Consider the following 71,535-nt stretch of genomic DNA (forward strand, 5'->3'; position numbering starts at 1 on the left):
CAACAATCTAATCTCATCTAATCTCTCTTCATTAGAAAGCCCTGTCTTTTATAGCTCCTGAGGCAGAAGTGTCAGGAAGAGGAAGTACGTAGGATAGGGGGTGGGGAGAAGGAAAGTAGCGTGGGAACCAGTGGGGATTCAACCAATGAAAACAGTGATGATGTAAATAGACTACACATCAAGCAATGCAACAGAAGGGGTCTTAGAAGCAGAATTTAGAAGCAGACCAACAACCTGGAGAGAATCACTGCAGTTGCCAGTGAAAGGAATAGGGACACAGAACTCCAGTGGTGGGAACAGTGTGGAGTTATACCCCTATTGTTCCATAACTTTGTAAATCAACAATAAATCACTAATAAATAATTATAAAGTAAGATACTTCAATAAAGGATTATTTGAAACAGTAAAATAAAATAAAATAGGGTAGGGAGGGGGTATATAGCATAATGGTTATACAACCATATTCTCATTCTCATGCCTGAGGCTCGAAAGTTCCAGGTTCAATCCCCCACACCACCATAAACCAGGGCTAGGCAGTGCTCTGATAAATAAAATAAATAAATCAATGAAATAAAACAAGATCAGTGAGGGATGAGGAGAAAGCATAGTGGTGATCAAAAAGACTTTCATCCCTAAAATACCGAAGGTCTCAGGTTCCATCCCCAGTACCACAAGCCAGAGCTGAACAGTGCTCTGGAAGAGATGGAGAGGGAGAGGAAGCAGGGGGAGGAGAAGAGGTGAAGGAGGAAAAGGAGAAAGGGGTCGTGGAGAGGTGAAACTTCCATACAAGAAGTTAAACAAAGCTTCTAGCAGCTTCTTGTGTAATAAGCAAAAATGAAAGCAGCCCAAATGTCCATGAACAGATGGACAGACAGATACATGGATGCTATTATAACCACAGAAAAAATACCACTCAGCAAAACAAGCCTAGGGTATCTCTGATGAATCTTAAAATAATTATGAGTAGCCCGAGAGTTGGCAAAGTGGATAAAATATTGAACTCTCTTTTTAAATTTTTTTATTATCTTTATTTATTGGATAGAGATAGCCAAAGATCGAGACGGTTGGGGGAGATAGAGAGGTAGAGAGACAAAGAGACACCTGCAGACCTGCTTCACCACTTGTAAAGCTTCCCCCCTGCAGGTGGGGACCAGGGTTTCGAACCTGGGTCCTTGTGCACGGTAATGTGTGCGCTTAACCAGGTGTGCCACCGCCTGGCCCCAACATTGGACTCTCAGTCTTAAAAATACTCCCATCTCTGGCATCACATGTGCCAGCATGACACTCTGATTCTTTGTATTTTATTATTATTTTTAAAATCTTTGTTCATTTATTGGATAGAGACAGCCAGCAATCAAGAGCAAAGGGGGTGATAGAGAGGGAGAGAGACAGAGAGACACCTACAGCCCTGCTTCATCACTAGTGAAGCTTTCCCCCTGCAGGTGGGGACTGGGGGCTCGAACCTGGGTCCTTGAGCACTGTAACATGTGTGTTCAGCCAGGTGTGTCACCACCCTACGCCTACTCTGCTTCTTTTATATCATTAGTAAATATAGAGATGTTTTAGGGGCCAGGTGGCGGCACACCCAGCTGAGCACACACATTACCATGTGAAGGGACCTGGGTTCAAACCTCTTGACCCCCACCTGCAGGGGGGAGGTTTAGGAAAGGTGAGGCAGGGCTGCAGGTGTCTTTCTCTATCCTTATGTCCTCTTCCTCTCTTGAGTAGTTTGTCTTTTTTTAAAATATTTATTTTCTCTTTTGTTGCCCTTGTTGTTTTATTGTTGTTGTTGTTGATGTCGTCGTTGTTGGATAGGACAGAGAGAAATGGAGAGAGGAGGGGAAGACAGAGATGGGGAGAGAAAGACAGACACCTGCAGACCTGCTTCACCGCCTGTGAAGCGACTCCCCTGCAGGTGGGGAGACGGGGGCTCGAACCGGGATCCTTCTGCCGGTCCTTGCGCTTTGTGCCGACTCCCGAGTTTTTTGTCTTTTGTTGTTTTATCTGGGCTGGCTTCACAGGCGGGTAACAGAGATGACCAGAGACACACGGCTGGGCTGAGAACGCAATTTAATCTTTATTCACGAACGGGCAAATCACCACACCATGAGCTTTTCTCCATCATCCTCTCATGCTATTACTAGATAGAAAGATAGAAAGATGTAGAGATATTGTGAAGAGATGGTTGAGCAGGCTGCACTTAAACCTATGAGATGAGTCCCTCCAGGTTAGTCTCTCCCTCTAAAGAGGGGTTGAGCACAGGAGGACGCATAAATCTCACAAGGTTGGCAGCCATTTAAGCCTTCCCTCCTCCACAGAAAGTCCTACATCTTCCCACCTGAGCACGGCATTCCTTAAAAATATTTAAGCCTGCTCCATTCCATTTTTCCTTACTGTGTCCATTTAGATATAAAGGGATAGGAGGAGATGTTGCTGAGAATTATTCTGATGCAGTCTCCGCCCCCAGGTTTTACCACGCCCCGTGAAATCCTAGCAGTGCCCCCTTCAACCAATCCTGGCCCCACACGTCACCCCTGGTTGTCGCCCAATAAAAAGCCCCCTCACCTCCCCCTCTCTGGGCTCTCAGCTCCCCCTCTCTCAGATCTCGCCCCCTTCTCTCACCCCGTGGTCAGGTAGTGGGGACGGCCATTGTCGGCTGACTCCACGTGGCCTGAGCCACCCCCCCATCCTATAATAAAGATTTGTGTACCCCCTTGCTCCGGACGTCCTCTCTCTTCTCCGTGGTGCAGCCCCACACCGGACCACAACAGTCTTTACCCAATAAAATAAAAATAAAATTTGGCTTTATTTTACTAAATTTATTTTATTATAATTATTTTTAAAGTATTTTATTTATTTTTTATTTTGAATGATATGAAGAGAAAGAAAGACACAGACACAGAGAGAAACACCAGAGCACTGATCAGCTCTAGTTTATGGTGGTGTGGGGTTGAACCTGGGACTTTGGAGCTTCAGGCATGAGAATCTTTTTGCATAACCATAATGCTATCTACCCCTACCCTCTTTTATTATTTTTTTATCATCTTTATTTATTTATTTATTGCATAGAGACAGCCAGAAATTAAGAGGGAAGGGGGGCTAGAGGGAGAGAGACACCCACAACTCTGCTTCACCACTTGTGAAGTCCCCTTCTCCCTCCCCCCACAAGTGGGTATCAGGGCTTAGACCTGGGTCCTTGTGTGTGGTACTGTGTGTGCTCATCCAGGTGCACCAATACCTGTCCTCAAATGAACATTTAAAAAAATACACAAGTATTTTTCAAATAATCATGAAACCAGGGGGAAAAATAACTATGAATAAATTATATAAAACCATATAAGACAGAGATGGACCTGTTATAAATGAAAGTCTATCCATGGTGGTCTGTAGGCATGAGGATAGAAAGGGCAGATTATGAAGTGGGACAAGGCTCTATTTCCCAGATCATTTGTTGTCAAGATTATGATTGTTGGGAGTCGGGTGGTAGCACAGCGGGTTAAGCGCATGTGGCATGAAGCGCAAGGACCTTGTGAAAATCCCGGTTCGAGCCCCCGGGTCCCCACCTGCAGGAGAGCCGCTTCACAGGTAGTGAAGCAAGTCTGCAGGTGTCTGTCTTTCTCTCCCCATCTCTGTCTTCCCCTCCTCTCTCCATTTCTCTCTGTCCTATCTAACAATGATGACATCAATAACTACAACAACAATAAAAAACAACAAGGATGGGAGTCGGGCAGTAGCACAGCGGGTTAAGCACAGGAGGCGCAAAGCTCAAGGACCATCCGGGTTGGAGCCCCTGGCTCCCCACCTGCAGGGGAGTCACTTCACAAGTGGTGAAGCAGGTTGCAGGTGTCTTTCTCCCCCTGTCTTCCCTCCTCTCTCCATTTCTCTCTGTCCTATCCAACAGCAACGTATCCAACAACATCGACATTGACAATAATAACTACAACAATAAAACAAAGGCAACAAAAGGAAATAAATATTTAAAAAAACAAGGACAACAAAAAGGGAAAATACATATTAAATAAATTAATAATAATAAATAAAAAATAAAGATTATGAGTGTTTTGAATCTGTATGTGTGTATGTCAAAACTTAATATAATTCCAAAAAGCATGGCATATTATGTCAATGATACCTGAACATACATTTTATTTTATTATTTATTTATTTATTGCCACAAATTATTGCTGCAGCTAGGTGCCAGCACTACGAATCAACACCTCCCGGTGGCTTTTCTTTCTTTTCTTATCTTTCTTTCTTCCCTCCTTTCTCTTATTTTACTTCACAGTATAGGTAGAAATTGAGGGGACCCATCTCCCTTGGGTAGTAGGTAGAGTATGTTGTTCAACCTCCTTTCAGAGAATGGAACATCCTGTACCATTGTTGATCCACATTGAGGGCAAGGTCCGATAGGGCCCCACAGAGGGGTCCACTATGTTGTTCCTGATGGAGATGACCAGTGACAGTGGCGAGAGGGATCTGTCAGAGGTCTAGGCTCATCATGTCTCTGTGGGAATCCCAGGACTCCCTGACTAGGGCCCCAGGTGATGGGGTGGCCTCATAGTGACTAAAGAGTCAACATTAAAGTGTGCCAGTCTCTTGCCCTTATTCAACTTTTGTAGCACTTGTAGATGGGTCCTGAAATTAGTGCAATCTGGAATGTTCCTAGCCATGACCACAGACTGTGAGCTCAGACCTACAGGGATGCAGAGGTTACACAGGCTCCTGTGCTGAATATGGGCCCCAGAGCAGATCGACGCACGGGGGGCGGGGGGTGGTTACAGTCAACAATATTTATACACTTTCCCCATATTTGGGAGCTACTCTTTTCCCTGATCCGGCTTTCTAGTCCTTTTTCCAACTATGACACCATCTCCCCAGACAATAACTTGGGTCCACCTGCATATTAGCTGCCAGGCTCAGGCAATAACTAATAAAGTCATGAGCCCCTTGGAATAGACCTAAAATAGACCTACTAGCTTTTTCCAAAATGGAGACCCCAAATCTTCATCTGCAATATGCTTGCCTTTAGCTTCATGATTAGTTAACAACTTGTTATGCTTTATATCTTAACACTTTTTCAGACACCAGGTTTCAGATGCTACCATGATGCCATCCTGACTTCCTGGGCAGACGACCACCCCGCCAACATGACCTGGAGCCCCGCTTCCCCAGAGCCCTGCCCCACTAGGGAAAGAGAGAGACAGGCTGGGAGTATGGATGGATCTGCTAATGCCCATGCTCAGCAGGGAAGTAATTACAAAAGCCAGACTTCCCACCTTCTGCACTCCATAATGACCCTGAGGTTTAAAGAAGAGGAAAGCTCTCAGGGGAGGGGAAGGGATGCAGAGGTGTGCATTGTGCGGAACTGTACCCCTCTTATCCTACAGTCTCGTCAGTATTTCCATTTTATAAGTAAAAATATTTTAAAAAAGAAATTGAGGGGAGAGGGATAGAGGGATAGACAACTGTAGACCTGTTTCACCACTTGTGAAGCGTCCCCCCTGCAGAGGAGGAGCAGGGGCTTGAACCCATCTTTGTGCATGGTAATATGTGCACCACTTTAACTGTGTGCACCACTGCCTGGCCCCCAACATACTCTCTTTTAAAAATTACTTTACTTATTTGATGTTAATGATAGATAGACTGACCAGAGCACTGCTCAGCTCTGGTTTATGGTGCTGCTGGGGATTGAACTTGGGACCTTGGAGCCTCAGGCATAACCATTACGGGGGAAAAAAAAAACGATGGAACTGGAGCGGACCGTATTTGCCTGGAGTACACAAATCAAGGACAACTACCAACCACATGGCCTCACTCACATGTGGAATCTAGAGGACTGATTTACATGAACTTTTAAAAAAAAAAACCAAACAGAAGCAAGCAAACGGTAAGATCTGTGAGAACTCTGGTGGTTCTCTGGGAGGGTGGGGGTGATGGTGGTGGTGATGGTGGTGATGGTGGGGGTGATGGTGGTGGTGATGGTGGGGGGAGATGGTGATGGTGGGGGTGATGGTGATGGTGGTGGTGATGGTGGGGGTGATGGTGGTGGTGATGGTGGGGGTGCACAACTTTGCTGGTGGGTGTGTGGTGCAACCAGACCTTTTAATTTTGCAATCTTGTAACAAGCTACTAATAACAAATTAAAAAAAAAAAACACATGGAAATAGTGTCTCCTTTATTTAGCTTCGATCCTGGAAACACTGGAGGTGACTTCCTGACTCGTGTAGCACCTCCAAACCCATCATAAAAGCCTGAATCTTGGGGCCAGGTGGTGGCACACCTGGTTGAGCACACTTGTCACAATGTGCAAGGACCTAGGTTCAAACCTCTGATCCCACCTGTATGTGTGTTGGTGGCAGGGGGAAGCTTCACCATCAGTGAAGCAGGGCTGCAGGTGTCATTCCCTCTCTATTACCCCCCCTTTAGTTTCTGTCAAATATATATTAAGTGTACTCTGGACAACAATGCAAATTCAGGTAAGACTAGAGAGCTATGTTGTTTACAGGGTATTTTATTTGATTTAAAAAAAAATTTTTTTTTTAATTCCCTTTTGTTGCCCTTGTTTTATTGTTGTAGTTATTATTGATGTCGTTGTTGTTGGATACGACAGAGAGAAATGGAGAGAGGAGGGGAAGACAGAGAGGGGGAGAGAAAGACAGACACCTGCAGACCTGCTTCACCGCCTGTGAAGGGACCTGCCTGCAGGTGGGGAGCCGGGGGCTCGAACCGGGATCCTGACGCCAGTCCTTGAGCTTTGCGCCACCTGCGCTTAACCCGCTGCGCTACAGCCCGACTCCCATTTTATTTGATTTTTACTGGATAGAGGCAGAATTTGAAAAGGAAGGGGAAGTTATGTTATGGAAATATCTGCAGAACAGCTCCGAGTGTTACAGTCCCAGGGTGCAGAGATCCAAAGGGTGAGACTGAGGCCAAGGAGGGGAGGGGAGGTAACGGGTTACAGGCAGATTCCCACACGCTTGTCTCACTTTTATCAGTTTCAAACTGGGCATGGCACCAGCTGATTGGTTAGAAACAATGTCCATCAAGGTGTTGACAATAAAAGTGAGAGCAGGTTGGCTGCCATCAGAGCCTGCCACTGGGATGCAGGAGTGTCGAAGAAGTGGGCGTCCACCAGGAGCCTACAGATCTCAATTCAGATAGAGAAGGAAAGAAGGAAAGAAGGAAGGAGGGACGGAGACCTGCAGCACTCCTTCACTATTTGTGAAGCTTTCCCCCTGCAGGTGGAGATCGGGATCTTGAACCCACGTCCTTGAGATGGTAACATGTGCATTCAATCAGGTGCGCCACCACCTGGCCCCTGAGAACTATATTCTCCTATTACCTTGCAGTGTCTTCAGCACACACACAGGAGACAGGAGACACCAAGACGGTTCTTTACCTTCATGCTGCTCCAGCAGAACAGTGAACAGAATCTCAAAGACATGTCTTCATTACTGTGAAATCCAAAGCAATACAAGGTAGCAGTTCCCGGCATGGTGAATTGGAGGCCAGGGAAATCATGTCCTTGAATATGTAGTTCTATATTGGAGCTACTCTCTGCCCTAGTCCGACTTTGTAACCCTTTCTCTACTCTTGACACCATCAAATTTCTCAATGTTTTTATCCAACCTCAGGCTAGCTATCAAACTCAAGCAAAAAACTATCAGTCATGGGCCCCTAGAAACATGCCTCCAATAAACTTTCTAGCTCTCTTCCACCCTAAAGTCCCTAGTCTCATCTGCTGTTCCTACTTTTTGGTTCCTGTTCTTTAGCCATTTTGCTTCACCTTCTATCCTGCCACCTTTCCAACACCCAGTTACAAATGCTATCATGAGTCTACCCAGACTTCTCTGGGTAGACGACCTCACCAGTGTGTCTTGGAACCTCGCCTCTTGAGAGCTCTACCCCACTAGGGAAAGATAGAAACAGGCTGGGGGTATGAATCCACCTGCCAACATGCAAGTCCAGCAGAGAAGCAATTACAGAAGCCAGAACTCCTATTTCTACACCCCAAAAACAACTTTGATCCATACTCCCAGTGGGGGGAAGTGATAGGAGGAAGAGAAGAGGGCTCTGAACTCCAGCTCCATCAGGACTAGGAGAGGAAGAAAAAGGGGAGAGATATCTGGATACAATAATAGGGTGATGTGTGTCTTGGAGGGCAAGAGAGGACTGGACCTGGAAGAAAAAGGGAGCAATTATGTACAAATGTGGACAGACAGTTGTAGAGATGACAGTTAAGCCATGTCTCCAACCTTGGGAGAATCATGGCGGTTTGCAAGAGGGACTTGGGATTCAGGACTCTGGTGTTGGGAATGGTGTGGAATTATACCCCTGTTGACATGTAATTTTTGTAAACATTTTATTTATTTTATTTTAATGAGAGATACAGAGCAAAAGATAAATAGATGAGAGCACTACTCAGCTCTGGCTTATGGTGGTACTGGGGGTTGAGCCTGGTTGACATGTAATTTTGTTTATCAATATTGAATCACTAATAAAAAAAAAAAAAAAAGAAAAAGAAACTATAGCTCTGTCAAGTCTGTAGAACTCAGACTTAACTTCTATGAGACAAAACCCGGCCAGGGTCATACCTTCACTTGTCAAGGATGTAAGAATGACCACAAGGTCAAGACTGTTCAGGGTTACACCCAGTACATGGGGGAGGCTCAGGGCTCAGCTTCCCTTGACAGCTCAAGGCAGTAACTACTGGATTTGCCATGGTACATGGGAACAAATTCTGCCACCCAGGAGGACCTAGAGGGGGTTGAATTGTTATGTGGAAAACTGAGAAATGTTACACATGTACAAACTACTGTATTCTACTGTTGACTGCAAACCATTAATCCCCTAATAAAGAAAACAAACAAAAACTGCAGAAGCACAGATGTAGCAAAGGCCCTGGCAGGTTAGAAGCCGCCAGTGCAGCTCCATAGAGACATGCCTGGGGCTCTCCCCCATGTGCTGCTTTCAGATTAAGTGCTTCAATTCGGGTAGTAAATCCTTTAAAAACTTCTCCAGGGGACACACACATACACACACTCTCTAATATTTTATTTATCTATTGGATAGAGACCAAGAGAAATTGAGAGGGGAGGGAGAGAGAGAGAGGACACCTGTAGCCGTTTCACTACTTGTGAAGCTCCCGCTGGTGGGTGAGGACCAGGGGTTTAAACCTACATCTTTGCACTCTGTAGTATGTGCACTCAACCAGGTGAGCCACCACCTGGCCCCTTATTATGAGTGGGAGAAAGAGAGAGAGAGAGCGAGAGAGAGAGAGCGAGCGACTGACTGATACAGAAAGACCAGAGCACTGCTCAGCTCTGGCTTATGGTGGTGCTGGGGGACTGAACCTGAGGCCTCAGAGGCTCATACAGGAGAGACTTTGGCAGAAGCATTATGCTGTCTCCCCAGCCCCAGGGGAATTTTCTGGAAGGAAACTGCACATCCCTGATCTAGGGCCTTTCAGGAATGTGAAACCTCCGGTGTTGAACATGGTCAGGTGTGCAGCAGCAGGAGGAATTCCCATATTCACCGCACTCCTAGGCCTTTTCCCAATGTGCGCTCTCCGATGCTGAATAAGGCCAGAGCTTTGGCTAAAAGATTTCCCACAATCCCCACACTTATAAGGCCTCTCTCCAGTGTGGACTCTCTGGTGTTTAATGAGGTTAGATTTGCAGCTAAAGGATTTTCCGCATTCCTTGCACTTGACAGGCTTTTCTCCGGTGTGAACTCGCCAATGGTTCTTAAGGTTGGAGCTATGGTTAAAACACTTCCCGCATTCCCCACACTTGTAAGGTCTTTCTCCTGTGTGGATTTTCCGATGTGAACAAAAGCTGGAGCTTTGCTTAAAAGATTTCCCACATTTGCTGCACTTATAAGGTCTTTCTCCTGTGTGAAGTCTTTTGTGATGAATGAGGCTAGAACTTCGGCTAAAGGATTTCCCACACTCAGCGCACCGGTGAGGCCTTTCTCCAGTATGAACTCTCTGGTGGTAAACGAGGCTGAAGTTTTGGCTGAAAGACTTCCCACACTCTCCACACTCAAAAGGTCGTTCTCCTGAGTGGAGCCTCTGGTGCTGAGTGAGGTTGGACCTTTGACTAAAAGATCGCCCACACTGACTGCAGACATGAGGCCGCTCTCCAGTGTGAACTTTCCTGTGGCCATTGAGGCTGTACCTCTGGCTGAAGGCTTTCCCACATTCACCGCACTTGTAAGGTTTCTCTCTGGTGTGAACTCTTTGATGTACCAGGAAGCTGGAGTAGTAGGTGAAGACTTTCCCACACTCGCAGCACTGGTAAGGCCTCCCTCCAGCGTGAATTTTCTGGTGCTGGATGAGATTACATTTCCGGCTGCAGGTTTTCCCACAGATGCTGCATGAATAAGGTCCTTCTCTCTTGAGGGATCTCTGGTCCTGCATGAGTGGACCAGTGACACCTAAGGCTTTCCTATATTCTTGCCAGCTGCACTGGCTTCTTCTGTTGTAGAAGATACTCTCACACTTGTTCGACTGCTCCCCAGTGTGAGTGACTTGACCGTGAGAGAATCCCACGCTGGCTAGGCAGTCCTTCCCAGTCCCTCCGGAGGGGAAAGGCACCTGGACAGCATAGGTCGTGATGGGCAGGTCTTCCTCCACAGACTTTATGAAGGGTGTGAGCTGCTCCTGAAGGCTGGTAGTCAAGCACAACTGTTTCCGACACATGTACGGTTTCTGCCCAAGATGTATTCTCTGGTGCTCAGCCAAGTACAAACTATCTCCCAAGATAGGGTCACATACTTTCAAGGGCTGGGTCTTCTGGGGAGATGTAGCTACTACCTCCAGAGTCCTTATGTGTGACTCTCCTTTCACAGATATGCTCTGCTCAGAAGGTGTCTCCTCACTGGCCACTGCATGCCAACAGTCTGAAAGCAGATGTGGTAAGTATATATTAACTTTATGAGAAGGGGTAAGACCATCACAAATCTCTAGCAATCTCAAGGAATTGCTCCATTGAACTGTTTTCTGGAAACAGGCATTGAGGTCAAGTGGGGAGTCAGCTGTTGTGTTCTACAGGGTACCTAATGTCACAGAATGGCACAGCACCTGAGGATGGGGTGGTCCCAGGAGAAGTCAGGCTCTATTCTAGGACTCATCCCCCCCTTCATTATTCAGCTCTGGCTGATGGTGATGCTGGGGATAGAACCTGGGACCTTAGAGCTGCAGGAGTGAAAATCTTTTTTGCATGACCACTATGCTGTCTCCCCAGCCCAGAGCCCTCTGTACGACCATTATGCCGTCATCACACCCTGTAACTCACTCTTGTGTCAGTGGCTCATAGCTGACTTCTACATGCTGGTGACATGTGATGCTGGGCAGAAGCCCATGTCCAGGCCCAGAAAAATCTGACTGGAACAAAGCACTAAGTGCGTAAGACTCTGTAAAGCCAGGTGTTCATATCAACATACAACCACGTGGGAATACACTACAGACAAGAGTGATAAAGGAGTGAGCTGAGTAGTCCAATAAAGCAGAGAGGAGTCTTGGTTACAATCAGAATGAAAACAACTATAAAAAATGACAAGTCAGGTGGGGGAGATAGCAAATGGCTCTGCAAAGAGTCTTATAACTAAAGGCCCCCAGGCCCCAGGTTCAATTCCCCATACCACCACATGCCAAACTGAGCACTGATTTGGTCTCAACCTCTCTCATGCTCATAAAATAAATCTTTTAAACTTTTTTTTAAAAAAACTATTTCTGAGAAAAAGGGAGAAGAGAGAAGTAGAGTATCACTCTGGTATATGTGATGTGTGGGACTAAATTCAAGACCTCATGCATGAGAGGCCAACACTATATCCACTGTGCTACCTTCCAGGGCACAATAAAGTTAAAAATAACAACACAATATCCCAAATGTCCTTTCATCTAGTCCCTTTCTGTCCTTCTTCATAGTCCTTTGTTTTGGTGCAATACACCATAAAAGTCAGCAAACTTTTTTTTAAAAAAAAAAATTTAACTTTATTTGGTGGAGACAGTCAGAAATTGAGAGGGAAGGGGGAGGTAGGAGGAGAGACAGAGAGCGACACCTGCAGCCCTGCTTCATCACTCAAAAGGCTCTCCCCTTACAGATGGGGACCAGGGGCTCGAACCCAGGTCCTTGAGCACTGTAACATGTATGCTCAACCAGGTGCGCCACCACCCAGCCCCAAAAGTCAACAAACTCTTAAAGAGTGTGATTTCAGTAATCAGATGTGCTAACAATAATTATGTTAATGTGTCACATTAAAACAGGGTTGATACTAGTGTAAATTTATGCAGATATACCAGAAGTGTTGCTCTTTCCTATTTATAAACTTAAATTTTTTTCTGAAATAAAATTTTTATTCAAACGTGTATTTAAAAAAGTAAAATAATGAAGGAAAGAAGAAATTAGAAAAAAAGGAGGGTTCATCAAAGTGAGACTTGGGGGGGGTTTCAGGTCCTAAACATGATGGCAGAGGAGGGCCTAAAGAGGGTTGAATGGCAATGCGGAAAATTGAGAAGTGTTACACATGTACAAAGTATTGTTGACTTTAAACCATTAATTTCCCTAATAAAGAATTTTTTTAAAAAAGGAAGGTTGAGATAGCATAAGGGTTATGCTAGAAGACTTTTATGTCAAGAGGCACCAAAGGTCCCGGGTTTAATTCCCAGCACCATCAAAAGCCGGAGCTGAGCTCAGCTGTGTGCCCCAGAAGAAGAAGAAAAAAAAATTAAAACACAAAGGAAACTGGTGGGGTCTGCACAAAGCCCTGATAGCAGGTCCTGCTCCAAATACCTGCACTGGAGTCAAGAGGAGGGCCTAGGCTGGAGTGGTTTGCAGAAAGCTGAGAAATTTTACACAGGTAGCAACAACTGTATTTTCTGGAAACCATTAGTCCCATCCCCATTACAGTGCACAAAAACCCAGGTTTGAACCCCTCCCGTTCCCACCCATAGCAGAGAAGCTTCATGAGAGATGAAACAGTGCTGTGGGTGTCCTCTTACGGATCTATCTATCTATCTCCCCCCTCTTACCGATCTATCTATCTATCTCCCCGTTCCCCACTCAATTTCTCTGTCTCTATCCAGAGTAAGTAAAATATTAGAAGATCTACAGGCTGAGGAGATACCACAGTGGATATGCAAAATGACTCCTATGTTGAGGCAGCAAAGGTCCCAGGCTGAATCTCCAGCACCACCAAAAGCCAGAGCTGAGCAGAGCTCTGGCAATAAATAAGTAAATAAATCTACATGAACTGCTTTATAACTGACCAGGCAGTGTCTTCACTGAAGAAGAATGTGGGTCACTTTCATGATTTTCCATTTGGAAAAGTAAATGTCCAATATAAAAAGGAAGAAATGTAAAAAAAAAAAAAAAAATAGATATAACATGTAAAAAAAAAAAATCAGTGAGGAAGCCAGGCAGAGTCACACATGGTTGAGAGCACACATTACAGTGCACAAGGACCTGGGTTCTAGCCCCTGGTCCCCACCTGCAGGGGGAAGATTCATGAGTGGTGAAGCAGGACTGCAGGTGTCTTTCTGTCACTCTGCCTATCTCTCCCTCACCTCTCAATTTATGTCTCTATAATATAACAAAGATTTAAAAAAAAATCTGTGAGGGGGGCTGGGTGGTGGGGCGCATGATTCAGTGTGAATTACAACGCACAAGGACCCGGGTTCGAGCCCCAAGTCCCTACCTGCAGGAGGAAGCTCCACAAGTGGGGAAGGAGTGCTGCAGGGTCTCTCTGTCTCTTCCTTTCTTTTTCTTTGTATATTTATTTTCTTCTATTGCCCTTGTTGTTTTACTGTTGTAGTTATTATTGTTGTTATGACTGATGTCGCTGTTGGATAGGACAGAGAGAAATGGAGAGAGGAGGGGAAGACAGAGAGGGGGAGAGAAAGACAGACACCTGCAGACCTGCTTCACCGCCTGTGAAGCGACTCCCCTGCAGGTGGGGAGCCGGGGCTCGAACCGGGATCCTTAGGCCAGTCCTTGCACTTTGCACCATGTGCGCTTAACCCGCTGCGCTACCACCCCACTCCCAGCTTTATTTCTTAATGGAGGGCAGGGAGGAGTCAGAGAATAATTTTTAATGCATTCAAACCATTACCAAAATAAAAAAATTTAAAAAGCTTGTAGCAAAAGCAGAAACAACAGTTCAGGAATGCCAAGGAAAGCTAAAAGAAACAGCAAGTGTCCAGATACTGTCTTATGAATCTAGTAGTTATGAAGATGAAAAGGAAAACGTGGGGGAGTCGGGTGGTGGTGCAGCGGGTTAAGCACACGTGGCGCAAAGCGCAAGGACCAGCTTAAGGATCCCGGTTGGAGCCCCCGGCTCCCCACCTGCAGGGGAGTCACTTCACAGGCAGTGAAGCAGGTCTGCAGGTGTCTTTTTTTCTCCACCTGTCTCTTCCCCTCCTCTTTCCAGTTCTCTCTGTCCTAACCAACAACGACGATATCAATAACAACAATAAAAAACAAGGGCAACAAAAGGGAAATTTAAAAAAAAAAAAAAAAGCAAGGTAACACCACCAAGAGGAATCAAGATAGTTCCAAGAAAGAAAATGAACGTGGGAATGGTTCAAACGATGAACCTTTGCTTAAAAAGCTGAAGAAACCCTGAACATAAGAGCCCAAGAAATAAAGCAAAGAAATTACTGGTTAATAATAACTTGGAAGTCACAATGAAGCTGATTTGCAAAGAGGTACATGATAGCTATCCTGAGCAGGGTAGATAGTATAATGTTTATGCAGACTCTCATGCCTGCGGCTCCCAAGTCCGAGGTTCACTCCCACACCACCACAAACCAGAGATGAGCAGTGCTCTAAAAAGGGGGGGAGGGGACAAGTGGTGGCACACTTGGTTAGACACACATTACAGTGCGCAAGGACCCAGGTTCGAGCCCCTGGGTCCCCACCTGGAGGGGAAAGCTTCATGAGTGGTGAAGCAGTCCTGCAGGTGTCTCTCTCCTCTATCTCACCCTTCCCTCTCAATTTCTGCCTGCTTCTATCCAATAAAGAAATACAAAAAAAAAAAAACGGGGGCTGGGCGGTAGCGCAGCGGGTTAAGCGCATATGGCGCAAAGTAAAAGGACTGTCATAAGGATCCCAGTTTGAGCCCCCATCTCACCTGCAGAGGGGTCACTTGGCAAGTGGTGAAGCAGGTCTGTAGGTGTCTTTATCTTTCTCTCCCCCTCTCTGTCCTCCTCTCTTCTCTCCATTTCTATTCTATCCAACAACAATAACAACTACAAGGGCAACAAGAAAATGGGAAAAATAGTCTCCAGGAGCAGTGGATTCATGGTGCAGGCACCAAGCCCCAGCAAATAACATTGGAGGCAAAAAAAAAAAAAAAAAGGAAAAGTGGTAATTTGAAAAATTATCTAAAAAAGTAAAAAGCTATCCTGCTTATGATTTAACTGAAAAATTCACAAAGCAGCTTTTTTTCCTTTTTTAACCAGAACACTGTTTAGTTCTGGCTTATGGTGGTGCGGGGGACTGAACCTGTGATGTTGGAGTCTGAGGCATGAGAGTCTGCTTTGCATAACCATTATGCTATTTACCCTCTGCCCCATAAAGCAACTTTTAAGGAATCTAACTTTGAACAGGGAAGACAGCATGACATAAAGGTTATGCAAGGAGCTTTCTAGGCCTGAGGTTTCAAGGTTTCAGGTTCAATCCCCAGCACCACCATCAGCCAGAGCTGAGCAGAAAAAAAGACAGTGACATAAGAATTGCTACCATGGATCTAAAGATGAGCTTTATCCTGAATGCTATGCAAAGCTGAGTTTGCTGCTTTAAATTGCAGTTCTAGAAAGTTAAGCTTAAAATGCTGCACAGCAGTTTCTTGCTTTTAACAGCTGTATCTTGTACTTTTTGCGTTTCTTTTATTTCTAGTGATTTTATTTATTTTTTTAATTTTATGTTATTTTTATTTTACCAGAGCACTGCTGAGCTCTGGCTTATGGTGGCACGGGGGATTGAACCTGGGACTTTGGGGCCTCAGGCATGAGAGTCTCTGCAGAATCATTATGCTATCTACCCTCTGCCCTAGCTCTACCTCCCCCTTCTCTCTCAATTTCTGTCTCTACACAATTAAAAATCCACAGGTTTACAAGACTGTCATTATATTTTAGTGCACTTAATATGAACCTGAAAATACTTTTTTTTCATTGCCATAACTGATTTTTTTTTTTTTTTCCCAAGAGAAACAGAGGCAGAGCTGAAAAGCCACTACAGCACCAAAGATTCCTGCAGTGTGATGGGGGTGGGCGCAAACCTGGGTTCTTCACATCAAGGTGAAGAACACTCTCAGGTGAGCTGGAATTTCGTTCATTCTTTAATTGCCACCTGCTTACTGCCTGCTGGTTGCTGGGGCTCAGTGGCAGCATGACTAACCCATTCTTTCTGTGGCCATTTTTTGTCGTTCTTTTATAGTTTATGCGAAGGTACAGTTAACAGAGAGAAAGAAACTGAAAGAGAAGGTAGGGATACAGAGGGAGACCTGTGGCGCTGCCTCACTGATCGTGAAGCTTCCTGGAGGCTTGAGCCTGGTTTCTCGTGCATGACATGCGTGCTCAGTAGGTGGTGTCATCGCTCAGCCCCATTTAAGTCTCTTTGATAGCAGAGAAACACCTGCATCACTTGCTTCATCGCCCCTAAAGCTCCCCACCTGCAGGTGGGGACCAGGAGCTTGAACGTGGGTCCTTGTGTGCTCTGCCCTGTACGCCACCACCCAGACCTTCCAGGTGACCTATCTTTACAAACACTTAAGGACTATTTTTAATTTTTCTTATTATCTGTATTTATCTTTATAGCCAAAAATTGAGAGGAAAGGGGTGATCGAGAGAGACACCTGCAACACTGCTTCACCACTCACAAAACTTTCCCCCTGCGGGTGGGGACTGGGGGCTCGAACCCAGATCCTTGTGCATTCAACCAGGTGCGTCACCACCCAGCCCCAAGATGTACTTTTAATGAAGCAGGATGGAAACTCTAGGTAGAAAGCATGATGGTTATGCAAACAGCCTCTCATGCCTGCGGCTCTGAGTTCCCAAGTTCAATCCCCACACCACTCACTACAAGCCAGAGCTGAGCAGTGCTCTGGCAAAAATAAAATATAATTTTGTTATACATATATGCTTTTATACATACATATATATACTTTAAAAAGATACATACAAACTTTATGCACACACATTTTAAAATTTTAATTCTTTTTAAATATTCCCTTTTTTATTGTAGTTATTATTGTTGTTATTGAAGTCATCATTGTTGGATAGGACAGAGAGAAATGGAGAGAGGAGGGGAAGACAGAGAAGGGGAGAGAAAGACACCTACAGATCTGCTTCATCGTCTGTGAAGCGACTCCCCTGCAGGTGGGGAGCCGGGGGCTTGAGCCAGGATCATTATGCTGGTCTTTAAACTTTGAGCCACGTGCGCTTAACCCGCTGTGCTACCGCCCAACTCCAAATTTGTATTCTTTTTTGACCAGAGCACTCACTGCTCAGCTCTGGCTTATTATGGTGCAGGAGTTTGAACCTGGGACTTTGTAGCCTCAGGAATGAGTCTGTTGCATAACCAATTATGCTCTCTACCCCTGCCCCACATACTTTATTTTAAAACTCATATAGGTAGTTAATTCTGCTTATAATTATAAGCCATGTAATGTCAGTGTTTGACTAAGTGGTATAACACAGTGGCGAGTGAAGAAAACACAGCTGTCTGGGGCCAGAGAGGTAGCTTAGCAGACAGGATGTCTTTGTTACCATGCAAGGCCCAGGACTGAGCCCAGGTGGGTCTCGGCCCCCCAGGAGAGGTGTCACGGCAATGCCTTGCTTTATGTGAATGAGACAACTTCCCTAGGCAGTGAAGGTGCATCTATTCCCTTACGTAACTAGGAAAAAGCACAGGGTGTAATGCTGGTATAAGTCATGCAGATGGCAGAAAATATCCCGGATAATGGGGTTGTTTCTAATTTATTCCTTTTTAAAAAATATTTATTTCCTTTTGTTGCCCTTGTTTTATTGTTGTAGTGATTGTTGTTATTGATGTCGTTGTTGTTGGATAGGACAGAGAGAAATGGAGAGAGGAGGGGAAGACAGAGAGGGGGAGAGAAAGATAGACACTGCAGACCTGCTCCAATGCCTGTGAAGCGACTCCCCTGCAGGTGGGGAGGCGGGCTCGAACCGGGATCCTTGTTGTTGTTTTTATTTTAAATAACTTTATTTTTGAAAGAGAGATGGGGGGGGAGAAAAATATAAGAGAGGGAGAGAGGGAGAGGGAGAGAGAGATCCTGACCAACTAGAGCATGACCAGCTGTTTTATGATGGTGCTAGGGACTGAACCTGCTCTCAGGAAGCCTGTGGCATCAGAGTTATTTGCATAGCCACAATGCTGTCTGGGACATCAGAGCCTTGGGCATGAACTTTTTTTTTTTTTTTAAACATTTTATTTATTTTATTTTTGAGAAAAATAGGAGAAAGAGCCAGACATCATTCTGGTACATGTGCTGCCGGAGACTGAACTTAAGATCTCATGCTTGAGAGTCTGATGGTTCAGCCACTATACCATCATCCAGACTTCTTAATGTTCTTCTGCATCACCATCAGCCTGTGCGGAGCCCAAAGTGCTTATTTTTTAAAAAATATTTTATTTTTGAGAGAGAACGAGAAACACCACAGCAATGCTCAGCTCTGGCTTATGGTGATGCGGGGGACTGAACCTGGAACTTTTAGAGCCTCAGGCATGAGAGTCTGTTTGCATAACCATTATGCTATCTCCCCAAAGTGCTAATTTTTATTTATTTTTCCCTTTTGTTGTCCTTGTTGTTTTATATTGTTGTTGTAGTTATTACTGTTGTTGTTAGATAGGACAGAGAAATGTAGAGAGATGGGGCAGAAAGACAGACACCTGCAGACCTGCTTCACCACCTGTGAAGTGACTCCCAGGCAGGTGGGGAGCAGGGGGCTCGAACCAGGATCCTTAACCAGTCCCTGCGCTTTGCGCCACATGCACTTAACCCGCTGCGCTACGACCCAACTCCCCCAAAAGTGCTTATTTTTAACAATGTGGTAATTAAAGCATCTGTGAAATGAAGGCTGTTGAATTTTAAATTTGGGCCTATCAGGATGCCAGGTTAGGGCCTCCTGCTGAGTGAGACCAATTTTGTCTTTTTTAAAAAATATTTTATTTATTTATTCCCTTTTGCTGCCCTTGTTTTATTGTTGTAGTTATTATTGTTGTTGTCGTTGTTGGATAGGACAGAGAGAAATGGAGAGAGGAGGGGAAGACAGAGAGGAGGAGAGAAAGATAGACACCTGCAGACCTGCTTCACCGCCTGTGAAGCGACTCCCCTGCAAGTGGGGAGCCGGGGTTCGAACCGGGATCCTTATGCCGGTCCTTGTGCTTTGCGCCACCTGCGCTTAATCCGTTGCGCTACAGCCCAACTCCCCAATTTTGTCTTTTAAACCATCTTTTAATTAAATTTATTTAGTGGGTAGAAACAGAAATTGGGGCCAGGTGGTGGTGCACCTGGTTAAGTGCACTTGTTACAATGTGCAAGGATGGGGTTTGAGCCCCACCGTCGGGGGGAAAGCTTTGTAATTTCCTCTCAATTTCTGGCCGTCTGTAACCAATTAATAAATAAGGATGGGAGGGGGGAGGGAGGAAGGGAGGGGGAGAGAGACAGAGAGAAATCAACAGGGACTATGGAGGTAGAGGGAGAGAGCAGGAGAGACACCTGCAGCTGTTTGACACTAGAGAAGCTTCCCTCCTACAGATGGGGACTGGGGATTTGAACCAGGGGCATAAACCAGGCTCCTTGTGCACTGTGACAGGTATGCTCTACCAAGTGAGCAACTGCCACGCCCCACTCAACTCCAGAATGATGGGTCTGACAGGGTCAGCACCCAGGAAAACTCTCTTCAAGGAAGAAGAATTCTGGGAGTGGGTCTTGGCATCCTGAGCAGATCTAAATTGGAAACTCTGATTATTGTTTTCATTATGTACTGGTAATGATGCCGTGTAATCGGGGACGAACAGCCCTTGTTCCCAGATTAGATACAGATGAACAGGAAATGAGGTGGACAAAGTTATGGGTCATCAAATACATAAAGTTTTAGGAAAAATTCTTAATAATACTTACTCACCTCCTCTTATGAAATATGTTAAAACTCTACGTAAAATACTATCTGCTAAGCCTGTTACTCAGAAATGCATCACCCCATAACGACATTACTGTGTAAAACTGCAAGGCCATCTAATCAAGAAATGAGCTTTGTTCCAGATATTGTTTATGTGAGACTGAAGGATATATAAACTCTCACTTGCTAAATAAAACTTGAGTTCAGATTCACCCTCCAACAGAGTGTGTTGTATTCTGTTCTCCTCCTGACCCACCCTGGTGGTCGCCTTCTGAGTTCCCTGATCCTTCCTGCTGCTCCTCCGCCTGAGCGGTCCGTCGCAAGCAACCATCTAGCCCCTAAATTGACTCCCTTCATCTGGTGACCAGATAAATACTGAATTTAAAGTAAAATATGCTGTTTATGAAAACAAACAAGATATCATACAATGCATCTTTTCTGACCATAACGGGATGAAGGAGGAAATAAAATCTGAGGTGAACTGGAAAACTAAGGCACAAGTCTGTGGGAAGTAAACAAAACATGCTTAAGGTGGCGCAAAGTGCAAGGACCAGCATGAGGATTCCGGTTCGAGCCCCCGGCTCCCCACCTGCAGGGGAGTCGCTTCACAGGCGGTGAAGCAGGTCTGCAGGTGTCTGTCTTTCTCTCCCCCTCTCTGTCTTCTCTGCCTCTCTCCATTTCTCTCTGTCCTATCCAATAACAATGACATCAATAATAACTAGAACTATAAAACAACAAAGGCATCAAAAGGGGAATAATAAATATTAAAAAAAATATTTAATAACAATAATAAAAAGGCAAATGAAGTGGCCCAGGATGTGGTGTGGTGGGTAAACAAGAACACCATCTTGTCTTTCAGGAGGAAGTCACAGCGGCCCAGGAGACGGCACGGTGGACAAAGCCATGGCCCTCAAGCACAAGGTTTTGAGTGTGACCCCTGGCACTGCCTGAGATGCTCTGCTTCTCTCTCCCTCTTCCTTTCTGTAATTTTAAAAAATTATTTGTATCATTTGATAGAGAGAAACTGAGAGGGGAGGGGAAGATAGGGAAAAAGAGAGAGACACCTGGGAGCCGAGATAAAAATAAAATAAAATAAAAAATTAAGAGACATCCTACCCCTTGCAGGTGGGGACTGGAACCCAGATCCTTGCGCATTATGACACATGTGCTCTACCAACAGCACCACCACCTAGACCTCTCTCTCCCCTAGACTGTCTAATAAGTAAATAATTTAAAATGTTTTTTAAAATATTTATTTATTCCCTTTTGTTGTCCTTGTTGCTTTATTGTTGTAGTTATTGTTGTTATTGATGTCGTCATTGTTGGATAGGACAGAGAGAAATGGAGAGAGGAGGGGAAGACAGAGAGGGGGAGATAAAGACCTGCAGTCCTGCTTCACCGCCTGTGAAGTGACTCCACTGCAGGTGGGGAGCCAGGGGCTCCAACTGGGATCCTTACGCCGGTCCTTGCGCTTTGCGCCATGTGCGCTTAACCCGCTGCGCTATCGCCCAACTCCCAGTTTAAAATGTTTTTTTAAATTTATGTTTATTATTGGCTAGGAACATATAGACATTGAGAGGGGCGACAGAGAGACACCTGCATCCCTGCTTCACCACTCATGAAGTTTCCCCCTACAGGTGGGGGCCATGGGGCTTGAGCCCAGGTCCTTGCACAGTGATGTGAGCACTCAGCCAGATGCCAACACGTGACCACCCCTTCCCCCCAGTGATTTTTTTATATTTATTTTATTTATTTATTCCCTTTTGTTGCCCTTGTTGTTTTATTGTTGTAGTTATTATTGTTGTTGTCGTTGTTGGATAGGACAGAGAGAAATGGAGAGAGGAGGGGAAGACAGAGAGGAGGAGAGAAAGATAGACACCTGCAGACCTGCTTCACCACCTGGGAAGCGACTCCCCTGCAGGTGGGGAGCCGGGGTTCGAACCGGGATCCTTATGCCGGTCCTTGTGCTTTGCGCCACCTGCGCTTAACCCGCTGCGCTATAGCCCGACTCCCCCCACCCCCAATGATTTTTTTTTAAAGAAGGGAATTATGACATAAGGTCCAATACATATACAAAGTGAGGCAGACCACATGGGCAAGGACCGTGACTGAACACTGCACTCACAGGAGATGTTCTTAGCAGTCCAGCTCACATCAGGCAGGAGGAAGAAGGAGCTGTCAGTGAAAGGGGAGGCTACTAATTAATAGAACCAGCTTCAGATTGCAGGAAGGAAAATGTCCTCTGGATAAAGGCTGAGGATGAGGTGCCGGGTGGTGGTGCACCTGGTTGAGCAACACGTTACAGTGCGAAAGGACCCGGTTTCAAGCCCCTGGCCCCCACCTGCATGGGAAAAGCTTTGCGAGTGGTAAAGCAGGGCTGTGGGTGTCTCTCTGTCTATCTCCTCCTTCCCTCTCGATTTCTGGTTGTTTCTATCCAATAAATAAAGATTAAAAAAAAAAAAAAGATTGAGGATTATAGTCTGATGAGCAGGGACCATGCTACAGGCCGGGGAGTCTGGAAAAGGGCTCTGTAGGACTTTCATGCCCGAGGTATGAGCTGCCAGGTTTATTTATCTTTTTGTAACGTATTTTATTTATGTATTCATGAAGAAGATGGGCACAGAGAAAGAATCAGACATCACTCTGGAGTATGTGCTGCCGGGGACTGAACTCAGGACCTTATGCTTGGCTTAGTCCCCAGCACCACCAGAAGCTACAGCCGAGTAGTGCTTTTGGAAAGGAAAAAAGAAAAGGAAAGGGAGAGAGAGAGAGAGGGAGTGAGGGGGAGAGAGAGAAGGGAGAGGGGGTGCAGGAGGCTGATTTGAGTGCACATGCTACAATGTACAAGAACCCAGGTTCAAGCCTCTAGTGGCCACCTCCAGGGAAACTACCAGCGGTGAAGCAGTGCTGCAGGTGTCGGTCGGTGCCTCTCTCCCTGATAAATGCTTTTAAAAAGATTCACCATCATTACTACTATTGTTATAATTATTATTAATTACCAGAGCACTGCTCAGCTCTGGCTTATGGTGAAGGTGGGGGATTGAACCTGAAACTTTGGAGCCTCAGGCATGAGTGTCTGTCTGTCTTTCTCTCTCTCTTTAAATTCTTTATTTATCTATTGGGTAGAGACAGCCAGAAATTGAGAGGGAAGGGGGTGATAGAGAAGGAGAGAGACAGAGAGACACCTGCAGCCCTGTTTCACCCCCCGTGAAGCTTTCCCCCTGCAGGTGGGGGCCAGGGGCTAGAACCTGAGTCCTCGTGAACTGTAGTGTGGGTGCTTAACCAGACATGCCACCACCGGGCCCCAGGAGTCTCTCTATATGACCATTATGCTATCTCCCCTACCCGGTGTCTCTCTCCCCTCTTGATTCCCCTGCCTGCATCAAATAAATACATACATGAGGGAGGGAGAGGATTGAATGTCATGAGTTGGTAAGTTGCTTGTTATGTATATTTTGCATAATCACAAATAAAAAGAGCCTCGGAGGAGGGTCTTGCAGGAGGCTGCCCGACTGTCTCAGTGACTCGGCTCCCTGGCACGGCGGGCAGGATCAGATGCGGGGCAAGGAGTGACTGGAGGATGTCACTGGCTGCCACAGACAGCCACTGCGCCTCCCAGGTTCCCCGCAGGACAGCTGATCCCGCCGGTCCCTGAGAGGCCCTGGGCCCACAGGTGTTGGGAGATAAAAGAGAAAGAAAGCGGGGCGGGAGACAGCGTCGTGGTGCTGCCAGGAGCCTCTGCACCACAAGCTCTGCACCACAAGGTAATAAAGGGAGAGAGAGAAAGAGAAAGAGAGGGAGGGGGAGAGGGGGGAGAGAGGTGGCAGGCATGCGCTCAGCCCTGAGAGGTCAGATGAGGGTGAGGAGCCCACGGGGCCAGGCGGCCTGCTTACCCAGTGAGGCTGCGAGCGCGAAGTTGTCCCTCATCACGCTGCAGTACAGGAGTCTCTGCGCCTCGTCCAGGAGCTCCCATTCCTCCCAGGAGAAGTGCAGGGCCACGTCCTCGAACGTCACGCTGTCCTGCCAGGACCGACAGGGGAAACCAGGGGAGCTGCACCCCCCACCTGTCCCCGCCACCTAACTGCCACAGCCACCCACCTCCTCCCTCTACTCTAGACCCAAGTCTGCCCCCGCCCCGCCCTGCCCAGCTCTGGCTGGCGGTGCTGGAAGTTGAACCTGCGACTTCAAGAGCCTCAGGCAGGCGCCCTTTTCGCATCACGATATCCTCTCTCCCGCCCCAAGCTGACTCTGACACAGCCCCTGCAATTCTAGGAGGCACCGGGCCTGCCACCAAGTCACTGCCGACACAGGCAGCTGTTTCCACGTTTCCACCTGAAACAGGAATCCTTCTGTGACTCGTCCCCCGGGTGTGAAGCCTGGGGGCTCTGCCGTCCCCGCACACAAGGGCTGGGGGAACCGCAGGTGTGGCGCGGCTCGTGGTGCCCCAGGACCCCCAGGAGGGCAGCCGCGACCAGGGAGGGGCTTACCCGCGCAGGTGCTGGCTGCACTCCGGTCGCCATGGAAACCTGCAGGCAGAGTCAGATCTCAGGAGGAGGCCTTGATGGCGGTGTCCCGGGTCCCCTGGGGCACAGGAGACAAATCTTGGGGTGGACTGTCCAGCCCTGCCCTAGGTGCCTGTCACCTCACCAGGTGTGTGTCCTCAGGCTTGGACTTCACCACCCTCCGCCTCAGTGTCCCCCACCCCAGCCCGTTCCTCTGTTAGCCTTTGGGGGGGCTTTTAAAGAATACTGAAAGCTTTCTTTTCCTCAAGTCTCTTCAGGACTCCCAGGCCTCTAAGAAGGAAGGCACAGGGCCTGGTGGTGGTGCAGCTGGTTGAGCACACGTTATCATGTGTAAAGACCTGGGTTGCAGCACCCAGTCCCCACTTAGAAGGGGCAAGCTTCACAAGTGATGATGCAGCACTACAGGTCTCTTTTTTTTTTAACTTTTATTAACTTTATTTATTGGATAGAGACAGCCAAAACTTGAGAGGAAGGAGACACAGGGAGGGGGAGAGAGAGAAAAACCTGCAGCCCTGCTTCACCACTCATGAAGCTTCCCCCCTGCAGGTAGGGAAGGGGGGGGGTGCTGAACCCGGGTCCTTGCGCACTGTGATGTGTGCGCTCAGCCAGGTGTGCCACCGCTGGGCCCCTCAGGTCTCTCTCTAGCTCCAGTGTCCCCATTCAATTTCTCTGTCAAGTAAAAAATTAAAAAAAAAAAATAAATAAAAATAATAATAAAGGAAAAAATGGCCACTGGGAGGCCGGGTGGTGGCGCACCTGTTAAATGTGCAAGGACCCAGGTTCAAGCCCCTGGTCCCCATGTGCAGGAGGAAGGCTTCATGAGTGGTGAAGCAGGGCTGTCTCTATCCAATAAATTAAAAAATCTTAAGAGCGGAGAGTAGACAGCATAATGGTTATGAAAACAGACTCTCATGCCTGAGGCTCCAGAGTCCCAGGTTCAATCCCCCGCACCACCATAAGCCAGAGCTGAGCAGTGCTCTGGTTAAAAAAAAAAAAAAAAAGGCCACAAGAAGCTGTGGATTCACAGTAGCAGCACTGAGCCCTGTGATATCCCTAAACAAAACAAAACAAAACAAGACAAAGCAGCAGCAGAAAGGGACAAGCCCCTAGTCTGGTGCCAGGAGGCCCCCGGTTTTGCAGATGCCCCTGGCCTGACCCTGCCCTGGCCCCCCAAGCCGGGGACCCCCACCTCACCCAGCTGGGTCCTCTGCACCACCCACCTCCCCCTCAGTGTGACCCCCAGCCCAGGGGCTGAGTCTTTGCAAACCCCCTACCCACAGCCACCTCCCTACCCCTCTTTGGGGGTCAGTCAGGGTCCCCCATCCTCAGCCCCTCTCTGGGGACGTCAGTCAGTCGCGGGCCCCCCATCTTCAGCCCCTCTCTAGGGGTCAGTCTGGGGTCCCCCATCCTCAGCCCCAATCTGGGGGGCTTAGTCAGTCCCGGGGTGCCCCATCCTCAGCCCCAATCTGGGCATCCGTTCTGGGGTCCCCCATCCTCAGCCCCTCTTTGGGAGTCAGTCAGTCCCGGGGCCCCCCATCCTCAGCCCCAATCTGGGGGTCAGTCCCGGGGACCCCATCCTCAGCCCCGCTCTGGCATCCGTCCCGGGGTCCCCCATCCTCAGCCCCGCTCTGGGGGTCAGTCCGGGGCCCCCCATCCTCAGCCCCACTCTGGGGGTCAGTCCCGGGGTCCCCCATCTTCAGCCCCGCTCTGGGGGTCAGTCCCGGGGCCCCCCATCCTCAGCCCCACTCTGGGGGTCAGTCCCGGGGCCCCCCATCCTCAGCCCCGCTCTGGGGGTCAGTCCCGGGGCCCCCCATCCTCAGCCCCGCTCTGGCATCCGTTCCGGAGTCCCCCCCCCAAGGCGCTCACCACTGCTGCACCAGCCGCCGGCCCCGCAGTCCCAGCGCACCTCCCAGGCCAGACTCCCCCGACCCAGGGCCCCGAAAACCCGGAAAAACTGCCACCGCGAAGGGGCCGGAAGTCCCGCTTTCCGGCAGTATGCAGCCGGAAGTGGCGTCGGGTGACCCGGGGTTCCGTGTCCCTGCGCATCAGGGTTCCGGCCCGTGAAAGTTCCGGCCCGCGGTAGGCGCTGGAGTCGCCCCAGAAAAGGGCCCCGGCCTCCTCCTATGGCCGCTGGGAGCAGCTCAGCTGGTGCCGGCATAACCCCGCCCGGCGGCGCCCTGGCCTCTCATTCTCCCCCAGTAAACTAAGCGGCCTGCCTGCCTGTCTGTCTGTCTTTCCCCAGAGCCCTGCTCCGCTGATGGTTGTGCTGAGGATTAAACCTGGGACCTCAGGGCCTCAGCAGGACATCTTTTTGCATAATATGCTACCTATCCCTGCCCTAAAGTAACTTAAAAAAAAAAAGATTTTATTTATTTATTCATGAAGATAATAGGGGAGGGAGGGAGAGAGAGATCCAGACATCACTGTGGTACATGTGCTGCCAGGGACTGAACTCAGGACCTCATGCTTGAGGGTCCAATGCCTTATCCACTGCTCCACCTTCCGGAACACTAAATATATTTAAATTTTTTTAAATATTTATTTATTCCCTTTTTGTTGCTCTTGTTTTATTGTAGTGGTTATTATTGTTGTCTGTCTTCGTTGTTGGATAGGACAGAGAGAAATGGAGAGAGGAGGGGAAGACAGAGAGGGGGAGAGAAAGGCACCTGCAGACCTGCTTCACCGCCTGTGAAGCGACTTCCCTTCAGGTGGGGAGCCGGAGGCTCGAACTGGGGTCCTTACGCCAACTCCCAATATATAAAATATTTTAAAGAGAGAGAGAGAGATCACCAGGTAGCATATGCCTTTGTCATGCATGCAGACAAGCTCTATCTACCCTCAACATCACTTGGAGTGCTGTGGTGTGTCTGCCTTTTCTGCCCTATCTGAATGAAACAGAGAAGTGAAATAGGCGGCCAGGCAGTGGTGCAACTGGTTGAGCACACAAGTTACAATGTTCAAGCATCCAGGTTTAAGCCCACCCCCCCAAACCTGCAGGAGGAAAGCTTCACAAGTGGTGAAGCAGGGCTGCAGGTGTCTCTCCCCACTTCACTCAAGTTCTCTCTGTCTCTATCCAATAAATAAATAAAATATTTAAAAAGAGAGACAGAAGGGGACTGGGTGGTAGTGCAGCAGGTTAAGCGCACATGGCGTAAGGATTCTGGTTTGAGGCCCCTGGATCCCTACCTGCAGGGTAGTCGCTTCACAAGCAGACCTTCACAAGGTCTGCAGGTTTCTATCATCTTTCTCTCCCTGTCTCTGTCTTCCCCTCCTCTCTCCATTTCTGTCTATCCTATCCAACAACAATGACAGCAATAATAAAAATAATAATAACAACTATAAACAACAAGGGCAACAGAGGGAAAAAATGGCCTCCAGGAGCAGTGGATTTGTGGTGCAGGCACCCAGCCCCAACAATAACTCTGGAGGCAGAGAGAGAGAGAGGATAAATAGTACACGTGCATGATCCCAGATCCACAATATAGAAATAAATAGCAGATTGGGCTAAGGATCCTGGTTAGAGCCCACAGCTCCCCACCTGCAGGAGGTCGTTTCACAGGCGGTGAAGCAGGTCTGCAGGTGTCCATCTTTCTCTCCCCCTTTTCTCTCTGTCCTATCTAACAACGATGACATCAATAACAACAATAACTACAAGGGCCACAAAAGGGAAAATAAAAAATAAATACAAATAAATGTTTTTGTATTTTTAGCTTTAGACAGAGAGGTAGAAAGAGGCCACAGCACCAAAACTTCTTTCAAGGGGGCTGGCGGTGGTGCACCCAGCTGAGCACTTACTTTATGCTGGGCAAGGACCTGAGTTCTACCGACATTCCCCAGATGTCCACTTGCAGTGGCAAAGCTTCAGGAACAGTGAAGCAGGTCTGCAAGCGTCTGTTTCTCTCCATCTCCTCTCACCCCACTTAATTTTTCTCTGTCCTATTCAAATACAATAGGGGAAGAACAAAGAAAACAGAAAAAAACGGCCCCTGGGAATGGTGGATTCTTAGTTCTGGCTCCAAGCCCTGATGATAACCCTGGTGGCAATTTAACGAAAAGCTTCCTTAATGTTGGGGAGGACTGGGGGCACTGACATGGCTCATGTGCATGGCTAAGCAGCACACTATCCAAGTGAGCTATTTCACTGGTCCTAAAAAATACATATTGGATCAGTGAATGCATATTATGAGAAAAAGAGACACAGCCAGCTGCCCCCCCACCCTTGGGCCTGGCCATGGCACTTCTCACATGATTCCAGGCTTTGGCAAGGTGCATACCTTATTCAATGAGCATATGGAACTTTTTTTTTTTTTTCCCCTCCAAGGTTATTGCTGGGGCTCTGTGCCTGCACTATGAATCCACTGCTCCTGGAGGCAATTTTTCCCATTTTGTTGCCCTTGTTATGGTTATTGTAGCTGTTGTTAGATAGGACAGAGAGGAATGGAGAGAGAAGGGGAAGACAGAGGGGGAGAGAAAGAGAGACACCTGCAGACCTGCTTCACCACCTGTGAAGTGACTCCCCAGCAGGTGGGGAGCCGGGGCCTTGGACCAGGATCCTTAAGCAGGTCCTTGTGCTTTGCGCCACCTGTGCTTAACCTGTGCGCTACAGCCCGGCCACCAGTACTTTTTTTTTTTAAGGACTTTAGGCACTGTAGGTGCTGGGTGGTGGTGCACCTGGTTGAGCACTCACATTACAGTGTGCAAGGCCCAGGGGTGGTTCCCACCTGCAGGGGGAAAGCTTTGTGAGTGGTGAAGCAGGGCTGCAGGTGTCTCTTCTTTTTTTTTTGGACCAGAGCACTGCCCAACTCTGGCGTATGGTGATGCAGAGGGTTGAACCTGGGGCTTTAAAGTCTCATGCTTGGGAGTTTCTTTTTTTAATATTTTTTGCATGACAGTTTCTTTGCATAACCATTATGCTACCTCCCCCTACTCTCTATTCTTCTCTATCTCCCCAGACTCTCTTGATTTCTGACTCTCTTTCCAATAAATACAGATAGTAAAAAAAAAAAAAAAAAATCTTTACATACAAAAATGTGTTTAAAAAAGATTAAAAAGGAAAGACACTTTATGTGCAAGCCAGGCTGCTTGTTGCTGGTTGCCATCCAGTGTGGGTGTCCCCTGGGGTCTGTTGTGGTCACTGTGTCTGTGGTTACAGGGCAGTGGTCTCGGGTGGCTGAGAGCCATGGGGGGTAGGGGTGGTGGCCACGCTGGGGGCTCCTGGCTGTGGGCTGCTCCTTCAGAAGCCAGGTGAGGGTGCTGGAGCTGCGACCCACAGGCCCGAGTGCAGGGCTTGCTCTCCTCAGCCTCCAGTCGGGCAGTGCTGCCTCTGCATGTCAGGGGCATATTGTGGCTCTCAGCAGCCAGGCTTGTGGAGGCTGTGGGAAACCGACTGTGCAAGATAAGACAAACAGCTCACCAGGTGGAGTGCATACCCTGCCATGTAGGAGGACCCAAGTTCAAGCCTCCAGCACCACAGCTGGTACTAGGGACAGAGGTGCTCTGTGAATGGTGGAATGATATACTCTGCTCTCCTTTCCCTACCTCTGTCTTTATCTCGCTTCTGTTCTACCTGAAATCATAAACAAACAAACAAAAAAAAGTGAAAAATTGATCCCAAGGAGACTGAATCATACACACACAAGGTCCCAACTGTGCTTAATAAGGATTATTAAAAAAAATAACAAGAAGAAGGGAGTGGTATGGACAGGTGACGGCACGCTCAGTTGAGCTCACACATTACAGGGCACTGTTGTTTTCGCCAGGCTGGCTTCACGGGCGGGTAACAGATGACCTGGGACTCATGGCTGGGTTGTACGCAGTATCTCTTTATTCATGCAGGACACAGTGCAATCTAAGCCGAGCTAAGCTAAACTAAACTACAAACAATCTTGTCCTTATAAATATACTAGCCCAGTAGGGTGGGGACAGGATGTGACATAGAGAGGGTGGAGAGAAAAGTGACTGGTGAAAATCAGGGTGTGACAAGGAGAGGGGGCGGAGCAGGCGAGAGAATTCCATCATGGAACCACCAATGCCCTGGAGGGAGGGTGGTGCTTGTTAACAGTGGTTATGTAAATAGAATGAAGTGGTTATGTAAATAGAATAGTGTTAAGCAGGGGGGATTAAACCAAATGAAACAGAAGGGGTCTCATGCATACCAACAGGGCACAAAGACTGAGACCAGGGTTCTAGCCCCTGGCTTCCCACCTGCAGGGAGGAAGCTTCACAAGCAAGTGAATCAGTGCTGTAGGTGTCTCTTTGTCTCTCTCTCCCTCTTTACCTCGCCTTCCCTGTTTATTTCTCTCTGTATCTGTTCAGTAATTAAATAATTAATTAAAGCAATCCATGCAAGACCACCATTTGCATGGACTAGAGAGAAAAATCAATCCACTGGCAGGCTTGTGTTACTGAAGGTGGACTTCTTAACACCAGGCACACAGAGCCACTGGGGAACAACTTGATTTTTGTTTATTTATTTATTACTATTATTTTATTAGAGCACTGCTCAGCCCTGGCTGTTGGTGGTGCGGGAGATTGTACCTGGGAGCTGGGAGCCTTAGGCAGGAGAGTCTCTTTGAATAACCACTGTGCTATCTAACTCCCTCCCTTATTTATTTATTTATTTTTATCAGAACACATTTTTAGGAAATCTTTTAAAATATATTTATTTATTTATTTATTACTGGATAGAGACAGAACTTAAGAGGGGAAGAAAAGACAGAGAGGGAAAGAGACAGAGAGACACCTGTAGCCCTGCTTCACCACACATGAAGCTTTCCCCCGTGCAGGTGGGGACTGGGGGCTTGAACCTGGGTCCTTATGTGTGCACTTAACCATGTGCACCATGGCCTGGCCCTCTCAGCACTAGTTTATGATGGAGCGGGGGAGGAACCTGAGACTCTCAGACATGAGTCTTTTTTTTTTTTTTAATTATCTTTATTGTATAGAGAAATCAGGGACTGGGTGGGTAAAAAGTAAAAGACTCAGGGGTGGGTGGGTGGGTGGGGAGAATACAGGTCCATGAAAAATGATGAATTAAATAGTGGGGGTTGTATTGTTAAATGGGAATCTGGGGAATGTTATGCATGTATTAAAAAAAAAAAAAGAAGTAGAAACGCAAAGCAGAAATTGACTGAGTTTGGAGTATGGCACCAAAGTAAGAAAGCAGAAGTACACTAGAGTTTGCAGTGAGTACCTCCCTAATACTTCCTCTCCACTTTTCCAAGTTTTGGGTCCAGTATTGCTCAACAATTTGTTTGGCTTTGTATGTTAATCTTTCAGTCACCAGGTTCCAGATGCCATCAGGATGCCGGCCAGACTTCCCTGGATTGAAGACCCCACCAATGTGTCCTGGAGCTCAGCTTCCCCAGAGACCCACCCTACTAGGGAAAGAGAGAGGCAGACTGGGAGTATGGACCGACCAGTCAACGCCCATGTTCAGCGGGGAAGCAATTACAGAAGCCAGACCTTCCACCTTCTGCAACCCTCAATGACCCTGGGTCCATGCTCCCAGAGGGATAGAGAATAGGAAAGCTATCAGGGGAGGGGGTGGGATATGGAGATTGGGTGGTGGGAATTGTGTGGAGTTGTACCCTTCCTACCCTATGGTTTTGTTAATTAATCCTTTCTTAAATTAAAAAAAAAAAAGGAAGCTCCACCCAAAAAAAATAATAATAATTATCTTTATTGTATAGAGAAATCAGGGACTGGGTGGCAGCACACTGGGTTAAATGCACATAGTGCAGATAGCCAGAAATCGAGAGGGAAGGGATGGATAGAGAGGGAGAGAGAGAGACACCTGTAGCTCTCATTCAATACTTGCAAAGCTTTCCCCCAGCAAGTAGGAGCCAGGGGGCTGGAACCCAGGTTCTTGTGTACTGTAACATGGGCACTCAAGCAGGTGTGTCACCAGCAGGCCTCTGAGTCTTTTTTGCAAAACCATTGTGCTACCTCCCCAGTCTGAAATTAAGTTCCTTTCAATAGAGGAAGTCAATTATGTAGTTCAAGAAGTACTAATGTGAAGACTGCAGAGCTGACTTACTGAGTTGGGCCTGAGCCTTGCCATGCAGGGGACCCAGGTTCAAGTCTTGGTGGTACAAGGGAGGTGTTAGGGCACCAGGGAAGGCCAAGTTCTGCAGTGTTTCTCCCTCCGCATAACGAGAAAGCAGATCAGTGAAGTCATGCATGTGGGAGATCATGAATCTAGATTGGAAAAAAAAGAAAGGGTGGGGGAGACAGCATAATGGTTATGCAAACAGTCTCATGCCTGAGGCTCCAAAGTTCCAGGTTCAATCCCCTACACCACCATAAACTAGAGCTGAGCAGTGCTCTGGTGTTTCTCTCTTAAAAATAAAATAAATAAAATATTTAAAAAGAGAGAGGGAGAAAGAGAAAGAAACAAAGGAAGGAAGGAAGGGAGGGAGGGAGGAAGCAAGGAAGGAAGGAAAGAAGGGAGGGAGGAGAAGAAAATAAGAATGGGGGCAGGGGTAGATAGCATAATGATTATGCAAAGAGCCTCAAGCCTGAGGCTCCAAGGTCCCAGGTTCAATCCCACTGCACCACCTTAAACCAGAGCTGATCAATGTTCTCCTTAAAAAAAGGAGGAGGGGAATGTGGGTGGAGATAGCATGAATTATGCAAAGAAACTCTCATGCCTGAGGCTCCAAAGTCCCAGGCTCAATCCCAGCTTCACCATCAGCCAGAGCTGAGCAGGAACAAAAACGCCCTCATTTGCAGGGGAGAAAGCTTCTGGAGCAGAGAAACAAGTCACACACGTTACTCTCCCACTTCTTGTTTTTTAAGTTTTTACTTATAAATGGAAACACAGACAAGACCATAGGATAAGAGGGGTACAACTCCCCCACAATTCCCACCACTAGAACTCTGTATCCCATCCCCTCCCCTGATAGCATTCCTATTCTTTATCCATCTGGGAGCATGAACCAAGGGTCACTGTGGGATGCAGAAGGTGGAAGGTCTGGCTTCTGTAATTGCTTCCTCGCTGAGTTGGCAGGTCGATCCATACTCCCAGCCTGTCTCTCTCTTTCCCTAATGGGAAAACCAGAAGAGAAAGTCCTGAGTCCAGCTGGAGCTCTGGGAGTCAGCACATCACAAGGCATTTTTCCAGGCCTTCAAGGACACCAAAAACCAGCCTTGAGGTCCCTTCCCCAAGGGAGGTGGCCGTGGGGGACGGGTGGGGTGGGTCTTCCAGCAGCCTTGCCTCTCCCACCCACTTCCCCCTGCACCTCTCCCTCCAAGTTCACCAGTTGAGCTAAGCAGTTGGGCTGGATCAAGAATCAATAGGACACACACAGGTGGGTGGGACTTCTTGAACACTAAGGGAAGGTCAAGGTCATTTTCTACACTGTCTAGGTCATCTTTTTATATATTTATTTCATTTTAGAGAGAGATTGATTCAAAGATCAGAGCTCTGCTCAGCTCTGGTTTATGGTGGTGCTGAGGGTTGAATCTGGGAAGACAGGGCCTCAGGCATGAAAGTCTTTTGCATAATCAGTAGCTGTCTCCACAGCCCAATGGTCATCTTTTTGAAATATTTATCACAGGAGGAGAGAGAGAAAGGTCCAGACATCAGTCTGGTACACGTGCTGCCAGGGACTGAACTCAGGAACTCATGCTTGAGAGTTCAGTACTTTATCCACTGAGCCACCTCCCAGACCACTGTATATAAATTTTGAGGTGAATTGAAGAGGTATGTTTAGAAATACATTCTCATAACTTAGTGTGTAAACTCTAGTATATCGACCTTCCAGTATAACCCTTACAGCCCCACATCTATCTTTCTTTCCTTACTCCTTTCTCTCTTTCATTTATTTATTTTAGTAAAGCACTGCTCAGCTCTGGCTTATGGTGGTGTAGGTGATTGAACCTGGGACTTTGGAGTCTCAGGCATGAGAGTCTTTTTTGCCTAACCATTATGCTATCTCCCTCCTGCCCCAGCCCAACATCTGTTAGGACTTGGTACCAGCTGCCTTCTCCTTTTATTAAAATATTTTATTTATTTTGTTTTTTAAAAATATTTATTTATTTTCCTTTTTGTTGCCCTGGTTTTTATTGTTGTTGTAGTAATTATTATTATTGTTGATGTCGTCGTTGTTGGATAGGACAGAGAGAAATGGAGAGAGGAGGGGAAGATGGAGAGGGGGAGAGAAAGATAGACACTTGCAGATCTGCTTCACCGTCTGTGAAGCAACTCCCCTGCAGGTGGGGAGCTGGGGGCTCAAACCGGGATCCTTGCGCCAGTCTTTCCACGTGCGCTTAATCCACTGCTCTACCGCCGGAGTCCCTTATTTTGTTTTAATGAGAGATACAGAGAGAAAAAAAACAGAGCTCTGCTCAGCTGTGGTTGATGGTGGTCCTAGGGATTGAACTTGGAATCTCAGAGCCTCAGGCAGAAGAGTCTTTTTATTTATTTATTTTATTGTCTCGAAACTTTACATCAGGCTCAACCTGAAGCTGTTGACTGGCTACGGAAGAAGGGCAAACGCTAGAAGAATTGTCTTTGTTTATTGGGTAGAGACAGCCGGAAATTGAGAGGGAAGGGGTAGACAGAGAGGGAGAGAGACAGAGAGACACCTGCATCCCTGCTTCACCACCTGTGAAGCTTTCCCCCTGCAGGTGGGGACCGGGGGCTCAAACCTGGGTCCTTGCGCACTGTAACATGTGCACTCAACCAGGTGCGCCACCACCTGGCTCCGGCAGAAGAGTCTTTTGCAGAACCATTGTGTTATCTCCTCTGACCTCTACTATGTTAATGGTAAGTACTTTTTTTTTTTTTTTGGCTTCCAGGGTCATCTCTGGGGATCAGTGCCTGCACTATGAATCCCCTGCTCCTGGAAGCTATATTTTCCCTTTTGTTGCCCTTGTTGTTTATTGTTGATATTGTTGTCATTGTTGTTGGATAGGACAGAGAGAAATGGAAAGAGGAGGGAAAGACAGAGAGGGAAAGAGACAGACACCTGCAGACCTGCTTCTCCACCTGTGAAGCGACTCCCCTGCAGGTAGGGAGCCAGAGGCTTGAACCAGGATCCTTATCCACTGTGCTACCGTTCAGGCCCAGTTAAGTATTTTTTTTTTTTTTTTTTTTACTTATTTTTGTGTTTTGTTGGGGCTTCAACACTCTGAGTGATTTTTTAAATTTATTTGTTTTATTTACTTATTATTGGATAGAGATAGAACTTGAGAGGGGAGGGAGAGACAGAGAGGGACAGAGACAGAGAGACACCTGCAGCCCTGCTTCACCACTTGTGAAACTTTCCCCCGCAGGGAGCCAGGGTGTCGTATGCTTTACATTGGTTTGTTCTAGCCCTCCCCCGCCAAGAGAATTAGATCAGTCCAGTTAATTTCGCGGGCCGCTTGGCCCCGCCCCTAGGAAACCCGCCAGAGTTCGAGAGTGACAGAGTTGCAGAGTTCGAGAGAAAAGAGGGTTCCTGAGTTCGAGAGAAAAAGAGAGAGTGCTTGCGCCGCCGCAAAGAGACAGCAGAGTTCTGTTTGGTGATTAGTTTGTCTTAGTTTATGAATCGTTGTTCCTGAATAAAGAAATACAGCTTCCCTGCCCAGCCGTTGTCTCCGCGTCTCTGTTACCCGCCGTGAAGCTAGCCGGTCAGCAAGAGTCTTCCGAATTTTAACAACACCAGGGGTTTGAACCTGGATCCTTGCACACTGTAATGTGTGTGCTTATCCAGTTCCCCACCTGCAGAGGGAACTTTTTTTTTAAAAGAGGGATAGATAGATAGATAGGGAGGGAAGGAGGGACAGTAGGTGGGGAGTAAGGAAGGAACGAACAAAGTTGTCCTGGGAGCAGTGCAATCATGCATGATACTTTGGTGTCACACACAAAAACAGTGTAACAAAAACGTGGAGTGTAAGTTCATTCTACTGTCTTGATTCTCAAAGCTGGGGAGTGACACAATATACCAATGCTGATCTGAAGGTGGGAAGATGGCTCACCTGCTCCTCTGGCTTGCTGTACCCTCAGTCCAGATCTGAAGCCCCAGGGTCACTCAGGAATACGAGGACACTGGGAAACCTTTGTAAGTGGCGAAGCAGGGCTACAGGCGCCTGTCTCTCTTCCTCTCTATCGATCTCCCTTCCCTCTCAACTTCTGGCTGTCCTTACCCAATAAATAATTTCTTTTAAATTAATAAAAAATAATATTACAGGGCATCGAATCAACTGCTTGAACCTCTGAAGCTGCATAATTGAGGAGCCAGGTGGTGGCACACCTAGTTAAGCGCACATATTACAGTGTTCAAGGACCCAGGTTCAAGCCCCTGGTGCCCACCTGTGGAGGAAAGCTTCACAAGTGGTGAAGCTCTCTGTCTCTGTCCTCTATTTCCCCAATCTCCTTTCAATTTCTCTCCGTCTCTATCCAATAATAAATAAATAAAAATATGTAAATATGGGGAGTCGGGTGGTAGCGCAGCAGATTAAGCGCACATGGCGCAAAGTGCAAGGACCGGCGTAAGGATCCCGGTTCAACACCCCCCCTTCCCACCTGCAGGGGAGTCGCTTCACAGGCAGTGAAGCAGGTCTGCAGGTGTCTGTCTTTCTCTCCCCCTCTGTCTTGCCCTCTTCTCTCCATTTCTCTCTGTCATAACAACGACATCAATAACAACAACTATAAGAACAATGAAAAACAACAAGGGCAACAAAAGGGAAAATAAATATATAAAAAATTAATAGGGAGTTGGGCGGTAGCGCAGCGAGTTAAGCGCAGGTGGCTCAAAGCACAATGACTGGTGTAAGGATCCCAGTTCGAGCCCCCGGCTCTCCACCTGCAGGGGAGTCACTTCACAGGCGGTGAAGCAGGTCTGCAGGTGTCTGTCTTTCCTCCTGTCTTCCCCTCCTCTCTCGGTTTCTCTCTGTCCTATCCAACAATGATAACAACAATAATAACTACAACAATAAAACAACATGGGCAACAAAAGGGAATAAATAAATAATAAAATATTTTTAAAAATTAATTTATATATGGAATTAGGCTTAGGTTTTACTCACTACAGTGGAGAGAGGTCCCTGTGGCTGGGTGGGAAGGACGCAGACACTCCTGAGAGAACAAAACCTCTCCTCAGGAGCCACTCCTACTGCCTCAGCACCCATGGGGGCATCCTCCTCACCTGAGAGTCGCCAGGCCACCACACTTAACCTGGTACACCACCTTCTTCCTTCCTCTCTATCTCCCCCTTCCCCTCTCGACTTCTTTTTAAAAAAATATTTATTTCCTTTTGTTGCCCTTGTTGTTTTTTAATTGTTGTTGTTGGATAGGACAGAGAAATGGAGAGAGGAGGGGAAGACAGAGAGGAGAGAAAGACAGACACCTGTAGACCTGCTTCACCATCTGTGAAGCGACTCCCCTGTAAGTGGGGAGCCAGGACATTGAACCTGGATCCTTATGCTGGTCCTTGCGCTTTGTGCCACCTGCGCTTAACCCACTGCTGTTGTTAAAATTCGTAGGCTCTAGCTGGCCGGGCTAACTTCACGGGCGGGTAACAGAGATGCAGAGACAACAGCTGGGCAGGGCAGCTGTAATTCTTTATTCAAGAACAACGGATTTATAAACTAAACCAAACTAATCACCAAACAGAATTCTGCTGTCTCTTTGCGGCGGCGCAAGCACTCTCCCTCACTCTCGAACTCTGGACCTCTGCAACTCTTCAACTCTCCAACTGTGGAACTCTCCAACTCTCTCTCTGGAACTCAGGAACCCTCTCTCGGGGTTCCTTGGGGCGGGGCCAAGCGGCCCGCGAAATTCGCAGGACTGATCCAATTCTCTTGGCGGGGGAGAACTAGAACCCAATGTAAAGCATACAACACACTGCGCTACCGCTGGACTCCCTCTCTCTCAACTTCTGTCTGTCTCCCCATTCCTCTCAATTGCTGGCTGTCTCTATGAGAGAGAGAGAGAGAGAGAGAGAGAGAGAGAGAAAGAAATCGAAAGGGTAGGGGGATACAGAGGAGAGAGACACCTGCAGCCCTGCTTCACCACTAGCAAAGCTTTCCCCTTGTAGGTGGGGACTGGAGGCCAAGCACATTGTAACATGTGCGCTCAACCAGGTGCACCACCACCCGGCCCCTAAAATATCCATGATTTCTGAGTTGGGAACCCGAGTGTTTGCTCACAGGTAGGCAGGCTGTTTGCTGAGGGAGAGAGAGTATGTCTCCTCGAGGCCTTTGTGGTCCTTGGTCCTTTAGCAGTTGTGAAACATGCTGACTCACTAGTGTGTGATGGGAAACACAAATTGTATAAAATTTCCTTCAGGGGCTAGGGGAGACAGCATAATGGTTGTGCAAAAGCCTTTCATGCCTGAGGCTCTGAGATCCCAAATTCAATCCCCAGAACCATCATAAGCCAGAACTGAGTGCATTGGACACCCCCCCCCCCCGTGTGTGTGTGTGTGTGTGTGTGTGTGTGTGTGGTGTGTATCTTTCTTTCTGTATCTCTCATTGAAATAAAGTATACAAATAATAATATTATTTCCCTTAGATTTGACCCCAAGAAAATGTGAATGGATTATATAGTTTAACATGACTGAATGCCGTAATATAATATTTGTGAGATACTGAAATTGATTTTTATTAGTGATTTAATATTGATTTACAAAATTATGAGATAACAGGGGTATAATTTCCCACTGTTCCCACCACCAGTTCACAGATATGGGCTGACTATTATTTCTATATGTATTTATATATATTTGTCCTTTTATTCCACCACCAGTTCACAGATATGGGCTATTATTTCTATATGTATTTATATATATTTGTCCTTTTATGCTATGGTCCTACCTTTTTTTTTTTAACCAGACCACTGATCAACTCTGGTTTATGGTGGTGCAGGGGACTGAACCTGGAACTTCGAAGCCTCAGGCATGACAGTCTGTTTGTATAACCATTATGCTATCTACCCCTGCCCGCCTTTTTTTTTTTTTTAAGATTTTATTTACTTACTAATGAGAAAAACAGGTGAGAGAGCACTCCGGCACATGTGCTGCTAGGGATCAAACTCAGGACCTCATGCTTGAGAATCCAGTGTTTTATCCTAATATTAAGCCATCTCCCGGACCACTCCTTCTCTTTCTTTTTAAGTCACACCTACTGCTTCTGAGTGCCCTCCTTTTTTTTTTCCTTGTGAGAAATATTTTATGAGCTTCTATTTATTCCATTGACCACCTCTTTGCAGTTATTAGAATACTGGAAGCAGTTTTCTTCCTTTTGTTTGTTTTGTATTGACACTGAAACGACTGTTGGCAATTTCCTATATTTAATATATTTAAATACTTAAGTTAGTTTTATTTTTTTAAATATTTATATGTGCTAATTAGAGACAAGAGGGGAATTAAAAAAACCTCTTTCCTCTCCTTTTTAAAAGATCTTTAAAATTAATTTATGGGAGTTGGGCGGTAGTGGGTTAAGTGCACATGGCGTAAAGCTAAAGGACCAGAGTAAGGATCCTGGTTCGAGCCCCTGGCTCCCCACCTGCAGGGGAGTCGCTTCACAGGTGGTGAAACAGGTCTGCAGGTGTCTTTCTCTGCCCCTCTCTGTCTTCCCTTCCTCTCTCCATTTCTCTCTGTCCTATCTAACAAAGATGACATCAATAACAACAACAATAATAACTATAACAATAAAACAAGGGCAACAAAAGGGAATAAATAAATATTTTTTAAAGATTAATTTATTAATTATTGGATAGAGAGGGAGAAATTGAGAGCAGAGGGGAGATAGAGGGAGAGAGACAGAGACACCTGCAGCCCTGCTTCACCACTTGTGAATCTTCCCCTCTTCAGGTGGGGACCAGGGGTTTGAACCTGGGTCCTTACACACTGTAGTGTGTGTGCTGAACCGGGTGTGCCACCACCTGGCCCCCCCCATCTCTCTTAACCAGAGAACTGCTCAGCTCTGGCTTTTGGTGTGTGTGTGGAGAAAGGCGCGGAGTTGAATCTATGACTTTGGAGCCTCAGGCATGCGAGTCTATGGTTATAACCATTATGCTATATTCCCCCCCCCAATAAAATCTTTCAAAAACAGAATTAAGGGGGGAGGAAGGTGATGGTGCTCCTTGTTAAGCACACATATCACCACATGCAAGGACCTGGGTTCAAGCCCCCAATCCCTAATTGCAGGCGAGAAACTTCACAAGTGGTCAGGTCATGCTACCGGTCTCTCTCTCTCTCTCTATCCCCCTTTCTCTCCATTTCTTTGCCTCTATCCAATAAATTATACAGAAAATATTTTTTCCCATTTTTGTTGTAGTTATTATTGTTGTCATTATTGTTGGATAGGACAGAAATGGAGAAATGGAAAGAGGGGAAGACAGACGGGGAGAGACAGACACCTGCAGACCTGCTTCACCACCTGTGAAGCGACTCCCCCGCAGGTGGGAAGCCGGGGGCTCGAACCCGGATCCTTATGCCAGTCCTTGAGCTTTGCGCCAAGTGCACTTAACCCACTGCGCTACCGCCTGACTCCCTGTAGGTTGCATTTTTACTACACCTCAAGAACCTTTAAATCTGCTTCCACTCAAGTCTGGGTCTTCTACTTCTGCAATAGAATGCCCAGAAGACTAAGCATCAGCACAGTGACTCTCAAGTCTCACTCTTTACCTGCTCCTCAGTAATGAGCAAACTGGAAGCAATGAGGGCTGTTCTCAAGAGTCACCAGAAACTCTGGTCACATTCTACACCCTTAGTCCACCATTGACTCTTAGTCCCAGGGTTTCTGCCCAGGCAGCAAAGATATCAGGAATTGAGGACATACGTATCCATGCTTCGCTCTGACATCATCACTGGTCAAGGAGAGCCCGAGAATTTCCATATGACTTGGCCTCACACAGCCGTGATGACCTGGCCACACATGGATGTGTTTGCACAATGGGCATATTCAGTCTCGTCTGCCAGACTCTCCAATCTGAATTATTCATAGCCAGTATTTCTTTTTCCTCCTTCTTATTGCCACTAGGGTCATTGCTGGGGCTCGGTATTGGAACTCTGAATCCATCACTTCCAGTAGCCATTTTTTTTCCTTCTAATTTTTATTCACTAGGACAAAAGTTGAAAGGAGGAGGGAAACAGTGAGAGGAAGAGACACTTGCAGACCTATTCACCCCTCGTGAAGTGTCCCCCCTGCAGGTGGGGAGGCTCAAACCCTGATCCTTGCACTTAGTAACTTTTTTAAAAAGTTTATTTATTCATGAGAAATGATAGGAGAGAAAGAACCAGACATCACTCTGTGCTGCCGGGGGATTGAACTTGGGAGCTCCTGCTTGAGAGTCCAAAGCCTTAGCCACTGCATCACATCCCGGAATATGTAACGTGTTCTAAACTAGATGCACTACCATCCGCCACCCCTCCTTTCTCACATTTGTTTCCTTCCTTTCTCCTTTCTTTCTTTGTGTTTGTGTGAGGGGGTTAAGCTTTTTATTTATTTATCTAAATTTTAAAAAATATTTATTTATTCCCTTTTGTTGCCCTTTTTTTTTATTGTTGTTACTGATGTCGCCGTTGTTGGATAGGACAGAGAGAAATGGAGCGAGATGGGGAAGACAGAGAGGGGGAAAGACAGACACCTGCATACCTGTGTCACTGCTTTTGAAGTGACTCTCCTGCAGGTGGGGAGCCGGGGGCTCAAACCGGGATCCTTATGTGGGTCCTTAACGCTTTGCGCCACCTGCGCTTAACCTACTGCACTACCGCCCGACTCTCAAGGGTGAAGCTTTTTATTGATTCTTTTTGTTTCTCTGCCTTTAAGCTCCTGTACTTTCCACCTAAAGTGACCTTTACGCTGCTTGGTGATCTTCATAAAGCAAATGAGACTGTGAAGAACAGTGACACAGAAACCGCTATTGGCAGGTTCTTTCCACGAATACTTCAGGTGAATGCTGGGAAATTGTGCCGATGCAGCCACATCTGTCATGCTGTCCCCTCAGGCTACTGCTAGTTCCTGCGAGAGTTGGGACATTCTCGGAGTGCCTGTTCAGCCATGTTGTGCCCTCAGGGCATTGTCTATATCCCTGCGATATTTGAAGTGCTTTGGTTACTCCTCCCCCCTCCCATTCTCACGAGAGTTATTATCCTATCCTGGAGTGCTATGGTCACTCCTCCCCCTTCCCATTCTTGCGAAAACTGCTCCTATAAAAGCCTTTCTTCGTCCGCACCTCGCTCTCTTGCCAGTGCTTCACTCCGGTGTTCAGATGCAAGAAAGGTTACTGCGTGAGGCGGCCATTTTCTCTACCTCCACGTGGCCCAACCTGCCTCTCTAGCACCCAACTCTGAGGTGCCAGCACAAATAAAGATTTGTGTTTCCTCTTCGCTCCGGACCCCCTCTCTCTCATCTCTGCAGCCCGTGCACAACAACAGGTGACATAGTGGAAACTTGCAGGCAACATAAAAGGAACGCTGGTGGTGGGAAACGTGTGGAATATTACCCCTCTTGTCCTATGGTTTTGTCAATATTTTCTATATTTTATTTTATGAATAAATTAAAAAAAAAGTAAAGTAGCTGGTAGATTAGTCGGTGCCCATCAGTCAAAAGGAGAGCCCAAACTTCCCCGTGCACATTAAGTGTTTCAAACCTTAGTACACAGCAGGCCTTTATTTATTATTTATTTATTTGGGGGTAGAAACACAAATTGAAAGGAAAATGGGGAGAGAGAGAGAGAGAGCGAGAGAGAGAGACACCTGTAGCAGGGCTTTGCCGTTTGTGAAACTTCCCTCCTGCAGGTGGGGGCTGGAGGCTTGAACCAGAGTCCTTGTGCACTGTTAACACTTGTGCACTCTACCAGATGTGCCACCACCCTGCCCTGACACAGCAGGACATAAACTAGTGCTGTGTGTACTAAATTCTGGTCTTCTAGGCTATTACGACACTTGGCTCCAAGGAATAGCTTCCCCTCGACAGTACTGAGAAATAAGCGACAAATGCTTGTAACGAGACTCTCAGTACAGGCTACTGCAGCAAAACACATTATGGGTGATTACAACTGCACCTTCCTGAAGGGTGTTATCTAGGCCCTCAAATGGAATCCAGGCAGACTCAGGTCCATAAGGCCCTAGATTCTGGTTTGTGAAGTTTTTGTCAGCAATGAAAATTAACACCAAAACTGGACCGAGAATTGCCCTGTCCAATTTAACTTTTCTTTTCTTCTCTTCCCTTCCTTCTTTACCAGAACACTGCTCAGCTCTGGCTGATGATGGTGCTGAGGGATTGAACCTGGGACCTCAGAGGCTCAGGCTTGACAGTTTGTTTGCATCACCATTATGCTGTCTCCCCTGCCCCCTGTCCAACTTTCTGTTCCATTTAAGGCACAAAGGCTCGGTGGAATAGCTCCCACAGTCCGTCAGTCTAAATTTTTTTTTCAAATCTTCCCTAACAGCAAAAAGAACCCATGAAATTAAAGGTGACTGTAATCATAAAGTCTGTATTATTGCTCAAACCAGAACACATGGGGGCAACCAGTTGGGTGACCTGGAGGTTGGAAAAACCTGTCATAAGGTGGAGTTGGGGGTTGGTAGATAGCATAATGGTTATACAAAGAGACTCTCAGACCTGAGGCTCCAAAGTCCCCGGTTCAATCTCCCACACTACCATAAGCCAGAGCTGAGCAGTGCTCTGGTAAAACAAACAAAAAACCTGTACAGGCTGGGGTGATAGCACCAAGATCGTGTCAAAGGTTTTCATGCCTGAGACCTCAGAGGCTGCAAGTTCAATCCCCAGCATCACCATAAATCACAGCTGAGCAGTGCTCTGGTAAAAAGGAGGTGGGGGGGGGGCATAAAAGAAACACCTGTCACAAGTATGTGAGAACAACAATGTCCATGAAGGACGTAAAACATTTTTTTTTTTTGCTGGTGCATTTAATCTTTATTTATTGGGTAGAGACAGCCAGAAATTGAGAGGGTAGAGTGTGAGATGGAAAGACAGGAGAGACAGCTGCAACACTGCTTCACCACTTACAAAGATTTTCCCCTGAAAATGGGAACCAGGGGCTCAAACCTGGGTCCTTGCACATTATAACATGTGTGTTCAACCAGTTGCACTACCACATGGCCCGTAACTCAGCTTTCTTTCTTCCCCTTTTTTAAAAACATTTTTATTATATTTACTGGACAGAAACAGTCAGAAATTGAGAGGGAAGGGAGAGGTAGAGAGACAGAGAGACACCTGCAACACTGCTTCACCATTTGTGAAGCTTTCCCCCTGCAGGTGGGGACCGGGGTTCGAACCTGGGCCCTTGTGCACTGTAATGTGTGTGCTCAACCAGGTACGCCACCACCCAGCCCCGTAACTCAGCTTTCTTATAATACAGTTTGGAGAGAGACTACAAAGTTCTGCCTTCCCTCAGAATATTAGGAAGCTAGGCTGGAGAAGTTGAGATGGCTTCAGACGTTGGCACTGAGAATGACAGATCTAACAAAGAACCCAAGAGGCCTGGAAGTGCAATGTTGACCCTTGAGAGCTTGCCTTGTACCCAGGATCCATCAGGTTCCTCCCCAGGGGTTCGTATTCAGATGTGAGGTCCAACATCTCATTGATGTCTCCCCCTTATGTGTAGTGACAGAGCTCTTCTGCATGTTTGTCCCGTTGCATTGAAAGCACCCCTAGAGCCTGCCTGCAAGGTGAACTTTCTGGTGCCGGATGAGGTGGGAGCTCAAGCCGTAGGCTTTCCCACACTTGCTGCACTCATATGGCCTTTCTCCAGTGTGAACTTTCTGGTGCCGAACAAGGTGGGAGGTTCTGATGAAATCTTTCCCACACTTGCTGCACACAAAAGGTCTTTCACCTGTATGGACTCTCTGGTGTGCGATGAAGTCAGAGCTCCTACTAAAAAACTTCCCACATTCAACACACTCAAAAGGCCTGGCCTCCGTGTGAATTCGCTGGTGCTTAATGAGGGTGTATCTGTGGCCGAAGCACTTCCCACAATCGCTGCAAACGTAAGGATTTTCTCCGGTGTGGATGGTCTCGTGTTGGACCAGTGTGGATTTGTGTCTGAAGACTTTCCCACAGTCGTTGCATTTATAAGGTCTTGCCCCATTGTGAACTCTCTGGTGTACAATTAGGTTGGAGTGATGACTAAAGTATTTCCCACACTCGCCACACTTATAAGGCATTTCTCCAGTGTGAACTCTTTTGTGCTGAGTCAGGTTGTCTTTGCGGCTGAAGGTTTTCCCACACTCGCTGCACTCGTAAGGACGCTCCCCAGTATGGGTTCTCTGATGCTGGATAAGTGTGGCTTTGCGGCTAAAAGCCTTCCCACAGTCACTGCAGTCGTATGGTTTTTCTCCTGTGTGAATTCTCTGGTGCTGGACAAGAGTGTCTTTGCGGCTGAAGGCTTTCCCACACTCACTGCACTTGTAGTGCATTTCTCCAGTGTGAAAGGCCTCCCCACTCTCAACGTGTCTTTCCTTCCTCTTACTGTGGTTGTTTTTTTGTTGATGACTCTCCAAACTGGCCTGGATGTTCTTCTTCTGTTCTTCCTCACATGGAAAGGGCTTCTCAACAGGTGAGGTTATATGAAAACGCTACTGTTCTCGACACAGGAGACTTTGCCTTTGTGGCTTCTAAAGGATTTCTCTGCATGGCATTGCCTTGAGTTCAGGTTTGCATCGAGCTGGAACTGTCTCCTACATGCTCTGCATGTATGAAGTTTCAGTCAGTAGCGTAAGGTATCATTCAGAATGGGGCTACCTGTGTCACAGGGTTGAGTTATCTGTGTAGATGAACCTGCCTTGGAAGAGCTGTAGTGTGACGCTACTACAGAAATGCTCTTCCCAGAAGGTACCTCTTTATCATCTGCTTCACACCAACAACCTGAAGACAAGACAGGTGCTGTTGAAATAACTGCTGACTTTGTGGGAAGGGGCTACACCTTCAGAAATATCTAATCTGCCCAGAACTGAGTCCAGGGAATTATCAGGGCTGCTGTTTGGGGATCAGGTTAAGGAAAGAGCTACAGTGCAGGACTGGGTTTTAGCCATCGAATGGAGGAGTTTCATAATCAAAGACACATGCAGGGCATTTATAGCTTGGGAAGAAGCAGATAGAATCTTTAACTTACTCTTTGCATGTAGCTTTTTGAAAGGTCCTGGCTATTGGTGAGAGGTGAGTGCTATCCAGGAATTTATGTCCAGGCACAGGAAAATCTGATTTAGAAAACTAGAAACTCGCATTCAAGAACTATTAAAAAATTTTTTTTCTTAAATTCTTTTTACTTATTTCATAGGACAGAGAAACTGAGAGGGAAGGGGAGATAGAGTGGGAAAGAGAAAGAGAGATACCTGCAGCCCTGTTGCACCATTTTGTGAAGCTTCCTCCCTGCAGATGGGGAGAAGGGGCTTGAACTTAGGTCCTTGCACTTGGTAATATGTGGACTTAACCAGGTGTGCCACTGCCCAGCCTCAAGAACTTGTGTTTTTTTTTTTAATTTCTTTATTGGGGAATTAATGTTTTACATTCAACAGTAAACAATAATAATTTGTACATGCATAACATTTCCCAGTTTTCCATATACCAATACAACCCCCACTAGGTCCTCTGTCATCCTTCTTCCTCAAGAACTATTTTAAGAATACATGTCATGACATGTCAGCATAGTCCTGAAGCATACTGCAGGGCAGGGGGTAAAGCATAATGGGTATGCAAAGCAACTTTCATGTCTGAGGCCCTGGAGGTCCCAGGTTCAATATTCAGTCCCTGTACCACCATAAACCAGGGCTAAGCAGTTCTCTGGGAAAAACAAAACAAAGCAAAAAACAAAAACGAAACAAACAAACAAACAAAAATACCAAGGGACAGCACTATAATAAAGTGTGGATGCCATGGGTTGGGTGTCAGAAGAGAAATGATGACAAGTGTGTATGGGTGTGTGTGGAGGGGCAGGCACTGATGCAACTGGTTGATTGCACATGTTACAATGCCCAAGGACTTGGACTCAAGCCCTGGCCCTCACTTGCAGGGGGAAAACTTTGCCAGTAGTGAAGTCATGTGGCAGGTGACCCTCTGTCTCTTTCCCTCTCTTTTTTTTCAACCAGGGTTACTGTTCGGGCTTTGTTCTGGCAAAAATCCACTGCTCCTGGTGGCCATTTGTTTCATTTTATTGGATACGCTAGAGAAAAATTGAGAGGGGATAGGGAGATAGAGAAGGAGAGAGACAGATACCTGCAGATCTGCTTCACCATTTGTAAAGCATCGCCTCTGCAGGTGGGGAGCCGGGAGCTTGAACCTGGATCCTTGTGCGGGTCCGTGAGCTTAGTACTACATGTGCTTAACTGGGTACGCTGGGTATGTCACTTGCCTGGTCCCCTCTATCAGATAAACAAATAAATAAAATGTTTTTTAAAAAAGACAAAAAAGAAGGAGGAGGAGAATAAAAGAGAGAGAGAGAGAAAAGAAAAAAGAAATGACATGCATTGAGTGTCCAGGTCAGGAAAGAAATGAGATCCAAGGCTTGAGCACCAAACAGGAGTGGACACAACACAGGATCTGATGCTATTTGAACTCTCTGTGAAACGCCTGCTCACCAGGGTCCATCCATGACCTACTGGCACTCAAGAGTTCTTTCCTCTGCTATAGTTCAGCAAACAGACAGAATCTGAAAGACACATGTCAGAAAGGAAAGACACAGAAAGTCAGAGGGAAAGCATGCCAGAGCAGTTCTCTCAATAAGAGATGAGAAGAAAAAAAAAAAAAAAAAGAGAGAGAGAGAGAGAGATGAAAAGAAAATGAAATACAAAGTGGGTGGTTAGGTGGTGGAACACAGAGTAGAGAGCAGATATCACTATGCCCAAGGACTGGGTTCAAGCCCCTAGTCCCCACCTGCAGGAGGAAACTTTCTTCTCCTATACCACCTCTTTTCCTGCTCAATTCCTCTCTTTTTCTCTTTTAGTAAAGCTGTTTATTTGCTTTTTAAGTTTTATCAGAGAGATATAGAGAAAGATAAATACCACAGCCCTACTCAGCTCTGGCTGATGGTGGTTCTGGGGATCGAATATGGGACTACAGAGCCTCAGGCAAGAGAGCCTTTTGCAAAGCCATCATGCTGTCTCCCCAGCCTTTCCTCTCAATTTTTGTCTCTGTCAAAAAGGGGAAAAAGGAGGGGGGGGAGTGAGGAGTGCTATAAAAAAGGAATAAAAAGAGACAGGACTGCCAGGAGTGGTAGGTTCATCGTGCAGGCATCAAGCCCCAGCAATAACCTTTGCGGCAATAGATAAATAAATCAATACATCTAATGGGGAACATCAGGAATGCATTGTAGGAACAACCCAATAAACTCCATAAACAGTGACCATGAACACAATTAAAAATACAAGCCCAAGGAAATGATGGCAGAAGGAGGCAGGATTTAGATTCAGAGGTATTATGAGAGTAGACCGAGTCTTCCAGCCAGGAAAAGGTCCATGAGGAGGTATTTATAAGGCTACCACAAGACTCTCAGACCATCAAACTCTCCTTGATGAAGGCTTGGGGCAGCAGGGATTACGGAACATGAAGACACAAGTTGTACAAAAAAAAAAAAAAGGGCAAAAGCAGGGAACCTGTGTGAAGATGTAAGAAAAAGTAGCAGTGGGGAGTTGGGTGGCAGCGCAGCGGGTTAAGCACAGGTGGTGCAAAGCACAAGGACCAGTGTAAGGATCCCTGTTCGAGCTCCCTGCTCCCCACCTGCAGGGGAGTCGCTTCACAGGCAGTGAAGCAGGTCTGCAGGTGTGTCTGTCTTTCTCTCCCCCTCTCCTCTCCATTTCTCTCTGTCCTATCCAACAATGACATCAATAACAACAACAATAAAACAAGGGCAACAAAATGGAATAAATAAATAAATAAATAAATATTAAAAAAGAAAAAGTACCAGTGGTCCAGGAGGTGGGGCAGAGAACTCTCAAGCATGAGGTCCTGAGTTTGATCCCCAGTAGCACATGCACCAGAGTGATGTCTGGTTCTTTCTCTCTCTCATTCCCTACCCCTCTTATCACTAAATAAATTATATATATATATATATATATATATATATATATATATATATATATATATATATATCAGTGCAGGACTGGTTGGAGGTACAATCAGTGGAGCAGAAAAACATGTTACCGTGCACAAAGACCCGAGTTCAAGCTCCTGATCCCCACCTGCAGGAGGGAAGCTTCACGCGTGGTGAAGCTGTGCTATGAATGTCTATCTCTGTGTCTCTCTCCCTTGCTATCTTCCCTCTCCCCCCTTGGTTTCTATCTCTACTCAGTAAATAATATTAAAAAAAAATAAAAAAAATAAAAATGCCAAAAATGCCAGTGCCAGCTATGGAAGGGGCCTTTGGGGGAGGGAGGAAGAATGGAGTGCAACCCAGAAGACGTGGCTGTGCACACCCTCCCCAGGAAGGCCGCAGCGTGGAAAGCTCCTCATTCTGACCCCCGCTGGCCAGGGGAGACACATCACCGTCGCCAGTCTCAAGACCCCGCAAGAAGTGGATAGTGCAACACAGGGGCAGCTCTCCCACTGGGTCGCCTGGCCTCCCGTCACACATTCACTTGTCCCACTCCTGCCAGGCCCCGCACACATCAGATACCAGGTTAGTGTGGGTCTGGTTCTTCATTTTATATCTTTTTAAAAAAATGTTTTAATCTTTATTTATTTATACGATAGAGACAGCCAGAAATTGAGAGGTGAGAGGGTGACAGAGAGGGACAGACAGACACCTGCAGCCCTGCTTCACGACTCATGAAGCTTCCTCCCTGCAGGTGGGGACCGGGGGCTCGAACCTGGGTCCTTGTACACTGTAACATGTGCACTCAACCAGGTGCGCCACCACCTGGCTTCACTTTCTTTCTTTCTTTTTAAAAATATTTTATTTATTTATCAAGGAGAGGGATAGGAAGAGAGAGAGAGAAAGAACCAGACATCACTCTGGTACATGGGCTGCCAGAGATTGAACTCTGGACCTCATGCTTGAGAGTCCAGTGCTTTATCCACTGCGCCACCTCCCAGACCACCTGGCTTCACTTTCTACTGAGTGTTCTGCCCTGCTAAGATTGACGGGCGGGTGGGCAGACACTGAACAGTCTAAAGGTCTGAGTACAGGGCTGGGCCTTCATACCAACCAGAATTCTGCTTCAAATCCTTAGTACCGGGGCCAAGTGGTGGCACACCTGGTTGAGCGCACATGTTACAATGTGCAAGGACCCAGGTTTGAGCCCCCGGTCCCCTCCTACAGGGGGAAAGCTTTGCAAGTGGTGAAGCAGGGCTCCAGGTGTCACTTTGTCTCTCTCTCCCTCTCTCTCTTTTTAAAGAACTTTTTCTGCAGTTCTTTTTTTTAATGTTTTATTATCTTTATATATTTATTGGATAGAGACAGAACCTGAGAGACCATGGGGAGATAGAGAGGGAGAGAGACAGAGAGACACCTGTAGACCTGCTTCACTGCTCATGAAGCTTTCCCCGTGAAGCAGGTGGGGAGTGGGGGTCCCAAGCTAGGTCCCTGAGCACTGTAACATGTGCACTCAACCAGGTGAGCTACCATCTGGCCCCTCTCCATCTTCCCACTTGATTTCTGGCTGTCTCTATTCAATAAATAAATAAATATAAATAATAATAATAAAAAATCCCTGGAACATGATGGCAGAGGACCTAGTGGGGGGTTGTACTATTATGTGGAAAACCGGGAAATGTTAAGCATGGGCACACTATTATCCCCAATAAAGAAATTTAGTAATAATAAAATCTTTAGTACCATAACCCTTGGACCATGGATTCAAATCTCCTCACTGTATCCATCCATCCATCTATCCATCCATTCATCCATCCATCCATCCATCCATCCATCCATCCATCCATCCATCCATCCTTCCTTCCTTCCTTCCCCTCTCTCTGTCTCTCTCTCTATTTCTTTCTTTTTACCAGAGCACTGCTCAACTCTGGTTTATGGTGGAGGTGGTGGTGGGGATTGACTTTGGTGCCTTAGGCATGAGAGTCTCTTTTGCATAAACACTATGCTATCTATCCCCACCCACATCACTTCTTTCTTTTAAAAAGATTTTATTTATTTGACAGGGTGAGAGTGGAGAGAGAGAATGGGAACTGACTGACTGACTGCTGTCATATGCAGTGCCTGGGGTAAAATCTGGGGTCTCCTACGTACAACATGCATGGCATGCATTCTACCTGCTGAGTCACCTGCCTGGCCCCTACATCATTCTTTCGGACGTGTGTGTGTGTGTGTGTGTGTGTGTGTGTGTGTGTGTGTGTGTGTGTGTGTTTGTGTGTGTGAGAGAGAGAGAGAGAGAGAGGGAGGGAAGGAGGGAGAGGGAGAGGGAGAGGGAAAGGGAGAGAGAGGTGGTGGGGAGGGAGAGAGAGAAGACAGACCACTGTTCAATTCTGGCATGTCACAGTGCTGGAGGTCAAATCTGAGTCCTCAGGAATTTAAGTCCTATATTCTTTTTTTTTTTTTTTTTGCCTCCAGGGTTATTGCCGGGACTCGGTGCCTGCACCAGGAATCCACTGCTCCTAGAGACCATTTTCCCCCCTTTTATTGCCCTTGTTTTATCATTGTTGTGGTTATTATTATTGTTGTTGTTGCTATCGTTGAATAGGACAGAGAGAACTCAACGGGGTGGGGGGGGACAGAGAGGGGGAGAGAAAGACAGACACCTGTAGACCTGCTTCACCACCTGTGAAGCGACTCCCCTGCAGGTGGGGAGCTGGGAGCTCGAACCGGGATCCTTATGTTGGTCCTTGCGCTTTGCACCATGTGCACTTAACCCGCTGTGCTACCTATCTAAATCCTATATTCTATGGCAGGCGGGGGAGATAGCATAATGATGATGTAAAAACCCTCTGGAGGACCCAGGTTCAATACCCCGCACCACCACAAGCCAGAGGTGAGCAGTGTTCTGGTTGTAAATATGTAAATGAAGACTTTATCTGGAGACCAGGTGATAGCTCATCCAGTAGAGCACACACACCAAGTCCCCGCCTCGCCTTTTTTTTTTTCTCACTAGAGCACTGCTCAGTTCTGGGTTATGGTGGTGCGAGGGACTGAACCAGGGAATTTAGAGCCTCAGGCGTGACAGTCTCTTTGCACAACCATTATGTTCTCTATCCCTGCCCACACACCAGGTTTCAAGTCTCTAGTTTCCAACTGCAGGGGTAAAGCTTCTGAGCAGTGGGACAGTGCTGCCGGTGTCTCTCCTCTAAGTCTCTCTCTCTCTCTGTGTCTCTCACACTCTATAAAATAAATAACAACAATAAAAGGCGACCAGGAATGGTGGCGTTCTGCAAGGACCAAATCCCAGTGATAACCCTGATGGCTATAAAAACAAAATATTTTATTTTTGCAAGTGGCGGGGGAGACCAAGACCAGAGATCTGCTCAGCTCTAGTATACGGAGGTGGAAGGGATTGAACCTGTGCCCTCTGGGGCCTCAGGCATGAAGGCCTGCTATGCAACCCCTGTGTTCTCTCCCCAGTCCCACATCACTCTCCAAACCACCCTCCCTTACAGCTTGACAGACACCCACATCATGGGCTTCACTCAAAAGAAATCTGCACGCGGCATCTGGAATGTGGTTGCTTTATGCATCCCCCACCACTATGGCTTATATGCGAAAGGTCCTTCCTTGGTTTGATCCCTGGCACCACTGATTGCCAGAGCTAAGCTGGTGCATGCTGGGGCTGGTCCCTGGCACTAAGCAACAAGCAAAAACACTGAACTCTCACTCAACATCCGTGCTTACTGGCTTCTGACCCAAGCAGAATGGCTCCCCACGAAACGAAACCAACCTGCCCGTGAGCTAATCTACCCGTGAACTACAGCTCCTAGGGGCCCACAGATGTCGGAAAGACACAGCAGAGAGGGGGCCGGGCGGCAGTGCTCCTGGCGTGAAGCCAAGAGACCGGCTCATGGATCCGGTTTTAGCCCCAGCTCCCCACCTGTAGGGGGGACAATTCACAAGTGGTGAAACAAGGCTGCAGGTGTCTCTCTTCCTCTCTGTCCTGTCTCCACTTCCTCCTTCCTTCCTTTTTTTTTACCAGAACTGCTCAGCTCTGGCTTATGGTGAGATAGAGGATTGAACCCGGGACTTCAAAACCTCAGGCATAAGACAGTACAACCATTATGCTATCTCTCTACCTTTTTTTTTTTTTTTTTTTAAATATTTTTATTTATTTTTGAGAAAGATAGGAAGAGAGATAGAGAAAAAAACAGACATCATTCTGATATATATGCTGCCGGGAATTTGAACTTGGATTCATGCTTGAGAGTCCAGTGCTATATCCGCTGCACCGTCTCCCAGACCACCATTTCTGACTATCTATATCTAATAAATAAATCAAGATAATAAATAAAAAATAGAGAAAAAAAGAAACTGAGCACATTTCCACCCTCAATCCTCAGGCCGAGAACTGTGGGGTCATCTTTCGAGTCCTCCCCTTCCTTCCCCCCTCCCCCATATATGAACAGTTAAACACAAAAATCTAGAATTCAAGCCCTTGCCTCTCACCTCCATAGCTAGCACTCTGGTCCAGCCGTCAATAGTCCTCTGTCCTCATCTGCGCAGAATCTTTTCTACTCTCTGTGCAGACAAGAGAAGGCTGTTAAGGCTTGAGTCAGTCAATCCCTTCCTGGCCCCCAGTCTCCCTTGACATCCAATGCTCTGAGAATCAGAGCCCAGTCCCACAGAAGGCCATTCCAGAGTAGAACACCAGCCCCTGCTCTGCTTAGACCAGACTTAGAGAAGAACTGAGGTTCCCTGAACACTCCCAGCTCAGCCCAAGTGACAGACAGATGGAGAATGCTGGTTCCTGAGTCCAGTACGATTCCACAATAGACTTCCTTCCACTGACGAATGCAGAGAGATACCCTTCCATAGAACTCCAGGATAAAAACCAACAAGGGCAGGGGTAGACAGTATCATGGTTCTGCAAAAGACTTTTATGCCTGAGGCTCCAAAGTCCCAGGTTCAATTCTCTGGACCACTATAAGCCAGAGTTGAGCAGTGCTCTGGACAAAACAAAACAAATAAACACACACACACAAAAAAGAAATAAATGGAACACAGCCTTTGATGACACTAAGGTCAATGAATCCAACTGTAAGCAGATAGGCAGATTACAATCCCCAAAAGAAGCAGTGCTCTGGTTTGTCTCTGTGTCTTTCTCCCTACATATATACTTCTCTCTTTTAAAAAATTTTTAAAGTTTATTATTGGATAGAGACAGAGGAATTGAGAGAGGAGGGGGAGACAGAGAGGGAGAGAGACACCTGCAGCCCTGCTTCACCACTTGCAAAGCTTTCCCCCTGCAGGTGGGGACCAAGGGCTTGAACCTGGGTCCTTGTGCACTATAATGTGTGTGCTTACCAGGTCCCCACTCTCTCTTCTTTAAAATTGTTTTATTATCTTTATTTATTTATTCCATAGAGACAGTCAGAAATCAAGAGGGAAGGGGGTGATAGAGAGGGAGAGAAACAGAGAGACAGCTGCAGCACCACTTCACCACTAGCAAAGCTTTCCCACTTCAGAGGGACCAGGGGCTCGAATCTGCGTTCTTGTCCATTGTAACATGTGCACTCAACCAGGTGCACCATTGCCTGGCTCCTCTTTCTCTCTTTTTTAAATTAAAAAAGTTTTTGCCTCCAGGGGTCTTGGTACCTGCATTAAGAATCCACTGCTCCTGGAGACTTTTTTTTTTTTTCCTTTTATTGCTGTCATTATTGTTGGACAGGACAGAGAGAAATGGAGAGAGGAGGGGAAGACAGAGAGGGGAGAGAAAGAGACACCTGCAGACCTGCTTCACCTCTTGTGAACAGGGATCCTTACACTGGTCATTGTGCTTTGCCATGTGTGCTTAACCTGCTGCACTACCACCCGGCCCCCTATTAAAATTTTTTTTTACCTTTATTTATTGGATACTGGAACATGTGCGCTCAACCAGGCACATTACCACCCGGGGCCTTTCCCTGTGTCTCTCTGTCTGTCTGTCTGTCTCTCTCTCTCTCAAAAAAAAAAAATATATATATATATTTAAAATTTTTTTAATTTACTTATTCCCTTTTATTACATTTGTTGTTTTATTGTTGTAGTTATTATTGTTGTTATCATTGTTGGATAGGACAGAGAGAAATAGAGAGAGGAGGGGAAGACAGAGAGGGGGTGAGAAATACAGACACCTGCAGACCTGCTTCACTGCCTGTGAAGCGACTCCCCTGCAGTTGGGGAGCCGGGGGCTCGAACTAGGATCCTTATGCCGGTCCTCGTGCTTCGCGCCACGTACGCTTAACCCGCTGCACTACTGCCCGACTCCCTCAAATAAAATATCTGACAAAGAAAATCCGCAAGACAAAGCCACTCACCACACTGGCTTGCTAGGTCAGGGTGGGGGCAGGGTTGAACGGCACCCCCCACAGGCTGCAGCTCGTGCAGGGGTCTTGGCACTGTGGCCCGTACAGCCACGTGGTGGGGAGCGGGAGGTGGGAGTGTCAGGCTCCCACAGGGGCCTCACAGATCCAACTGGCCCCCAATCTCTGCCGTGCCTTGTCGAGGAGGGACTCAGGTTGTCTGGCCTCAAACACTCAGCCCTCCCTTGGGGTGCTGGGGCTCCACCCCAGGTCACGCTCATGGCAAGGTGCCCACCCACCCCCTCTACGCGCCTACCTATATAGGGGCACCCACCCCCCTATTTATTTACTTAATAGAGACAGACAGAAACAGGGAAAAACCCGGTTCAAACCCCGGCTCCCCACCTGCAGGGGAGTCACTTCACAGGCGGTGAAGCAGGTCTGCAGGTGTCTGTCTTTCTCTCCCCCTCTCTGTCTTCCCCTCCTCTCTCCATTTCTCTCTGTCCTATCCGACAACGACAACAACAATAATAACTACAACAATAAAACAACAAGGGCAACAAAAGGGAATAAATAAATAAAATAAATATTAAAAAAAAAAAAAGAAACAGGGAAAAAGACAGACACCTGCATCACTTCTACACCTTTTGTGAAGCTTTCTTCCTGCAGGTGGGGACTAGGGGGCTTGAACCTGGGTCCTTGTGCACAGTGACATGTGCGCTCAACCCGGTGCGCCACTACCTGCCCCACCCTTTTTTTCTTTTTTACAGAGCAGTGCTCAGCTCTGATTTCTGATGGTGCTGGGGGTTGAACAGGAGACCTGAGAGCCCTGCATCCCGGGACCCCCGCACTCTCGTGCCCTACAACCGGGACCCCTGCACACTCATGCCCTGCACGCCTGTGCCCTGCACCCGGGACCCCGGCACCCTCGTGCCCTGCACCCCAGCACCCTCGTGTCCTGCACCCCGGGACCCCTGCGCCACCGTGCCTTGCACCCCTGCGTCCTGCACCTCGGGACCCCTGCGCCCTTGTGCCCTGCACCCCGGGACCCCTGCAACCTGCGACCCCTTCACCCTCGTGCCCTGCACCCCGGGACCCCTGCGCCACCGTGCCCTGCAACCCAGCACCCTCGTGCCCTGCACCCCGGGACCCCTGCAACCCCTTCACCCTCGTGCCCTGCACCCCGGGATCCCTGCGCCACCGTGCCCTGCACCCCGGGACCCCTGCGTCCTACACCCCGGCACCCTCGTGCCCTGCACCCCGGGACCCCTGCAACCTGCTACCCCCTCACCCTCGTGCCCTGCACCCCAGCCTGCTTCCCAAGGGCGTCTCTGCGCCCGGTGCACAGCTGTCTTCCTCACACTCGCCTCTTCGGGGTCCATCGGCCGCCGCCATCGACCTGGGACACACACAGCCGCCGTCCGGATGCACACCTGCCCCGGGCGCCCAGCGCCCAGCGCCCCGCTCCCAGGAAGCCACGGGGCAGGGAGACCGGAAGTCCCGCCCTGACGTCGTTACGGGCTGCAACGCCTCTCCCAGGGCGGCGCAGAGGGTTCTGGGTAACGTAGTCACAGATAAATATAGATACACACAGACAACAGACACACACAGACAGGCACACCGACAGACAGACACAGACACACACACGGACAGACACACACACAGACAGACACACACACAGACACACTCGTTAGAGAAGTTGAAGATCAATTTTTTATAACTACATATTTTAAATATTTATTTATTATAGAGATCAAAGGAGATCAATTTTTTAAAATATGCTTCTTTTTATTAGACTTCACAGTGACCCAGGCTTTTGCTAAACCACAGCATCCCCACACCAGAGGGCTGTGTCCCCACCCCCTCCACTGGAAACTGCCCGGGTTCTCCTAAGGTTGCAGTTACAGGATGATATTTGTTTTTAAATATATTTGATTGATGAGAAATATAGGAGAGGAAGATCCAGATGTCACTCCGGTCCATGCGCTGTGGGGGATTGAACTCAGGACCTCATGCTCGGGAATCTAGTGCTTTATCCATGGCACCACCGCCCGGACCACACTACTATTTCTTTTCTTTTCTTTTTCCTTTTCCTTTTCCTTTTCTTGCCTCCAGGGTTATTGCTGGGGCTGGGTGCCTGCACCATGAATCCACTGCTCCTGGAGGCCATTTCCCCCCCTTTTGTTGCCCTTGTTGTTGTAGCCTTGTTGTAGCTATTATTGTTGCCGTTTATGTTGTTTGTTGTTGGATAGGACAGAGAGAAATGGAGAGAGGAGGGGAAGACAGAGAGGGGGAGAGAAAGACAGACACCTGCAGACCTGCTTCACCACCTGTAAAACGACTCCCCTGAAGGTGGCGAGCTGGGGGTTCAAACCCGGATCCTTAGTCGGTCCTTGCACTTCGCGCCATGATTGCTTAACCTGCTGCGCTACCACTCAGCCCCCTGCGCTGGCTTTTGATTTGTGATTGATTCCTGCTCGTTCCTGGAAATCAGGTGTGTGACAGTGGCACAACCTGGAGACATTTATGTGTAAAAGATGATGTTTTGGGGAGTCGGGTGGTAGCTCAGCGGGTTAAGCGCAGGTGGTACAAAGCTTAAGGATCTGGGTTCGAGCCCCCGGCTCCCCACCTGCAGGGGAGTCTCTTCACAATCGTTGAAGCAGGTCTGCAGGTATCTTTCTCTCCCCCTCTCTACCTTCCCCTCCTCTCTCCATTTCTCTCTGTCCTATCCAACAACGACGACATCAATAACAACAATAATAACTACAACAACAATGAAAAACAAGGGCAACAAAAGGAAAAATTGTTTGTTAATTATTTTTTTAAAAAATGATGTTTTTACCTCCAGGGTTATCGCTGGGGCTTGGTGCCTGCACTAGGAATCCGTTGCTCCTGGAGGCCATTTTCCCCGTTTTGTTGCCCTTGTTGTTGTTGTTATTGTTAGCTAGGACAGAGAGAAATGGAGAGAGGAGGGGAAGACAGAGAGGGGGAGAGAAAGACAGACACCTGCAGACCTGCTTCACCGCCTGTGAAGCGACTCCCCTGCAGGTGGGGAGCCGGGGGCCTAGAACTGGGATCCTCACGTGGGTTCTTGTGCTTCGCGCATAAAAAGTCTTTAAAAGCAGAGCGACAGTGATTATGTCTATGGAGGTGGGGGGAGATGGCGCAGTGGTTACGCTCCCAGGCCCCAGGTTCAGTCCTGGGCACTTGGCACGACAGGCGCCCTACCAGCTGCAGGGCCTCTAGCAGACCGAGCCTGCTGTGTGGCCTGGGGTTCCCAGCCCTGTGGATGCTGACAACACCCCTAGGTGGCCTCCCAGGGCCAAGCTTCTCACTTGCACTTTAAAAGAACTTACTTACTCATTTTAGGTAGGGACAAAAAGAGAGTGAGAGAGGCGACAGCACCTGAGCTTCCTTCAGTGTGGTGGGGGTTGGGCTCAGACCTGGTCTTACACATAGCAAGGCAGCGCACTACCCTACTGAGCTCACCCACTATCTCACCAAACCCATCCTTTTTTTTTTTTTTCTTCTTTTTTTCTTTTTGGTGGGAGTAAGGGGAGGCAGCTTGGAAGAGGAGATTGGTGATTGGTAGGGGCACATGCGTTACACGCTGCAAGGACCCGGGTGCAAGCCCCCAGTTTCCACCTGCAAGGGGAAAATTACATGAATAATGTTTCTTTTCAAAATATTTATATTTACATTTATTTTTCCATTTGTGTTGCCCTTGTTGTTTTATTGTTGTAGTTATTATTGTTGCTATTGATGTCGTCGTTGTTGGATGGGACAGAGAGAAATGGAGAGAGGAGGGGAAGACAGAGGGGGAGAGAAAGACACCTGCAGACCTGCTTCACTGCTTGTGAAGCTACTCCCCCTGCAGGTGGGGAGTCGGGGGCTCGAACCAGGAGCCTTATGCCGGTGCTTGTGCTTTGCGCCACATGTGCTTAACCTGCTGCGCTACTGCCGACTCCTTGATGTCTTTTTTTTTTCTTTTTTGACTTTATTTTACTTGATAGAGATAAATTGAGAGGGAGGAGGAGGGAAGAGGGAGGGAGAAAGAGAGAGAGAAAGAGAGACAGAGAGACACCTGCAGCACCACTTTTCCTCCTGATGGTAGGGAGAGGGTGGGCAGGGTGCTCGAACCCGGGTCACTGTGCACAGTGACATGTGCACATAACCAAGTGCACCACCACCCAGCCCCCAGGTGTCTCTTTTCCTCTCCTGATCTCTCCCATCTCTCTCGATTCTTTTGTCTGGGTTGCTGGAAAAGTCAACAAGTATTTCTGCATAGAAAAACAAGAACCTGGGCCGGGTGGTGGCACACCTGGTTGAGCGCACACGTTACAGTGCACAAGGACCCAGGTTCAAACCCCCAGTACTCACCTGCAGGGGGAAAGCTTCATGAGTGGTGAAGCAGGGCTTCAGATGTCTGTCTCCCCCTTCTTCTCAACTTCTGGCTGTCTTTATCAAATAAATAAAGATTTTTAAAAAGTGGAAAAAAAAATAACACAGAACTGGGGCTGGGTGGTGGTCACTTCACAGGAGGTGAAGCAGGTCTGTAGGTGTCTATCTTTCTGTCCCCCTCTCTGTCTTCCCCTCCTCTCTCCATTTCTCTCTGTCCTATCCAACAAAGACGACATCAATAACAACAATAATTAAAAAACAACAAGGACAACAAAAGGGAATAAATAAATATATATTAAATAAAACTCAGAACTGCTGGGCATGATGAAAGTGGGGTGATGGCAGAACATGGTGGGGGGTAGGTGGGCACTCCCCCCTGCACACACATCTTGGGGTGGGTATCTCTCACACACCCTGGGTGCCTGCATTGGGCCACAACTACACTCACACACGGTGTGTGTTGACATGATACACATGCACCCTGTGGGCAGAGGATCCCGCGGCAGCTCTGAGAGGGGGCTGAGGTGCTGGGGTCTGGGAGCATCTTAGCCTTAGAGCATAAATGTCTGAGGCTGCCAGGCCCTGAGCCCATTCCTGAACGTCACTGTAGGCCGGAGCTGAGCAGTGCTGTCTGGTCTGTGTCTTTCATAAAAGTAAATCTTTTTAGAAACAGGCTGGGAGTGTGGGTTCACCTGTCAACGATCATGTTCAGTGGAGAAGCAATTACAGAAGTCAGACATGCCACCTTCTGCATCCCCATAATGATCCTGGGTCTGTGTTCCCAGAGGGTTAAAGAATAGGGAAGCGGGTGGGGGTAGATAGCATAATGGCTATGCAAACAGACTCTCATGCCTGAGGCTCTGTCAAGTCCTAGGTTCAATCCCACCACCATAAGCCAGAGCTGAACAGTGCTCTGGTTAAACAAACAAACAAAAGAAATAGGGAAACTTCTAATAGAGGGGATGGGATGCAGAACTCTGGTGGTGGGAACTGTGTGGAATTGTACCGCTCTTATCCTATGGCCTTGTCAATAATTATTAAAGCAATAATAAATAAATAAGAAATCTTTTCTCTTTCTTTAAAATTTTTTTAATTTATTTTTTATTTAATAAAGGATAAATTAACAAAACCATAGGGTAGGAGGGGTACAACTCAACACAATTCCCACCACCCAATATCCATATCCCACCCCCTCCCCTGATAGCTTTCCCATTCTCCATGCCTCTGGGAGCATGGACCCAGGGTTGTTGTGGGTTGCAGAGGGTGGAAGGTTTGGCTTCTGTAATTGCTTCCTCGCTGAACATGGACGTTGACTGGTCGATCCATACTCCCAGTCTGCCTCTCTCTTTCCCTAGTAGGGTGGGTCTCTGGGGAAGCTGAGCTCCACGACACATTGGTGGGGTCTTCAGTCCAGGGAAGCCTGGCCGGCATCCTGATGGCATCTGGAACCTGGTGGCTGAAAAGAGAGTTAACATACAAAGCCAAACAAATTGTTGAGCAATCTTGGACCCAAAGGTTGGAAAAGTGGAGAGGAAGTGTTAGGGGGGCTACTCACTGCAAACTCTACTGTACTTCTGCTTTCAGGTATATATTTTGCAGTAGTTTACGGATACGTGTGAACATATGCTCTCTCTCACAGAACCTGGTCCATATTTAGGTTTTGGGACTTTGCCAGAAAGTGAACCACCTGAGATGGAATTAGAGAATACAATGAAAGGAAAGGTCTCACCTGAGTAATGAAGCTGAAGGGTTGTCATTCCACACCTGAAGTCTCTGGACACAGTCTGAGCTGAAGCATGTTGAGGTGGCAATCATTGCGTTGATTAGGTTGTGATCGGCAGATGCAATATTATTTGATATGGATTGGGAGAGGCATGTGGGAAAGTGGGCCCTATCCTAAGGTTCCAGGACTGCGGGAAATATAGGCTCTCTAGTGGAGATGTGAGGCTCCTGCTGTCTTAGGGTTCACATTTAAAAAAAATATTTATTTCATTTTGTTGCCCTTGTTTTTATTGTTGTAGTTATTATTACTGTTGTTGCTTGAATATGTCATTATTGTTGGATAGGACAGAGAGAAATGGAGAGAGGAGGGGAAGACAGAGAGGGGGAGAGAAAGACAGACAGCTGCAGACCTGCTTCACCTCCTGGGAAGTGACTCCCCTGCAGGTGGGGAGCCGGGGCTGAGGGAGTTTCTGCCATTAGCCTGCTCTTTCCTTTTCTCCATCCCCTTTCTTTTCTTTTTTTTTTTTTTTAAATTTATTTCTTTATTGGGGAATTACGTTTTACATTCAACAGTAAATACAATAGTTTGTACATGCATAACATTCCCCAGTTTCCCATTCAACAATACAACCCCCACTATGTCATTTATCATCCTTCATGGACCTGTATTCTCCCCACCCACCCACCCACCCCAGAGTCTTTTACTTGGGTGCGATACACAAATTCCATTTCAGGTTCTACTTGGGTTTTCTTTTCTGATCTTGTTTTTCAACTTCTGCCTGAGAGTGAGAGAATCCCATATTCATCCTTCTGTTTCTGACTTATTTCACTCAGCATGATTTTTTCAAGGTTCATCCAAGATCGACTGAAAACGGTGAAGTCACCATTTTTTACAGCTGAGTAGTATTCCATTGTGTATATATACCACAACTTGCTCAGCCACTCATCTGTTGTTGGACACCTAGGTTGCTTCCAGGTTTTGGCTATTACAAATTGTGCTGCCAAGAACATATGTGTACACAGATCTTTTTGGATGGATGTGTTAAGTTCCTTAGGATATATCCCCAGGAGAGGAATTGCAGGGTCATAGGGTAGGTCCATTTCTAGCCTTCTGAGAGTTCTCCAGACTCTTCTCCACAGAGGTTGGACCAATTGACATTCCCATCAGCAGTGCAGGAGGGTTCCTTTGACCCCACACCCTCTCCAGCATTTGCTGCCGTTACCTTTTCTGATGTATGACATTATGACAGGAGTGAAGTGATATCTCATTGTTGTCTTTATTTTCATTTCTCTGAGAATCAGAGACTTGGAGCATTTTTTCATGTGTTTCTCGGCCTTTTGGATCTCTTCTGTGGTGAATATTCTGTCCAAGTCCTCCCCCCATTTTTGGATGGGGTTATTTGTTGTCTTGTTTTTGAGTCTGGCAAGCTCTTTATATATGTTGGTTATTAAACTCTTATCTGATGTATGGCATGTAAAGATCTTCTCCCATTCTGTGAGGGGTTTCTTGGTTTGGGTAGTGGATTCTTTTGCTGTGAAGAAGCTTTTTAATTTGATGTAGTCCCATAGGTTTATACTTGCCTTAGTCTTCCTTGTAATTGGATTCGTTTCATTGAAGATGTCTTTAAAATTTATGCGGAAAAGAGTTCTGCCAATATTTTCCTCTAAGTATTTGATAGTTTGTGGTCTAACATCCAAGTCCTTGATCCACTTGGAATTTACTTTTGTATTTGGTGAAATACAGTGGTTCAGTTTCATTCTTCTGCATGTTTCAACCCATCGTTTCCAACACCATTTGTTGAAGAGACTCTGCTTTCCCCATGTAATAGTCTGGGCCCCTTTGTCAAAGATTAGATGGCCATAGGTGTGGGGCCTCTCCATCCCCTTTCTTAGCCATTACCTTTTCTGACCTGCCACTTCCAGTTTCTAAATATAAAAAGTGTTCTCTCTGATCAATAAAGGCATTGTTCCCACTCCGCCAAGAGTTCCTGGTCTCCCGAATCTCTGAGTAAGCAGCAGCCCAGATTGGCTCTAGTAGAGTTCTCTCCAACCCAGAGAGCACATGCCCAGGAAGAAACGCAGCAACCCTAGCCAGGCAGGGGATGGGCTCTAGGAGCAGTGGATTTGCACCACCGAGCCCCAGTGATAACCCTGGAGGCAAGAAAAGAACAGCAGCAAAAAAGGGGGGGCAATAAGATGGCTCACCTTGATAGCAAGCCTGCTTTGTCATGTGCACATCTCAAGTGCAAGCTTGTCCCCACTGTGCTGAAGGAAGCTTTGATGCTGTGGCTCCTTCCTTCTTTCCTTCCTTCCTCCCTCCCTCCTTCCTTCCTTCCTTCCTTCCCTCCCTCCTTCCTTCCTCCTTCCCTTCCTTTCCTTCTTGCTTTCTGTATCTGAAAAAGTCAGTTTAGAGCAGTGAAACCCAGGACAATCAAATGGAAGAAGAAAAAGAAAATAAAAAAGCTACTTGCCCCTGTTTCATCTCACCTGTGCAGTTGCGTGAGGCATACATTGGGCTTTGAAGGGTCAAATGTCTGGGGTAACACACATCTGCCTCGTTTGATATGTCAGTACCTCACTTAAAAAGGGGGGTAGGGGAGATAGCATAAAGGTTGTGCAACAGTATTTCATGCCCTATTTTTTTCCTTTTTGGATAGGACAGAGAAATTAAAAGAGGAGGAGGGAGAGAGAGAGAGAGAGAGAGAGAGAGAGAAAGACAGACTCCAGTGACCCGCTTTACCACTTGTGAAGCAACATCCCCTGCAGGTGGAGGGCAGGGAGTTCAAACCAGGATCCTTGCGCTTTATACTATGTGCGCTTAACCTGGTACGCCACCACCCTACCCTTTTAAAAATATTTTATTTTTCTTTTTCTTAAATTGGCTAGGACAGAAAGAAATTGGGAGGGAGAGGGGAGGTAGAGAGAGAAAAAGAGAGACAATTGCAGTACTATTTCACTGCTTATGAAGCCTCCCCCTGCAAGTGAAGACCAGGGTCTTGAACCTGGTTCTTTATGCATGGTGACATGTGAGCTATTGCATGGTCCCTGCTTTTGTTTTTTCTTCTACCTTTTTTTTAATTGGATAGGGCAGAGAGAATCTTAGAGAAGAGGGGGGATAGGGAGGGAGAGAGAGAGAAAGACATCTGTAGACATGCTTCACCACTTATGAGTCGAGGAGCAAGGCCTTGAACACAGTTCCTTGCACATGGCAACATATGCGCCCAACCACTGTTGGTTAAAAAAACTGTTTTTAGTATTTATTTATTTATTTCAGGAGGGAGAGAGAGGTCAGAGCAACAATTCTGGCATATATGGTGTTTGGGATGTGTTATAAATGATGTCCAATTACTTGTCAAGGCAAAAAATAATAATAAAAAAGGAGTTGAAGCAAGGCATTTATTCTTTTCTGTTGTTAAAATTCGGAGGCTCCAGCTGGCTGGGCTAGCTTCACGGGCGGGTAACAGAGACTCAAGGACACACGGCTGGGCAGGGAAGCTGTATTTCTTTATTCAGGAACAACGATTCATAAACTAAACCAAACTAATCACCAAACAGAACTCTGCTGCCTCTTTAACTCTCTCTAACTCTGCAACTCTGGAACTCTTGAACTCTGGCGGGGTTCCTAGGGACGGGGCCAAGCTGGCCCACGAAACTAGCAGGACTGATCCAATTCTCTTGGCGGGGGAGAACTAGAACAACCCAATGTAAAGCATACAACAATTCCCCCTTTTCTTTTTAACTAAATGACTACAGTATCAAGGGTGTGGGGTGAACAGAAACATATATCATACAGGCATTTTAAAAAAAGAAACTGGCACAAACATGGAGAAACATGTAAGCAAGTAACAAGAACCAGTGTGCTGCCAAGGGAAGGCCTGAGGGGGCCTTTTTTGCCTCTGTGGGCAAAACTTTATCAGCTTAAAAAAACATTTCTTGCCTCTGGGGGGCGTACTTGTCTCGATGGACATTTGTATGGGGGTGGGGAATGGCCTAGAGTCCCAAAGGCAGCTGGCTGCAATTTACTTACTATGAAACAAAACTTGTTATTAGCATATCCACAGCACAGTCTAATGTTCTAATAGAGAAGGAATTTGAGACTTTTACATATCAACAATGTCTTTTTAACCTTTTGTTACACCCATTCAAGATGGAGCCACACCCTAGGTGTGCTCAGGAAAGGAAACCTCAGACATGAGAATAATTAGCATAGCCATTGTGCGATCTACCATTTCTAATAGAGAAGGTAATGGAGAGTTTTACATATCAACAAGTCTATTTAACCTTTTGTTTAGACCAACTTAGTTAAAATATATTGATTGTAAACTAATTTTTACCTCAGACTTTAAATGTAAGTTAATTTTATCTTTATGAGAATTACGTTGAAAATCTTTTTCATTTAACTTTCACTAGTAAGAATTTAGCCTTAAAGTTAGTGTTTACCAAACTTTAAACATACACATAAACATGGTCATTAATACACAAGGAGAGAAACCTTTGTTACGAAGACATGTCATTTTAAACACGAATTTAGATATGTACTGTCTTAGTTGTTGGGGGGGGGTCACCATTCGGAGGTGGCTTCCCATGCAGCTTCACTTCTAGGAATTGCAGGTTGCGATCTCTGCACAAATCTCTGTGTACTACAGATTGTCTGTCTTCAGACCGGACCGGCAGCTGGAGATTTCATGTGCCCAGTTTCGGCAGGGAGCCCGGGGGTCCGGGAGGTCCGGGATCGTTCCAGAATTCATAGCAAGAGGGCGGGCGGGCCAGCATTGTAGAAGGCATGGGCTTAGGTGCTCAGGGGTGGCGGCCATGATAGGCGGCCGCGGCCCTGCCCCATGGCCATGCCATGTCTGCTGCCCTGCTTGCAGTTGCCGAGCAGTGTGGAGGGATCACACATCCAGTGCCCTGTGCCACGCGGTGGAGAGCCGGCTCTTGTGGGCTGGCCTGCGTGCTGGCATTGGGCTCCTGCGCGGTGGCATCGGGCTCCTTCGTGTTGGCATCGTGCTCCTGCGTGTTGGCATCAGGCTCCTGTGTGGTGGCATCGGGCTCCTGCTTGCTGGCATCAGCCTCCTGCGGGCTGCGGGGTTGCAGGTGCGGTGTGCGGGGTTGTCTGGGTGCAACCGGCTGGCTGGCTGTTTAACCAGGTGGAAACAGCAGCTCCACGCCTCGCCTCCCACCTGCTGGCTATTCCCGCTGGCTGTTCTGAGTTCGCCAGAGTGAGTGGAAACCACAGAGTGGTCCAGAGATAAATGTTCCAGAAACAGCAAAACAGTCTCGTGAAGAAAGAGCAGAGGCCTTTGGAGATCTCTTCACAAGCAGAAGAGAAGGCCATAGTACATAGGTAGCCAAGTTGTCTTTACTTATCTGAGAGATGTGTAGGTCAGGTCCATGTGGGCGCCATTTGTTGTTAAAATTCGGAGGCTCCAGCTGGCCGGGCTAGCTTCATGGGCGGGTAACAGAGACGCGGAGACAACGGCTGGGCAGGGAAGCTGTATTTCTTTATTCAGGAACAACGATTCATAAACTAAACCAAAATAATCACCAAACAGAACTCTGCTGCCTCTTTCTCGTGGCGGCACCAAGAACTCTCTCTAACTCTGCAACTCTGGAACTCTCGAACTCTGGCGGGGGTTCCTAGGGGTGGGGCCAGGCTGGCCCGCAAAACTAGCAGGACTGATCCAATTCTCTTGGCGGGGGAGAACTAGAACAACCCAATTTAAAGCATACAACACTTTTCCAAAAGGTAGTGCCACCAACAGTGACTGTCAGGCAACAGCACACCCCACTCAACCTTTTCCCATCTTTTATACCTGATGCAGAACTGTCTCCTCCACCCCGGAGCTGGACTGCAGAGCTCACAATCTCCCTATTGCCTAGATAAGGAAAGGAGGGAGAGAGTTGGAGGGTCTCTGCTGGAGGATTAGCAAGCACTGCAAGGAGCTCACCTAAAGAGTACAAAACTACTGGCCACAGGTGGTCATAGACAACAATTTATAAGAAGAATTTTTTGTACTAAACGGTTGCTCTATTCACATTCTTTTGAAGAGAAGACCTAACCACTTCTCACAGGCAGAACTCAGGACCCCAGGCTGGACGAGCAGAGCTTTCTCACTGCACAGCTCCAGCCTAGAGGCACAGAACATGGGGAAAGAACGACTCCCCCCCCGACACTGTAGGTGAGACTGCTGAAAAATCTCCTAGTGTCTTCACATCCATACTGTTTCCCTAAGGCCTGGTCCACAAATGCCACTGATACCGGAGTTGATTCCATTACTTTTGGCAGACTTTGGCTTTTTTCTTTTGTCTTTAGCATGGAGGTTGAGAGAGGAGAGTCTCCACAGTAAGGGTCTACCTCTCAAGAAGCTTCCCCTTTGCACGGCGTTGCGAAGGTGGCTGGGGGTCCAAACTGGGGTCCTTGCATGTGGTAAAATGCACAATTCTAAAAGGTAAGCTACCTCCCAGTTCCACGCCCTACTCAAATCCAGAACGATGGGTCTGACAGGGTCAGCACCCAAGAAAACTCTCAAAGGAAGAAGAATTCTGGGAGTGAGCCTTGGCATCCTGAGCAGATCTAAATTGGAAACTCTGATTATTGTTTTCATTATGTACATGGTAATGATGCTGTGTAATCAGGGACAACAAACAGCCCCTGTTCCCAGATTAGATACAGATGAACAAGAAATGAGGTAGACAAAGTTATGGGTCATCAAATACATAAAGTTTTAGGAAAAATTCTTAATAATACTTTCCTCCTCTTATGAAATATGTTAAAATTCTACGTAAAATACTATCTGCTAAACCTATTACTCAGAAATGCATCACCCCATAAAGTACGACATTATTGTATAAAACCACAAGGCCATCTAATCAAGAAATGAGCTTTACTTTCTGTTTCAGATATTGTTTATGTAAGGCTGAAAGATATATAAGTTCTCACTGGCTGAATAAAAATTGAGTTCAGATTCACCCTCCAACAGAGTGCAGTGTATTCTGTTCTCCCCTGCGCCGACTCCTGACCCATCCTGGTGGTCGCCTTCAGAGTTCCCTGATCCTTCCTGCTGCTCTTCCACTGTAGCAGTCCGTCGCATCCCAGGCTCTTTAGAAGACAGCATAATGGTTCTGCAAAGAGACTCCTGTGCCTGAGGCTCTGAAGTCCCAGGGTCAATCCCCCACACCACCATCAGCAGAGCTGTTAAGAGCTCTGGCTAAATAAATAAATAAATAAATAAATAATAGATTTGCTTGATTTCATAGGGGGTAGTGAGAGAATTGAAAGAGAGACTTCAGAACACCATTCTTGGTCCCAGCGGTAGTGCAGCAGGTTAAACGCACATGGTACAAAGCTCAAAGACCTGCTTAAGGATCCCAGTTCAAGCCTTCAGCTCCCCACCTGCAGGGGGGTCACTTCACAGGCAGTGAAGCAGGTCTGCAGGTGTCTATCCTTCTCTCCCCCTCTCTGTCTTCCTCTCCTCTCTCCATTTCTCTTTGTCCTATCAAACAATAACAACAATAACAACAAGGGCAACAAAATGGGGGAAATGGCCTCCAGGAGCAGTGGATTCCTAGTGCAGGCACCGAGCCCCAGCGATAACCCTGATAAACATGATGATATACAAGATGATGATAAACATCATCTTTTTTTTTAAAAAAAAAGATAATTAATTTTCTCTTTTATTGCCCTTGTTTTTCATTGTTGTTGTGGTTATTGTTGTTGTTATTGATGTCATCAGTGTTGGATAGGACAAAGAAAAATGGAGAGAGGAGAGGGGGAGACAAAGATATTTGCAGACCTGCTTCACCACTTGTGAAGTGACTCCCCTGCGGGTGGGGAGCTGGGGGCTAGAACCCAGATCCTTAAGCTTTGTACCACCTGCGCTTAACCCGCTGAGCTACCACTTGACTCCCCAAAACATCATCTTTTACACATAAATGTCTCCAGGTTGTGCCACTGTCACACACCTGATTTCCAGGAGCGAGCAGGAATCAGTCACATATCAAGAGCCAGTGCAGGGGGCTGAGTGGTAGCGCAGCAGGTTAAGCAATCATGGCGCGAAGTGAAGGACCGACTAAGGATCCAGGTTTGAACCCCCAGCTCCCCACCTTCAGGGGAGTCATTTTACAGGCAGTGAAGCAGGTCTGCAGGTGTCTGTCTTTCTCTCCCCCTCTGTCTTCCCCTCCTCTCTCCATTTCTCTCTGTCCTATCCAAATGACAAAACAATAACAAAAATAACAAGGGAAAATAAATACTAATAAAAATAATTGAAAAAAAAGGCTTGGGGCCAGGTGGTAGCACATTCAGCTAAGCTCAAGGACCCCCCCCCCGCAACTTCACAAGAGGTAAAGCAAATATGCAGGTGTCCATCTTTCTCTCTCCCTCTCCTCTCTCAAGTTCTTTCTGACCTGTACAATAAACAGGATATCCAGGAGCAGTGGATTTGTAGTACTGGTATCAAGTCCCAGTGCTAACCTGGAGGAGAGAAAAGGGGGGGGCTCACACTGGGCTCAACCAGCAGAACATACAGTTTGCTTTCTCAAAGAACTTGGGTTTGAACCCCTAGCAGCACACGGTGCCATGAACAGTGAAGTGGTTCTGTGCTATTTCTTCTTCTTGCTCTAAGTCTCCCTCTCTTTCTTTTCCAGGACACAGGTCAGTTCTGGCTTATGGTAGTTCTGGAGATCAAACCTGGGACCTCAGACCCTCAAGCTTGACAGGCTTTTGCATAACCATGATGCTGTCTCCCCATAAGTCTTCATCTCTGTCTCTATCTGAAATTGAAAGAAATAAAAGGCTCATGGTCATTGTAGTGAGGCAGTCCCAGAAGGTTTTGCATCAGATCAGACAGATGATGCACGAGGGAGTGCATGCCCTCTGGCATCAGCCCAGCCCACCTTTGAGTCCAGGCTGGACATGTGGGAGGGCCTCGGCTCCCAGGGAGCTCTGACACCATGCTCTTTCCTCCTGTCCATCTAAATGTCAGCCTAGCAGTGGTGACATCATGCATAGTTTCAGGTTCACAAAGACAAAAGGAAAGAAATGAAAAGAAGTCAAATGATCTCTGGCTCAGTGAGTTAGACAGCCTATAGAGCTGGGGAGATACCAGCAGTTGTGCAGAGGGCTTTCCTGTAAAAGATCCCAGATCTGATTGCTAGCCCCATCCACAGACAGAGGTGAGCAGGGCTCTGGTGAGATGCATAAACCATTAGTACCACTAATGAAAGATCAAACAAGAATGACTAGAGGTTAACAACTCAGTGGTGAAGAGTTAATAAGGCTTCAAACTACATTTGTGCACATCTCTATTGAAATATGGAGAATTTATATTATTATTATTTGCCAGGCTAGCCTGAGGGTGTTTCTTCCCGGGCACGTGCTCTCTGGATTGGACAGAATTCGACCAGAGCCAGCCTAGGCTG

At 47.1% G+C, this 71,535-nt stretch overlaps 1 protein-coding gene across 6 annotated transcripts; it reads right to left on the reverse strand.

The window, feature by feature from the left end:
- Nucleotides 1-6,528: 6,528 nt before the first annotated feature.
- Nucleotides 6,529-57,495, reverse strand: LOC107523593 (zinc finger protein 211-like). 6 transcript variants are annotated; one of them, XM_060176690.1, is made up of 6 exons: nt 57,357-57,473; nt 55,554-55,635; nt 54,161-54,232; nt 24,634-24,672; nt 24,040-24,166; nt 6,529-10,902 (listed from the first exon to the last, which is right to left on the reverse strand). In XM_060176690.1, exons 3-6 carry the CDS (start codon nt 54,164-54,166, stop codon nt 9,398-9,400), a joined length of 1,677 nt encoding a protein of 558 aa, XP_060032673.1. In that variant the 5' UTR covers nt 54,167-54,232; nt 55,554-55,635; nt 57,357-57,473; the 3' UTR covers nt 6,529-9,397. The 6 variants fall into 6 exon arrangements, with proteins under 6 accessions (XP_060032673.1, XP_016050565.1, XP_060032683.1 ...); XM_016195079.2 differs by lacking the exon at nt 55,554-55,635 and having other exon boundaries at nt 54,161-54,228; nt 57,359-57,495; XM_060176700.1 differs by lacking the exon at nt 55,554-55,635 and having other exon boundaries at nt 57,357-57,465.
- Between the last annotated feature and the right edge of the window lie 14,040 nt (nt 57,496-71,535).

Source organism: Erinaceus europaeus, chromosome 2 (assembly GCF_950295315.1).
Source record: "Erinaceus europaeus chromosome 2, mEriEur2.1, whole genome shotgun sequence".
Lineage (NCBI taxonomy): Eukaryota > Metazoa > Chordata > Mammalia > Eulipotyphla > Erinaceidae > Erinaceus > Erinaceus europaeus.

Excerpts from the sequence above, each read along its gene's own strand:
- LOC107523593 (XM_016195079.2), bottom strand. Across the intron at positions 24,167-24,633 it reads TGCAGCCAGCACCTGCGCGG|GACAGCGTGACGTTCGAGGA; the intron begins GTAAGCCCCTCC and ends CGGTCCTGGCAG. Across the intron at positions 10,903-24,039 it reads CGCGCTCGCAGCCTCACTGG|ACTGTTGGCATGCAGTGGCC; the intron begins GTAAGCAGGCCG and ends ATCTGCTTTCAG.